Source organism: Pinus tabuliformis, chromosome 3_1 (assembly GCF_031772625.1).
Source record: "Pinus tabuliformis cultivar Carrire ecotype Pingquan chromosome 3_1, CPIR1, whole genome shotgun sequence".
In the NCBI taxonomy this organism is placed as follows: Eukaryota; Viridiplantae; Streptophyta; class Pinopsida; order Pinales; family Pinaceae; genus Pinus; species Pinus tabuliformis.
Window position 1 is genome coordinate 501,099,396 of NC_142301.1, and position 72,089 is coordinate 501,171,484.

Genomic DNA, 72,089 nt, shown 5'->3' on the forward strand with positions numbered 1-72,089 from the left:
TCAAGTCTATAACTGCCCCATCAACACTAGTCAAACCCTACTGCAATTCGGTCAACGCCCAAACAGAAAATTATATTCTTCTTCGCACGTGTAGAGAGAGAGGTTGCCTAGAAATCTGTACCCAATCAGATGAAGAGAGAGAGAGGTGTGAAGATGAGTGAGCAAATGAGGAAGAGGCTCCTATTTATATGCAACATTAAGGATGAAAAGACATGTCTTGTGGGCTTGTGAGGCTACATTAGTTTGCTTGTCGACCTCGACAATTTGTCCATAATACAAATAAATTCATAATTTCATTTGTACATGTCAGAATGAGATGATCTTTAGATCAATCCTACACCTCTCGGAAAGAGGAATCCAATAAAAATATCAGTTGCATCATATGAGTTGTCCAAGGTGGAGTTTGGCCCTAGTTGCCAAATTTAACAATATCTCAATTCCATGCCTCTTAAAGGTGTCCAAATCAATCATCTGTGAAAGTAATTGGAATGATTGGAGGTTTGTATCTTCTTTGGTTAAATATATCTTCTCGAGGAGTCATGTTGGATGGGACTTACGATGGTGACCTATTTGGATATGGATAAATCGAGGGCAGTGTATTTCCAAGTGTCCCAAATTTCAAGCTCGTAGGCTAAGTAAGAAAGGTCTCTTTTTTTGGAAGTATCTATAAGACTTTGCATCCAAGGACTTGCAGGATCAGAGAGAGTTGGCCCATCAAAGAGCTCCTCTCCTCTGATAATCTTGTTATCAAACACATTATGGGCTTGCTTCCTCCTAAGTGTTGATTTTTGTAGCATCAAGAGGTATTCCTGCATGTCATAAGGCCTCTCAAGTCGGCCCAGGAAATTATGAAAATTAAAATTATATTATTATATTTTTTGGGCCTCATGTAGGCCCCAAAGTGTCAAGTCAACCCCATAAATGAATGGGTGTGACTCTTGGTCAAAACCCACTAATTTGACAAGTATAAATACACAAAGAGGCTACCTCATTTCAATCTCTCATTACAACATATCTTCTGAAGCAATCGTGGAAAGCAATAGATTAGAGGACAAATTTACCAAGTTTGATGATATTTGAAGTTTGACTACAGTTGACCATTGACCTGTTCTTTGATCAATTTCCGGTTGAATTTCACAGCAATTACAAGTTTACTTTGACCGCAAAAAAGAGGTCGATTTTGACCACAATAAAGGACAATTTGACAAGTTTGGTCGTGGGTTTGATCACAGGGGTCAACTGAAAGTCCAAAGTTGACTGCAACAAATAGGTTGACCAAGCCGAAAGTTGAACAAGATTAACTATTTGTTTGGGTTTGACTAGTGTTGACTAAGCTGGAATTTTGACCAAGTTTGACTCGTATCTTGGACTTGGATTTTAGCACTGATTTCTAGAATATATTTGATTTCTAGAATATATTTGAATTGTAAATATTGTTGAAGAACAATTTCTCCTAAGAAGAAAGGTTGTTGGGTTTTCCCAAGGTAAATTTGTTGTCTCTATTGTGCATGGTTGTCTCTTTTGATCCCACTGTTTTCACTACATTATTGTTAAAGTTTTTTTGTGTGTAATTGCTTAATGATATATATGACACAAGATAACTTGATTAGAAATCATTGGAAAGTAATTATAAGATTAGAAGATCAATTTCTAGTATCTACTATGTACTATTGTAAAAAATTCAACATGGTTTCATAGCCTTGATAAAACAATAGCCATTGAAGTATCTAGGAGAAGCCAAGTACAAGAAGAATCATGCCTAATCTAAGCCACAATTTTGGCCCTCCAGAGGCCTGTTTGGACCAAGTTTTTAAAGCATCCAAGAAGCTTGTTTAAGGCATAGGAAGTGGCAAATTGACAGCAGAAGGAAGGTTGAAGTTTAATGGATGTCTAAGCCAAATTACAGAGATCATTAAGGGCTTGTTTAGAGGGAAGTTTGAGGACCTCTTATGATGCATTTTAAGGGCATTTGAAGCGTTGATTAAGGTTGGTTTCATGGCACCTCCATGGGCAGAACTCAAGAACCAAGGAGGTATTCTAAGGTAGCAGAAAGTCTGACAAGCATGACCAGACTTCCTACAAATTAATTTGAGTCTTTTTTTGAATTGACACTATAATAATTAAGGATAACTTGCTACCTAAACGTGATCAATGGTCTAATTCTAGTCCAAGGATAATTTGTTTTTGCAGAATGACTTGAGTTTCGAGATTATGCTTTAGACATTCTATAGTATGGATGATGACATTCTTTCAAGCAGGACATGTGGTGTGATGACAAGCACAAACCTACATTTGGCACAGAGTCGAGCCCTTGTTTATTGTCCACGTTAGATATGGTTAACTTGATCATTTGGAATTTGACTAAGTACACCTCTCTGATTCGTCCACTAAGGAAGTTACTCCAGAGCCAAAGGGAGCTGAGGAGAAAGGCTTATCATAACACTTGTATTAAAGTATATGCCTCTCTTTGGATCCTTTATGGTTGTGTGGTACAAGAGTTGAAAGACTTAGGTTTTGTAAACCCTATAAGACTTGGAAGTTACTACTTGTATTGGAGTCTTGGATGAGAAAGTCCTATGGTTTGTAATATAAAACTCTAGAGCAAGACCTAGAGGGTTGGACGCAAGTGGAGTTGATGTGATGCATGCTTGGTTTATCTCCTTGATAGAATGAGGATGAATTGGTATTGATACTAGCTTGTTGTTGAGCCTTTGGTGTGGCTAGATAACTCGATGAATCCACAAGATGAAGAAACCCTGGCTTTTATGTAGAAAAAGGAAAGCAACATGCATCAACAATTGATGTTGATGATGAGGATGAGCATCCACCTCAGAAGAAGACAAGGAATCAAATCTTGATGAGATTGCAAATGGACTCCATTGATTTCTGCAAGGAGGAAAGGATCAAAAGAGAACCAACAATTCCATACAAATCTCAGTAGTTTAATCAAAAGATAAGTATTTCATATCTATCTCCCTTGATTACTATTATTATTGTATTCCTTTTTCAACCTCTTGTCTTTCTATTTTTTTGCTTGATTATAATTGTTTCTTCCATTACCTCCTGAATGAGGTTTTAAGGTCCATTATGAAGACTGCCATTACATAGGTGGCAACATCAAGAAGTACCAAGCAAGGTTGTGACAAGAGGGTTCTCCTAGTAAGAGAGAGTGGACTACAAGATGATTTTTTCTCTTGTCACAAATGGTCAAAATGTTTGTTGTTCAAAACAAAGAAATTATACAGATTAACATCCAGGATTGTGTTTGACAATAGGAAGAGCTTCTAGTTCCAAGGGAGTTGATAATCAAGCAAGTGGAAGGAGCAGTCTTGCAAGAAGATGTCACGGAATTGAGATTGTCAGGCTAGATGCTCAGAAAAAGAAGGTCTCTAGGAGCAATGTGTCTTCACGAAGGAAACCATTGTTACACTAAAAAATGTCACCATGACTATTTACAGTTAGTATGGCTCAATCAACAGTCATGCTACCCTCTTAGGCAAGTCTTATGCCTCTGCTATCCATCTCAAACTCAAAGAAGGGAGAAAGTCTTGTAAAAAATGTGTTTATCTCTGGGGACGCATGTTCTCTCAAGCCTTACCTGCGGGGACGCTCACAATGTTCACAAAGGCTGCGTCCTTGTACGCTCTGTATATTAAGGGATAGGTGCGTCCTTCTGTAAAAGGCAAAATGCGCAAGTTTCATCTTAAAAAAGTTACTTGTGGTTACTTCTAGAACTTTCTAGAGGTCGGTTTGATGAAATGGATGCGCCTCCAGTTGGTTCATGTATCCCTATTAAGGAGGAACTTATCCCATCAATAAGGGAGCTATCCCACCCAAAGAGGGGGATTATCCCATTGATGGTGGACCTGAATAACCTTTTTACAGCACTATAAATAAAGGCATTGAGCCAGAAGGAGAGGAGGTTGAAGCTATACATTTTCTTTGGGTAAATGCTGCAGGAATTAGGACTCCCATTTAGAACCTTGTGAGGAGAGATTGTCTTTGCTTGATTCTACTTGGAAGTGGGTGAGCTTTGTCAAAGTAGAGGAAAACCCTTGATGGACCCTGGGAGGAACTTGCACAACACCAAGGCCAGGTTGTAAGAGTTTCTTTGTTTCGTTATTAATACAAACTGGTTTATTTTTCTCAATAGCTTGTGTTAATGAGTTATTTCATGTGTTCCTTGGTCTGCATGTTGGATATATGTTTTATTATATGAAATGCAAGTGCTTGGTAATTGTTTGATTGTTTGTGGTTGCAGGAATTGACTTGAAGGAGGAGCTCATCCGGATCGGCAAGGACGGACTACAACAACAGCGTTTTGGAATAAGGTAAGCCTAAACACTTGTAGTTTTCATGTTTTAAAAGGTATATTTAGAGAAAGATCACTCCATTTTGTCTTGTTTGTCGCTAGAGAGTTTAGACTCCTAGGGAGGTCAGTTGTGTCCGCACAAACGACTTTTTCCGCCACGACAAATTGGCGACTCCGCTGGGGAATCCATTAATGTGAAAGTCTTTTCCTTTGTGTGAACTTTGCTCTGAGAAAATCATTTTTATTTTCTGGTTTTTGACTATGAGAATTAGTATTTGGGTGGCTTAGCTTTAGATTTAGTTAGATTTGGTTTTTCTTAACTTTTCCAGAAGGACGCACCCTCTGAGTACTGCACAGTGCGTCTTTGGACGCGCTGTTGCCGTTTGCACAGAGCGGGCCCGCGCCTGTTCTAACGGGTTGCCTGCGTCTTCCTGTAAAAATTTAGGAAAACTCCATTTTTGCTTTAATTGCTTTTAGATTTTGGTTTTTCTTAGTGTTTTCTGCCCAGATCCTTTAGTACCCTGTCAAAAATTTTCACCTGAACTTGTTTCATTAGCATTCCTGCTTTTAGCTTTCATCAATTGGGTGTTTTGAGTCTCTTTTTTGAGAAATTCTTAATTTGATTTCCTTTGGTCATTACTTGGAGGTTTCTCTCAGTCTTTTCACAATTTTGCATCTTTTTGCTTTTGTTTTTGCAAAAAAAATTCCCCCTCATTCGCCGGGGGGGGCTAAATTGTGTATGAGTGTTAATCGCCTTTGAGTGTTTTTATGTTTTGATCTTTGGAACTCTCACCCAATTTTCTCGACTTGCACTTGATTGGTTCTTAGATTACATTAGAATCATCTTGTGTTTGAGAATTCTCTTGCATAGATCACATTTGCATAATTAGAGTTCTCAGTTTCAGAATATGAATGAAAAATGTGCATAGATTACATTTGCATACTTTTCATGTGAATTGTGCATAGATTACAATTGCATAGTTTACATTCTGAAAAATCAATCGTAGATTTAGATCAGCTTTCTTTGATTTGAATTTACACAAAAATAAAAATAAAAATTCGTTTGGAATTGATTTGCATTAGTTTTTCTTGATGAAATTAGTGCATTAGAGAATTTGTTAAAATTTCTCTTAATGATCAATTTTTTGCATTGTTGGAAGTGAATGGAAACTCTCTCCTTACTCTAGTTAGGATTCATCGAATTGAAAGGATTGCATTATCATATTCGATTGCATTCAGTTGAGTCGGGTCATAACACCATTGGTTTCATCTCCATTTACCCATTTGAGTAATAACAGCCTTAATAACACAGCGCTTAATTAAAATTCATCTAGTAATTTTTACATTTCTAGGGCTCTGAAACACCAACATAGCTTAGGCTAGGGTCTTGGAGTAGGTGAGTACTTAACTCTCCAAGACTACAAAACCAAACAGATAGTTTATCTTGAGTAGAATAAATCCAATTGTTTCAATTGCACTCTGGGAAAGCTCCTCTTAAAGGAGAAGCACGAGCTCGTGTCCGAACCAGTGAGGGGATCATTCCCCCCTCGTTGGGAACGACGCCAGACAGTACGTATTACAAACGGTAAACCTCGGATTAACCATTGTCGAGGAGCCAGGGGTCACTTATCGGTAAACCTTGGATTGTTGTCAAGGAGCCGGTAAGGGGATTGAGCTTGCTACTCTGCCCTTGCGTGCTGTCGGAGTTTAGACTGTTCCCCCAGGTGTATTTGTTACTGTTGGTGACCTTAGTGACCATAATCTTTAGGGTTCTACCGAGGTGACGGTGGAGGGAAGGTCCCACTGTACCTGGAGCAGACGTCGGTTATACTCACTTGGATTTTCTGGGGGGTTCACTTCACTTCGAGACGGTTAAAGTGGAGGAACTTGTGCCGGTGTATTCATTAAGCAGGTTGCCGGGGTAACTGTTCCACCCGCCATTTCTGTACTGAATTCTGCAAGGTTGGGCTTCATCACCAACTAGTGTTTTCGGTCCGGAGAGCTTACTGTTTGTGTGTGGTTTGACTCCTAGATTTGATAGCGCGTGTTAATTTGTTTGTTTTTACTTTTAGAGACCATAGGTGTGAATTGTGAATTTTAGTTGTTAAGTGTGAATTGTGAATTGTTAATTTTAGTTTTAAATTGTTAATAAAATTCACTGAAGTTGAATATAATGGCAAATGTTCCGGAATTTATCAACCTAGGAACCCCTCCTAATGAGAATCCTAGTACTTTTCCTTACTTTGGAAATGTTGGTCCTCCTTATATGGCTACTTTGTCATTACCTGCATTTACAATAGGTTTACCGATATGGTTATTTTCAACTTCGTTGGCCCAAAATACTCTAATTGTTCCATCTCAACCGGATGCTTCACCTCAACAGAGTTCACCATCTCAACATCACCAACCTTCTGTTGACCCTTTACCTTCTTCGCCTAATTTTTCTTCCTCCATTTCTTCCTCTTCGCCTGGTAAAAGCCTTGATGTTAGTAACCAGGAGGCTAAGAAGAAGAAGAAAGGGAAGAAGAAGAAGAAGAAGAAGAAGAAGCAAGATAAGAAAGAAGTCAACCAACCAACCATGGCTGTAAGTGTTAGTTGTGTTGAGGAAAATTCCGACATGCATCGTAAACCCAAATACCCTTGCAGGCTTTGTAAGGGTGACCACTTCCTTGTCAATTGTCTTGGTATTCCAAAGGTCTTGGAAGTATGGTCAGAAAAATCTCATCAACTTTCCATTGATCCATCAACCAGTGATAGTCAGGTTCCTGGGAAAAAGGGTAAAGTTAGGTTTCCTTGTAAGTTATGCAAAGGGAGTCATCAAACTCACATTTGCCCTCACATGGATGAAGCCTCAACATTGTTGGAAAACCTTACTGTTCCACAGCAAGAATTTCCAACTGGTTACCGTAAACTTTCTCCCAACCTACCGTCAACTGACGGAGTGATTGATCTAAATTCAAGTACAGTCGATCACACTCTCCCATTGGAGAGTGAAACTCATGTCACTCAGGTTGATGATCCATTAGTTGATCAAGTGGTCGATTCAATTTCACATTCGGTCGATCACACTCTCCTTTTCGAGAGTAAATTTCATACCGCTGATGTTCTTCTTGTTACATCGGATTCTTCTATGCCGGGGGGCATTTCACCTGTTTCTACAGAACCCCCTCCAAGTACTGAGGTCTTTTCCTTTGATTGGAATAGACTGACAGAACCTCGTCTTCCTTCCTCCATCCCTTTCCAAATCATTGTCAAGGCTGGTGGTAGGGACATACATCGTACTCAGGTAGATGAAGGTGCTTCTGTTAGTATTTTATCCTCAGCTGTTTGGAAAGCTTTGGGTTCCCCTCAGCTTGCGCCTATTATGCAGAATCTGAAAGCTTTTAACAGAACAATTAGTGAACCTTTAGGGATCCTTCCTAAGTTTTCTATTACCTTGGAAGGTAAAACTGTTTGTGTTGATCTTATGGTAGTTCGAGGTCCCTTGGATTTCAATTTACTCCTTGGGCGAGACTATGTTTATGCAATGAAAGCTGTCGTATCGACACTCTTTCGCGTGATGTCTTTCCCTCACAATGGCAGTATTGTGACTGTAGACCAACTTTCGTTCCCTAGTCTTTTTTCAACTACCAATAATATGACACCCCTAAATGTTCCTGATTCTAAAGTGGTATCTACCCTGCCACGGGTTAATTATGTGGCAACCGGTCCCATGATTTCAGTTACCGATGTAAGTGAGCCTCTCACTGTTTGCTCATCTTCCTTTGATTTAGCTCCGGTAATTGACATGGAAAACTATATGGGATTACTTGAACACGATGTTCTTATCCCTTTTGAGTCCCTTGACATGTGTTCCTTCCCAAGAAGTATTCTTCCTTCGGATGAAGACCTCTTGGAAGCCATGATCAAGGTGTGTCCATTGACATGTCTTTCCTCCAGTTGGAAGCCATGATCAATAGCACGAGGATAGTTTGTTCCTCTTTCAACCTCGTTAAAAAATGAAATTGGAGTGTGAGGAAAGTTCCTTTTACTGTGTCAACCTTGTTAAAAAATGAATCAGTGAGTACGAGGAAAGTTCCTTTTACTGTGTCGACCTCGTTAAAAAATGAATCAGTGAGTACGAGGATAGTTTGTTCCTCTTTCAACCTCGTTAAAAAATGAAATTGGAGTGTGAGGAAAGTTCCTTTTACTGTGTCAACCTCGTTAAAAAATGAATCAGTGAGTACGAGGAAAGTTCCTTTTACTGTGTCGACCTCGTTAAAAAATGAATCAGTGAGTACGAGGATAGTTTTTTCTTGTATCAACCTCGTTAAAAAATGAAATAGGCTAGCATGAGGACAGTTCTTTTACTGAGTCAACCTCATCAAAAAATGAATCAGCTAGATTTTAGGATATGTAGGTAGATTGTAGAAAGTAGGATTTTGAGGACAGTTCCTGTTACTGAGTCAACCTCATTAAAAAATGAATCAGGTTTGAGGATAGTTCCTGTTACTGAGTCAACCTCGTTAAAAAATGAATCAGGTATGAGGATAGTTCTTTTCTTGTGTCAACCTCTTTAAAAATGAAACAACTCCCTTTTCAAGTTAAATATTGAAAGTAAACCTTCATTTCATCCAGCCGGTTGAATGCAATGAAGCCTGGGGGGCATGTACCTCATTTTGCATCATTAAACTGGGGGCATGCGAACTTCTGAGTATAGTTCCTTGTCTTGTGTCAAGCTCGTTAAAAAATGAAACAAGGGTAGGTTAAGTAGGTAGATTGTAGAGGGTAGTCATGAGCATAGTTCCTTGTCTTGTGTCAAGCTCATTAAAAAATGAATCAAGGATTTTAGAGCATAGTTCCTTGTCTTGTGTCAAGCTCGTTAAAAAATGAATCAAGGTTTTAGAGTAAAGTTTTTGTTAGGTAGATTGTAGAAAGTAGTTATGAGCATAGTTCCTCGTCTTGTGTCAAGCTCACTAAAAAATGAAACAGCTCCCACAAGTCTTTCCAAGATCTTGAAAGTAAAGCTTCATCTCATCCAACCCATTGAATGCAATGAAGCTTGGGGGGCATGTACCTCGTTTTGCGTCATTATGCTGGGGGCATGTAAATTATAACAAGCATAGTTTTTCGTTTCAAGCTTGCGTAAACATGAAACCGAATCCGAGCATAGTTCTTTTCCTGTGTCAAGCTCGTTAAAAAATGAAACAAATCCTCCTCTACTTGAGTCGAGAGATTGACGAGATCTTATAAATGTTAAGTATTTAGGTTAGTTATTTCAGTGTTTTGCATAATTTTCTTATAGTTTTAGGTCGAGTCTTTCAAATGATCTCGTCTTGAACCTTCATTTCATCCAACTGGTTGAATGAAATGAAGCTGGGGGGCGTGCGCTCTAGCAGTTATGCTTAGGGGGCATCAAGCACAGTTTTCTCTCTGTTTCAAGCTTGTGTAAAAATGAAACTACTCTGAAGCATAGTTTTTCTCTGTTTCAAGCTTTTGTAAAAATGAAACCTATCTCGAGTCAATTTCAGTTATTTTCAAGACTCGTTAAACTCATGAAAATACCGAGATTATTTTGTTATCTTTCATTCTCGTAAAACAAATGAAAATGCCGAGATCTTTCCGTCTTTTCCTACTCGTAAATTAAATTGAAAGTCGGCCATATGAGTACATTTTTATCATTTTTTCGAACTCGTTAAAACTTACGAAAAAGTGAAAACCATGAGTACATTTTTATCCCTTTTTCGAACTCGTTAAAACTTACGAAAAAGTGAAACCATGGAGTTCTCTTTTAAGCCCTTTTCAGACTCTTAAAACATGAAAAGATTGCTGAGCGTTTCTTTTACACTCGTTAAAACGGAATTAAAAGATGGTCCCCTTTTAGCTCTTTTCTGACCGCAAAATCAGGAAAAGATTGCCGGGTTTTTGTCGTTTCAAACTCGATAAGGAAATAAAACGACGTGTCCTTGATCGCTTTTTACTTTTCAGGTCAACGACACTATTATGAAAGTACTCCTTGGTCGCAAGATCAAGCGGTTCCCCCAGGTATTATTTTATACTTTTTCGGGCTTGAGGGACACAAATGTACGAAAAAGTTCACCGTGGAGTCTCCTTTAGTTTTTTCAGACTCTCTAAAAATGAAAAACACCGAGTTTCTCCTATACTGGGCTCGTTAAACTTTTATAGTAAAGGACCTGTTCAATTACAAACAGGAACGAACCACTCCTTCCTAGGGTTCGAATTTAAACTAGGTTGGACTCGTCCGAAGGATGAGCTTACAATCAAGCATATGTTGTCCTCCTCAAGCTTGTTAAAAATAAAGAGGTACTTGCCAAAAATGGTGGGGGAAAAGAGAGAAGAATGAACCTGTTTGTTACCTTTTGTCTCAAAAGAAACTTTATTACCACTCTTGAACACGACACTTTTTTCATTCACCTGGGTTGGGAAATCTTTTACCTCACAGTTGATCAAAACACTTTGAAAGTCTTTAACCGGGTTCCGGGGATTAACTTTGAGTTATTCGTCACCAAGCCATCTGTTGTGTCGTTATGTGTTCAAGAGGTCTGCAAGCAAAACTTTCATCTGCAAAATACTTGTCATCCATTTAACCATCCCTGAGTCAGTCCTTACAGCAACATTTCTTCAACTTGAACAATGATTTCGTGTTGCGGGCTTGCCTGCAACGGGTCGCTTTCTATCGACATCGACACATTATCTAGAAAGATGACTTAGGAATCGACAGTACCTTGAAGTTTGCATGCATCAATGGCAGGTTTCTCGCCTTTGACGTCAGTTTACATCATTGACTTTCGATCAAAGGATTCCGTGAAATGTTCGACATCAAAACATCTATTCACATTTCACGGGTTGTGCTTGGTACTTTGAGAACCATTGACATTACTGGTGGTCTCTCTCACGCTTGTTAACAGTTTACATCATCGACTGGTAATCAAGTGGTTTCTAACATGTTCGACATCAAATCATTTAATCACATGGCTAGAATCGTACCAATTCGGGAAGTAGAAGTGAAGACCCTGGATCTAGTTTTTACCATCCAGGCTGCGAGGAGTTTTGTATTCATTATCTATGTAGACTAATCATAAACAGATGGCTGCATCCATACTGTGTCTACAAAAGTCTATAAAAATGATGTACTGCAAGATCATTCCTGTATCAGAATAGTTAGTCCATTAGTTAAAGTTTTGAATCTGAGTATGGGAATGCCTACCTCAGTGATGATATAATCTTATACATGTATTTTGTGTTGAAAATTGCAGGTTCCAACCAGGTCATCCACAAGACAATCCTTGAAATGATAAAGCGCTTCACCCTTCCTAGAATTACAAAACCCTAATCTATTCCAGGCTTCGCACTTTAGGGGGCAATCTGTTACACTAAAAAATGTCACCATGACTATTTACAGTTAGTATGGCTCAATCAACATTCATGCTACCCTCTTAGGCAAGTCTTATGCCTCTGCTATCCATCTCAAACTCAAAGAAGGGAGAAAGTCTTGTAAAAAATGTGTTTATCTCTGGGGACGCATGTTCTCTCAAGCCTTACCTGCGGGGACGCTCACAATGTTCACAAAGGCTGCGTCCTTGGACGCTCTGTATATTAAGGGACAGGTGCGTCCTTCTGTAAAAGGCAAAATGCGCAAGTTTCATCTTAAAAAAGTTACTTGTGGTTACTTCTAGAACTTTCTAGAGGTCGGTTTGATGAAATGGATGCGCCTCCAGTTGGTTCATGTATCCCTATTAAGGAGGAACTTATCCCATCAATAAGGGAGCTATCCCACCCAAAGAGGGGGATTATCCCATTGATGGTGGACCTGAATAACCTCTTTACAGCACTATAAATAAAGGCATTGAGCCAGAAGGAGAGGAGGTTGAAGCTATACATTTTCTTTGGGTAAATGCTGCAGGAATTAGGACTCCCATTTAGAACCTTGTAAGGAGAGATTGTCTTTGCTTGATTCTACTTGGAAGTGGGTGAGCTTTGTCAAAGTAGAGGAAAACCCTTGATGGACCCTGGGAGGAACTTGCACAACACCAAGGCCAGGTTGTAAGAGTTTCTTTGTTTCGTTATTAATACAAACTGGTTTATTTTTCTCAATAGCTTGTGTTAATGAGTTATTTCATGTGTTCCTTGGTCTGCATGTTGGATATATGTTTTATTATATGAAATGCAAGTGCTTGGTAATTGTTTGATTGTTTGTGGTTGCAGGAATTGACTTGAAGGAGGAGCTCATCCGGATCGGCAAGGACGGACTACAACAACAGCGTTTTGGAATAAGGTAAGCCTAAACACTTGTAGTTTTCATGTTTTAAAAGGTATATTTAGAGAAAGATCACTCCATTTTGTCTTGTTTGTCGCTAGAGAGTTTAGACTCCTAGGGAGGTCAGTTGTGTCCGCACAAACGACTTTTTCCGCCACGACAACCATAGCAGAAGGACTTGCTTATGTAATAAAGGGAGCAGTTACAGTAGAAGGACTTGCTTACAGCTACAGCAAAAGGACTTGCTTACAGCTTTAGAAAAAGGACTTGCTTGCATGACAAAGGGAGCAATAGTGGCAGGATGATTTACTTCCATGATAGAGGGAGCAATCAAGACGTCCACAAGAAAACCTATTTCAATGTCGGGGGGAGTTTGGCTTCGAAGACTGAAATGAAGGATTCTAGCAAATACACTATTTCTTGGGATTGGAGATTCAAATTTGGTGAATCCTACAATGTATGGGCAGTTGATTAGATTTGTGAAGTACCTAGTTAACACTAGGCCATATATTCACCTTGCAATGAACACACTAAACCAGTGGATAGTTGAGTCGAGGCATATACAATGGATAATGACAAAGCATGTGGTACCTGTTGGCATTATGATGCATGTGTTGTACTTGATCGCAACCCACTTGTAGCAGAACATCTCACTTATATATAACTAGATGAATCTACAAAAGAGAGATCAGATGTGACAGAATACATGGGATGCAAGGCAGCTCAAAGGAATCAGTTCAGATGTAATAAACAATGACAACTCATTAAGATGACAGTTCTCAGTATGGCAAGTTAACTTTGCCATCAAGTCCAAAGGGGGAGATTGTTGGCATTATGATACAGGTGTTGTCCTTGATGGCAACTTACTAAGATGACAAATCATAGTTCAGGCTCACAGAATGAAGAAAAAGAGATATACGCAGGTTCCCCTTGATAAAGTCGCGTATACACGTGGGTTAGCCGACCAAAAGGTGCGTAGATTTATACACGCACTTTCATGCAAGGGAAGGCGCATACATTGGATTTTGGTCCATGGTATTTGGACCATGGTATTGTGATCCATGGTATTGGTCCAAGGTATCTTGTCCGACGTATTGACCCCAAGTATTTGGTCCAAGGTATTGGTTCTAAGTGGTTTTGGACCATGGTATTGAGTAAGGCCTAAGACTATAAAAGAAGGAGAAGATCATTAGGCAAAGGTACTCAGAAAGTCTTGAATATCTGATGAAGTATGAGATCTAGTATGCAGGTTATGGTTTCATAATGCTTTGCTTGATCTGAGCTAAGGAGGAATCTCAGCGGTTGATGGAGAACAAGATCTAAGGATAGATTGGGATCTAATGGCTTGGAATGAATCATCTCTATACGGTTTGATCACGCTTATTCTAGATCTGTATACTGACGCATGTAATGTTCTGTAAATATTATGATCTAGGTATAACTCAAGTTTGGAATAGCTGCAAATCATGAATGAATATTTACAGATGTATACACTAGTTGACTATGATAAAAGCACGTACATACGCAGATTAGATACATCTAAGTAGCGTATACCATAGGAACTATGATGCTTGAAGTTACAGGTGGTTCTGGTTGTTGATGAGTTCTGATGAATGTTTACTGGTGTCAGTGTTCTGCATATTCAGTTTGGTTGTTTGTGTTTAGCTTCAGTGTTGATAGATGAGATCTAATAATGGATCACGATCATAATGACTTATCTTTATGTAATCTGATGGACTAGATCTGGTTGCTAACACATATATTATCCTTGTATATGTAATTATTTGGGTATGTCTGAAGTCAGGAAGTGCAGCGAAGTTATAAGTAATTAATAACATATACGATGGTTCGCTTTGGTGAAGTTGCATATACACGCTGGTTCGGCTCTTCCAAGTAGCGTATGCACTTTGATGCATGATTTTTGATGATACAGTTAGATCTGAACATTGTTGCAAAGTTCTGTGTTCTGCTCTGTGTTCTGGTGACTACAGTTTGTTGACAGGGTTTCAGTGATTCAGTATTGGGTGATTCAGAGATTAATGATGCTAGTGTTGATTGATTGTGTGCTTCAATGATATTGATGGGTCCAATATGAAAATTGGATGAAACGTGGCCTTCAGATTATGATGTTGTGCTTCAGGAGTATCCAGTCTAAAAATTTATGAAACGTGGTACCTGGAGGAAGAAAGAGAAGGTTGTAGCCTTCTGTAGGTCAGCACCTACGTACTAGTACTTCAGCTAGTACAAGAGCTAAGGGGGTTGTAGCTCCCTTCCAGGAGAAGCTGGAGAACGAGAGAAGGTTGTAGCCTTTTGTACGTCAGCACCTACGTACTAGTACACGAGCTAGTAAAAGAGCTAAAGGGGTTGTAGCTCCCTTCCAGGAGAAGCTGGAGAATGAGAGAAGGTTGTGGCCTTCTGCAGGTAGAAGCCTGCGTACTGGTATAAGTCTGCTCCAGTACAGAAATATTGTAAAAATAAGTTTCTTATTAAAGGAAGATAGAAATGAATTGCAGCAAGTGGTTTTCACCCACATTGGGCTTCCACCTTACATCATGGTGTTCAGGTGTGCTTTTTGTGTGTGATGATCTGTTCTGTTTTACTGCACCTGTTTACTGTTTATATGGTTAATAAAGTTCTGATGCACTAACTAAAGATCAACAATTTAATGGATTAACTGAATCATAAGTTTACTGGATATACGCTAGTTGCATTAGACACAGTTGCGTGTACACGCAGGTTCCCTTAACTGAAGTAGCGTATATGAATCTGAGTATGGAAATGAAAAAGTGGTTGATTTGATAATACTGATTCACCCCCCCTCTCAGTATTATTTCCAACAATTGGTATCAGAGCAGGTCCTTTAGTAGAAGCTTGATCGCTTGAAGGAGATCCGTAGAACTGTGGAAAGGAAGATAAAGAAAAAAGCACCTCAGAAGAAGAAAACATCTCAAAGGAACTATGACAGTGGGAGAATCGATTGGAGAATATGTGGAAGAAGTGCTTCAGATTCAATATCACTTCAGAATGAAGATGAACAAGCAAAAGAACTATCAGGTATGAATTTGTTATCCTCTAGTGATACATTTCTCCATCCATTTGAAGATGATGAAAGTGATAGTGAAACAACTGAATTTGCTCTTATGGGTGAGAAAGAAAGATATCAAATAGAGGCAGAATTTAAAAGGCTTACAGACAAAATTAGAGATCAACAAGATCTATTGCACAAAAGGGAATGTGTCTCCAAAGAAGAAGTTACCAAACTAAAAGCTCAACTAGAGGAAGGAAACAAGGTAAGGAAGCTATTCAAGGAAAAGGAAGATCAATATCAAAAGTTGCAGGATGAAGTAACATCATTAAGAAATGAAGTAAATGAAAGAAGCGCAACAATCAAGAAACTCAGAGAAAGATCCAGTTACTATGAAAGTCTTGAAGCTAAGATCCTCTCGCTAAAATAAGATCTTGAAGAATCAAATAAGCAGAATAAAGAACTACTCCAAGCTCTTGAAAAACAAGAAAACAAAGTTCTTGAATTAAGACATCAGCTGGAAGAAGGAAGAAAAGCAGAAGGAATCATGAAGAAGCAGTATCTTGAAAAGGAAGAGCAACATCAAGTTGAGGTAAATATTCTAAATGATAAATTAGAAGAAAAGGATAAGCTCTTACGATTTCAAGATAGTACTAAGATCTTGGATGATATTCTTAGTAGTCAAAGGTCTCTTGCTATCAAAACAGGTCTTGGTTTTTATGAATCTATTGCATATATCTCACAAGTGAGGCAAGGAACTCTAATGACAAATCTGAAATGATCAACAAAGAGATGAGAGGACAACCCCATCAACAGCCAAAGAAAGAAATTCCTCAAAGACAAACTTTTGCTCCTAACTGTGGAAGTGGTAGACAATTATTTCCTCCAATGAATAATGTTGAATGTCATAATCTTGGACATGTTGCAGCTAGATGTAGAAGTAGAATCGTTCAAGACCATCACACAGAAAGATCATCACGTTCTAGGCACTTTAAGGGATATTGTTTTTCTTGCAATATGTTTGGTCACAAAGCTGTTGATTACTACAGAAGGAATATGAAACATGTAAGAAGTTATGCATGTAACAAGCTTGCACATATAGCAAAGGAATGCAGGAACAAAGTACGGGCACCATACCAAAAGGAGAAAACATCATCACACTTGAAGATATGGAAGAAGAAGGAAGTACAGTCAGAAAGTTGTGGCACAGCACAATGTACAGACATAACGGACTCAAAGGAAGCTAAAAGTGTAAAACTTCAGTGTTCTCAATCTCATACGCAAGTTTCATAAAGAGAAGTCGCGTATATACGCGATTTAGATACTGCACAGTCACATATATGTCAGTTTGAGAAAAGCAGCAAGACAGGCTCAGGAAAAGGGTCTGATATGATTCAGTCCATTATTTGCTCTGTTTGATGATGGTTACAATCTGCTGAAGATGTGTGGAAATGTCTTGATACTTGTAAGATGTTTAGAAGTGTTTTGATCCTAACTTGATGATGATGCCTCGATACTTCTTGTTGATCTTTGCATGATCAAATCTGACAATAAACAAGATGGCATAGGTTCAGGGGGAGCATATGCTTTTAATAATGCATTGTTGGCATTATGGTTAGAAGTGCTTGGTGATGATGCTTATATGGCTAAATGGTACATCTTGCTATGATATGGTTATGAGTTGTCCATGACAAAATCTCATATGATTCTTGGGGATACATAGTTGGTGTTCATATCAGATTTGTGATTGATTCTCTGGTGATGCATCAATGTTACTTACATGGTGATCTTCATAAGGATAAGGAGAAGTACAAAGCGTGAATACACAACTTCATTACTTGATGATGAGTCACTCATATGCGGTTGTCGACATATAATACAGTTATGATGCAAGATTCCTATAGTTTTTGGCACTCACATGGATGAGGATTGTTGTGGTTGATGATATCAAGAAGTCTTGACAAAAGATCTTGAGCTCAAGATACATAGTGCTATATACAGTACGCTAGATACATGGATGATTACTTAAAGTCGCATTGTTGAAGATATGATGATGATGAATTCTTTCCTATATGATGATAGGTTGATACTTACATATGTTGATTGATGCAGATGAGGGATGTTCACGAGTGATGATACATGGATAGTATATAAGATCATGCAGATCTTGATGATGATGTGATGACTATGGTGTTTTTCACATATGATATAATGTGAATGATTTTGTATGACATATGCAGAATTGATTCATGGAAGGTTATGATAATGCTCAAGATCAAGAGGATGAATTGATATCTCTATGCAGACATATCTTGGCATAAGTTGATGCTATCTACACTAATGGACATATACAGGTTGATGGTCTAGATGCTGTTGACAGATGCTTATGGAGCAGATCATACATTGTGTATGATAGTTGTTGATGACTATCACGGTCTTATTTAGATTTTTGGTCTCTGTTATAAATGTCATGTAAAGGTCATATCAAGACTCATGATGTAATAGTTTGTCTCTGTCTATTGTAGTCATTTGATGAATCCCTTTTGTAATTTGTACCCCCACTATGCATGGGAAGGATGATGTAGTATTTCAGTCATGTGTAAACAATTGGTATCTGGTATATCCCCACTTGGTTGGGTGGATGAGTCAATATTGGTATATCCCCACTTGGTTGGGAAATGGATGTATGTATGAGTCTTTGGTGATAGGAAGGTCATTTATGATGTATAGAGTCATGTTGTAGAACATCTTTTTGCAGACCTTGCTTACAGTCAGGGGGAGCATGAACAACACACTTCAGCAGAGCAGAGATTTCAGCATGTACTCAGAGGGAGCATGGACAGATTGGTACACCTTGGCATATACAAAGGGGGAGCTCAATCAGAGATTTCAGCAGGTACTCAGGGGGAGTATGGACAGCGAAATGTATATCAAGGAAGAGAATATCTTGGTCTGCCCTTTGCCCTTGATGTCAAAGGGGGAGAGTGACTTGGTATGGTTGTTGCCATCAAGTCCAAAGGGGGAGATTGTTGGCATTATGATGCATGTGTTGTACTTAATGGCAACCCACTTGTAGCAGAACATCTCACTTATATATAACTAGATGAATCTACAAAAGAGAGATCAGATGTGACAAAATACATGGGATGCAAGGTAGCTCAAAGGAATCAATTCAAATGTAATGAACAATGACAACTCATTAAGATGACAGTTCTCAGTATGGCAAGTTAACTTTTCCATCAAGTCCAAAGGGGGAGATTGTTGGCATTATGATACAGGTGTTGTCCTTGATGGCAACTTACTAAGATGACAAATCACAGTTCAGGCTCACAGAATGAAGAAAAAGAGATATACGCAGGTTCCCCTTGATAAAGCCGCATATACACGCGGGTTAGCTGACCAAAAGGTGTGTATACGTATACACGCACTTTCATGCAAGGGAAGGCGCGTACATTGGGTTTTGGTCCGTGGTATTTGGACCATGGTATTGTGATCCATGGTATTGGTCCAAGGTATCTTGTCCGACGTATTGACCCCAGGTATTTGGTCCAAGGTATTGGTTCTAAGTGGTTTTGGACCATGGTATTGAGTAAGGCCTAAGACTATAAAAGGAGGAGAAGATCATTAGGCAAAGGTACTCAGAAAGTCTTGAATATCTGATGAAGTATGAGATCTAATATGCAGGTTATGGTTTCATATTGCTTTGCTTGATCTGAGCTAAGGAGAAATCTCAACGGTTGATGGAGAACAAGATCTACGGATAGATTGGGATCTAATGGCTTGGAATGAATCATCTCTATATGGTTTTATCACGCTTATTCTATATCTATATACTGACACATGTAATGTTCTGTAAATATTATGATCTAGGTATAACTCAAGTTTGGAATCGCTGCAAATCACGAATGAATATTTACAGATGTATACGCTAGTTGACTATGATAAAAGCACGTACATATGCAGATTAGATACATCTAAGTAGCGTATACCATATGAACTATGATGTTTGAAGTTACAGGTGGTTCTGGTTGTTGATGAGTTCTGATGACTGTTTACTAGTGTCAGTATTCTGCATATTCAATTTGGTTGATTGTGTTTAGCTTCAGTGTTGATAGATGAGATCTAATAATGGATCAGGATCATAATGACTTATCTTTATGTGATCTGATGGACTAGATCTGGTTGCTAACACATATATTATCCTTGTATATGTAATGATCTGGGTATGTCTGAAGTGCAGCGAAGTTATAAATAAGTAATTAATGACATATACGCTGGTTCGCTTTGGCGAAGTTGCGTATACACGCTGGTTCAGCTCTTCCAAGTAGCGTATGCACTTTGATGCATGATTTTTGATGATAGAGTTAGATCTGAACATTGTTGCAGAGTTTTGTGTTCTGCTTTGTGTTTTGGTGACTGCAGTTTGTTGACAGGATTTCGGTGATTCAGTATTGGGTGATTCAAAGATTAATGATGCTAGTGTTGATTGATTGTGTGCTTCAATGATATTGATGCGTCCAATATGAAAATTGGATGAAACATGGCCTTCAGATTATGATGTTGTGCTTCAGGAGTATCTAGTCTGAAAATTTATGAAACATGGTACCTGGAGGAAGAAAGAGAAGGTTGTCGCCTTCTGTAGGTCAGCACCTACGTACTAGTACTTCAGCTAGTACAAGAGCTAAGGGGGTTGTAGCTCCCTTCCAGGAGAAGTTGGAGAACGAGAGAAGGTTGTAGCCTTTTGTACGTCAGCACCTACGTACTAGTACACGAGCTAGTAAAAGAGCTAAAGGGGTTGTAGCTCCCTTCCAGGAGAAGCTGGAGAATGAGAGAAGGTTGTGGCCTTCTGCAGGTAGAACCCTGTGTACTGATATAAGTCTGCTCCAGTACAGAAATATTGTAAAGAAAAGTTTCTTATTAAAGGAAGATAGAAACAAATTGCAGCAGGTGGTTTTCACCCACATTGGGTTTCCACCTTACATCATGATGTTCAAGTGTGCTTCTTGTGTGTGATGATCTGTTCTGTTTTACTACACCTGTTTACTGTTTATATGGTTAATAAAGTTCTGATGCACTAACTAAAGATCAACAATTTAATGGATTAACTGAATCATAAGTTTATTGGATATGCGCTAGTTGCATTAGACACAGTTGCATGTACACGCAGGTTCCCTCAACTGAAGTAGCGTATATTTATCTGAGTATGGAAATGAAAAAGTGGTTGATTTGATAATACTGATTCACCCCCCCTCTCAGTATTATTTCCAACAATACTTATGTTGTACAATTGTGTTATGTAAACAAATCACAAAACAAAACAAAAGATAGATCAACAAATTGAAAATAAGTCTCTTCGAGGGGTCAACCTCCTTTTACATCACATAAATGAACAATTCTTAGATGATTCAAATGACAAAACCTCCATGGTATATATAGAAGTCTAATGGGTCAAATATAATTAAGGCCTACATAACAATAATAACGTACGGGCACAACCATAACAATAATAGTGGGCTTATATGGGGCACAACAATAACAATATTGGAGCTACACTAATATTATAGGGACCTAACATGCCCCTCTTCTTCAAAAAAGTGTTGACCTAGATGTTTGAGTAGTTATAAATGCTTTTCAATAAAATACTCATCCTTCCATCTAGAGCCTTCAATAGGTAAGTTCTTCCACTTAATGAGATACTTTGAAAATGATTGCTTCATGCTCCAATATGATGTTTCCTTTCTCGTCAAGTTCTGGCAATATAGTTTGAATTGGAAGCTTGTCACCTATACCCTTCTGTAAGCATGAAACATGGAAATTGGGTGTACTCGCGAAGATGCAGCAACTCCAATTTGTATGCCATAGTACCAATCTTTTACAACACCTTGTAAGGGCCATAGTACTTGGGTGATAATTTAATATCCTTCTTAGCATGCTTGGGAGACATTTGTTTGTATGGTTGTAGTTGTAAAAATGCCCAATCGTCTACATCAAAACTTCTTTCACAGCGATGTTTATCTATGTATTGTTTCATTCGATTTTGTGCCAAAGTCAAGTTATCCTTTAAGAGTTGGAGAACTTCTTGTTGATGCTCAATGTGATCTTCCATTGCTTGAACCTTAGAATTGTCACTTAAAGGTGATGTGATGGACGGTGGATGATATCCATAAAGCGCCATAAATGGGGTCATTTTTGTTGCGGTATGGAAGCAAGTGTTATACCACGATTCTACCAGGGATAGCCACTTGATCCATTATGTTTGTTTATTAGATACAAAGCAATGAAGATATCCTTCCAAACATTTGTTCGTTATCTCAATTTTCCCATTAGATTGAGGATGATAAGATGAGCTATGAGCTAATTGAGTACCAAGACAAGAAAATAATCATGTCCAAACATTTGTTCGCTATCTCAATTTTCCCATTAGATTGAGGATGATAAGATGAGCTATGATCTAATTGAGTACCAAGACAAGAAAATAATTATGTCCAAAAATTTCTAGTGAAAATGGAATATCTATCACTTACAGTAACCTTTGGGTTAACATGCAGCTTTTGGATTGTTTCAACAAATGCAGTAGTGACTGTACTAGCTTTGAAAGGATGAGATAGTGCACAAAAGTGTGCATACTTGGTAAGTATATCAACTACCACCATGATGACACTCTTTCCTTTAGACTTGGGTAAACCTGTGATAAAATCCATTGAGACCTCTTCCCAATGCTAACTTGGAATGGCTAATGGTTGTCAAAGACTTGGGGTCTTAACTGTCTCAAATTTATTTTGTTGGCAAACCAAGCATTCCACCACAAACTTTTGAATATCATATTTAGTTCCATCCCAAAAAAATTATTCTTGACCCTGTGGTAAGCTTTTAAAAATCTTGAGTGCCCTCCTATAGGAGAGGTGTGCAATTACAAAAGAACCTTTTGTTTAAGTTGGGAATTCTTACATCAATATAAGTTATCTTTGTGCCACCACAATGAATCATTTTTCCAAATAAATGAATCAAATGCACAGGGATCTTGCTCCAACTTTTGAATGAGTGTCCATACCTCTTCATTATTCTTCCATTCATCCCTTGTTTCAATTATCCAATCAGGTTGGATAATAAAAATGGCACAGAGCAATGCTTCCACATCCTCATCTCTTCTTAAAAATGCATCTGCATCAACATTTAACTTCCCTTTTTTGTAGATGATTTCAAAGTCATAACCTAACATCTTTGTGACCCATTTTTTCTGCTCTTCTGAAAATAATATTTGTTCCAAGAAGTATTTAAGACTATCATGATCTGGTTTTACCTTGATATGTCTTCCCATTAGGTAAGGGCATTATTTCTTCAGTGCATGTAGTATTGCCAACATTTCCTTCTCATAGATAGGTTTTCGTAAATCCTTTCCCCTGATTGGACGACTTTCAAAAGCAATCGGTCTTCCTTCTTGCATTAAAATAACACCAATGCCATTTCTTGAGGTATCACATTCCACAATAAAGGTTTTTGTGAAGTATGGTGTAGCTAATACCGGAGCTCTGCACATTGCCTCTTTAAGATGTTAACATTGCAATCAACAACCTCCAAAATTTTGTCTACACTTGAATTTTGGAGCCCACTGAGGATCTTACGATTTTTTACTCTATGGCTACATCATGGTCGATCGATGTTTTGTATCGTGTTTGTCTTCTTCCTATGTAATATCTCTTATCAAGAATACACCCCAAACACAAGCAAACTCCAACCAGAGATGCACTGGGAGGGCATTTACCAGATAGTTCGCCTCTAAAAAGAGGACGAGATCCGGAGGCTACCTAGCCCTTTCCAGACTCTGTCTAAGAGTATAATAAAAACACACAAGTGGTATAATAGCCGAGAATGCTCAAAGAGATAAAAATAACAGTGATACGATATATATCAAATAAACCATAAGCAGATGCATAAGAAATGCAGAGAGAATGCTAAGCCATTTTATTATACTGAGCAATAAAATGAGTACAGGAGGTGATCAGGAAGATGGCACCTCTACTTGCACCTAGGCAAGTGAAGGAATACACTCAGAATGGCAAGGAATGGCCCCTCTCTGATCTGCGTCCAAGCTGCTGGGAAATTGTTGTGCTGTTGTTGTTGCTAGAGATCAAACGAGGATTTGGGGCTACTCCCCTCCTCAGAAAAAGCTGAAACTCTGGAATCGGACTCTACTCGAGAAACCCAGAAAGCTCTCGTGGAATGGCCGACCCCCGAAAATCACCCCCTTGGGGTTCTGCGCAGTTCCTCACTGCTCTGCATTGCCACTAAATGAGATACTCCAGAAACCTACCTGAAACCCCTGCCAAAACTCCCCAATATGCAAGGGCTGATCCCCTGCTCTACCTCTCAGCACAAAACCTCCTGCAAATCCTCAACCCAAACTCCTGCCAGAAAGAATTGCGTCCTCCTCTCAGTGTTGCGCAGTCCTCCAAAACGCTGCCACTACTACTGCAAAAAGGCTGATGAAACTACTGCTGAAATGCCAATGGGAATACCTTGCCCAAGCAGGCACTCGAAGTCCCCCAGGGCTAAGGGTGAGATCTCCGAACGGAGACACTCAATGCACTAAACAGTGCTGCAGACTAGCTAAACAGCCAGCGTGCTCTAAGTCGAAACGACTATCACAAATGCTCATCACAGAATGATCAAAATGAGGGGGCTCCTCTCTCATTTATAGCCTTTGCCTCTCTCAATCCCAAGGCTCACCTCCTCTTGCGTGATTCCCCTCTTGCCACGTGTGTCTTCCCTCGTGTGTAGTCCCTCCTTGTGTCTGCGTGGGTTCCATTTCTGCGTCCCCCTTTGGCCCCCTTGGCTCCCCTTTAAGTCACAACATTGTGCTACTAGGAAGTGACTTTTTATTCTAAAAGTGAGTTATGTCCCCCTTCCTCACTTTTTATTTACAAATAACTATAGAAGGCAAAGTCTGGACAAAATCGAATATTCCATTTAGCCATGGCTAATCAGGAATATTACAGTCTCCCCCGGCAAAATGTTGCTTGTCCTCAAGCAACTGAAGTGATGGACGTTGTAAGATCTTCTCACTCTCCCAAGTGGCATCCTCATCCGGCAAATTCTTCCACCTCACCAAGAATTCCCGAACCGTCCTGCTCCGGAGCTGCCTCTCCCTAGTATCAATGATAGCCTCCGACTTCAATACTAAATGCCCCTCATCATCCATGGGTGGTAGCTCATCTATCACCGTCACCTGCTGCCCCAATGCCTTTTTCAGGCATGATACATGAAAAATGTTATGAATCTTGCTGCCTTGGGGCAGCTCCAACTCATATGCAACCTGTCCAATCCTGCATATCACCCTGTATGGCCCATAAAAGCGGGGCTTGAGCTTCTCAGCCCCCTTCTGCTTCAGTGATGACTGTCGATATGGCTATAATCATAGGTAGACCATGTCCCCTACCTCGAACTATCTCTCCACCCGACCCCTGTCAGCATACAGCTTCTGCTGATTCTGCGTTGTAGCCATGTTGTCCTTGAGAGCTCAGAGGATATCCTAACTCTCTTGGATCCAAATCTTGGCTCTAGGAGCCCTGCTATCACCAAACATCACGTCAACAAAAGATAAAGGATGATACCCATACAAGGCATAGAATGGTGACATACCAATGGACATGTGATGTGAAGTATTGTAGCAGTACTCCCCCAGATACAGCCACTTCAGCCATGCTCGCTACTGCCCGCTAACATAGTTACACAAGTAGCCCTCCAACCACTTGTTAACTATCTATCTTAATTTTGTCAAGGTCTATCTTAACACCCTCATGGGATACAATATGACCCAAATGTTGATTTGGGGTAGCATCGGATGTGATCTAGCCACGAAATTTGGTGGAGAAATTGAGGCACATGAGATCTCCAATACCTAAAAAGGGTTTGGGAAAATTCTAAACAGATCAAGAGATATTAAAATAATTAATATTTTTAATGGAGTCCCTAAGTCTACACTTAGGGAAAATAAAATATTAATATGTATTAATATGAATCTGTGTTAGAGTGGTCCAAAAGACATGGATCAAGTCAGATCTAATCTTAGTCATTGATTAGGGACTTAATCTCGGTCGTTGAATCGTCAACAGGAAAAGTATAAGAGGAGGCTTGAGGGTCACTTGGAGAATACACAAGAGTGATCAGTCATTCTATTCTCTAGAGCGGGGTTTGGTAAGAGAGATAGAATCAATGATGGAGAGAGCAGCTAAGGGGCATTGAGTATAGAGAAACAAAGAAAGCAGAGATTGTGTCGGGAGAGCAATGCAGCAGCCAAGGAGAGTGATGCAGAGCCAGCAAGGGCTCATGCAGGGCCATGCAAAGGCAACCAAGTGCTACGCAGAGCACCAGAGAGGCCAGTGTTTGACGCAGAGGCCCAGAAAGCTGACACAGAGCCTCCAGGGGCTGACGCAGTGGCCTAGAAAGCTGACGCAGAGCCTCCAGGGGCTGACGCAGGCCAAGAAAGGCTGACGCAAGTCTAGCGTGAGACAGAGGGGCTAACGCAGTCCAGATTGGGCAGACACTGGGGTTGTAGAGCAGTTTTGCGCTGAGGAGCTGCAGGAAGGATTTTCCGAGGTTTCAGCCAAGAGATTTCTCTCAAACTGTGAGGTATAGCTGCTAAGGAAATTCTCTATTGCGTAGGCCAATTTCAGCACCCAGATTGTACTCTGATATTGCTTAATAAGAAAACCCTCAAACAGTTGCACCACTTTTCCCGCATTGGGTTTTTCCAGGGACATTGGTCCAAAAATAATGGTGTAATGTGGTGTGTTTGTTCTTGTTTCTTTTAGTTGTTGATCTATAGTATGTTGAGCATGCACTAGTGTTTATTTTCAGTATTTACTTTGTAAATAACTTGTTAAAGAAAAATAACAAGTAGGTAGGAATAAATCAGAAAAAAAAAAAAATACATGAAGGGTCTCTAAACTAAGTAAACTTAGAAAGTTCAACACCAAATATTCCACTTCCTATACCCCAAAAAAACATTTGGAGAATTTTGCATACAATTGTTTCTTCTCAAATAGTTTGAACACCCTGTCAACATGTTGAACATGATCTTTCCAAGACTTGTTATAGATTAGTATATCATCAAAAAAATACTAACACAAAATTTCTAAGGAAGGGTTGGAAAGTGGAATTCATCAAACCTTGAAATGTGGCAAGTGCATTAGTAAGGCCAAAAGTCACTTAGGGTTGGGTTAAGGGAGGAAAAGGAGAAAAAGATCATTCATTCTTTCATGAGCAGATTGAGAGAGAGAGAGAGCAAGAGAGCAAGGGAGATTTCTGGACAAGGAGGAGAAGGTGGCAGCAGCTTGGCACACATACCAAGATAGCATTTAAGCAAATCCTTACAGTTGAATGTGCAAGCAGTGAAAGGCAGATTTTTGCTGAGCAAACAGTAAAAGGCAGATTTGTTTTTGCACAGAAATCGAGGCAGCTGATTTTCTGCACAAAAATCGAGGTCCGTACAGTCTGTCCGTACTGTCCATACAGCCTGTCTGTACCGTCCGTACAGCCGTCCGTACCGTCCGTACAGTGGTCGTACAGCATTGTGTTACTGTTTGGAAATTTCTGGTGGGCTGTGAGGCTCAGAAATCGAGATAAGTTGTAAATTTGCTTGCTGATTTTTGCTGAAAATTTCTCACTGTAAAAAGGCATTTTCAGAAATAAAGAAGATCTCTCGAACTGGTTTTCCCCAAGAGTTGTAAGGGGTTTTTCCAGGGTCAAGTTGACCAAAAATCTCAGTGTTTAAATGTGTTTTAATGGCTGTTTATTACTGCTGATTTTTATTTCTGCAATTTCCAGCATTCTGTAAAATTTCCAGAATTTGTGTTTTCAGCAATATTTATTTTTTCCAGCTTGTTGAATGTATGGTTATGGGAAAGGGCATTTAACTACATGGGAGAAATAAGGTGAAACTGAAAACCGGGGTGGGAAACCATAAATTTCTACATGGTATCAGAGCTTGAGTGTTGAAGGGCAGTTTGGGACAGCAAAAGGAAAAATTACAGCTGCTGATTTTTCACTCAGAAAATTCCAGCAAGCTGATTTTTCATAAACAGCAGTTTTATCTTTACCACAGCAGTGCTATTTTTCAGTTTTAGGACAGCAAGATGTCATTGGGATTGAGGGTAGAGGATAGGCTGGATGGGCATACAAATTACAGCGTTTGGAAGGAGAGAATGCAGAGTATCTTTGAGGAGGCAGAAGTCTGGGATATCATGGTGCATACCACACAGAACCCTGTTGTTGTGCCTACTGATGCTACTCAGTTGACCGCTTATAATAAAAAGAACAACAAGGGTAAGAGGTTGATTCTAGACGGAATCAAAGACCATTGCATTCCTCATGTGAGAGGAAAGAGCAATGCCCATGAGATGTGGACAGCATTGTCCAATCTCTACCAGAGTACCAATGAGAACTGAAAAATGGTCCTGAAGGAGAAGCTGAAGAACATTAAGATGGGTAATGATAGTGCAGCTGGATATCTCACAAAGATTACTAATGTGAGAGATGAGTTGGCAGCGATTGGAGAGGCCATTCCACCCACTGAGTTGGTGCGGATTGCAGTGAATGGCCTCCCCCGTTCATGGTTGAACTTTGCTGATGGGGTTTGTGCACGTGAGACCCTTCCCACATGGGAGAGGTTTTGGGATGATTGCATTCAGACAGAGATCAGGAAAGGACAGCTTGGGGCAGCCAAGCCAGTTGAGCAGGATGAGGATGTAGCACTGGTGGCAGGAGGCAAGAAAGGCAAAGGGAAGAAGCAGGCTTCCACAAGCAGTGGTGGGGGCAAAGGCAAAGGTAAAGGTAAACAGGGGAACACACAGAAGGACTATTCCAAGGTGAAGTGTTGGAATTGTCAGAAGATGGGACACTATGCAGTTGTGTGTCCGAAGAAGAAGAAGAAGAAGGGGAAGAACCAGGACGTGGCAGCTTCAGCAAAGATTGAGGACTTTGCAGGTCGTTTTGACCGGGAGTTTGCGTTCACTACATGTGAGTCCTCTAGTGCAGGATCACCTGCCACACAGGTTCAGAGGGAGCATGCTTTTCCCTCGATTAGCGGAGCATCTTCAGGTATCTGGTATGTGGACAGTGGGGCTTCACGTCATATGACAGGAGTCCGTGAATACTTCTCAGAGCTTTCAGAGAGTGGCACTGATATAGAGGTAGTACTCGGTAATGACAAAGTTGTTAGAGCAGTCGGGGTGGGGACACTGACATTTCAGAGGGAGTCCAAACCTCCCTTGAAAGTGTCAGATGTTCTTTATGTGCCAGGGATGAGGAAGAACCTCATATCCGTCTCAGCTTTGGAGGACAGAGGATATGAGGTACTGTTCAGGGGAGGACAGGTGTTGATGTATCCTAGAGGCGCTCCAGCTGATTCAGCTAGAGTGATAGGTGTACGCTATGCAAAGGTGTACAAGTTTGCATTCCAGCCCCTGTTGGCATTGAGCAGTAGTACCGACAGCAGAGCTAGCAGTTCTGAGCTGTGTGAGATTTGGCACCGCAGGATGGGACACATGTACCATGGAGCCTTGAGGACATTGCGGGAGATCACTACAGGTGTGCCAGATTTCAGTACTGATCACTTTGATACTTGCAGAGGTTGTGCGATGGGCAAGTTTGCCAAATCCCCTTTTCCCAGCAGTGACAGCAGAGCGACTGGGATACTTGATTTGATTCATTCTAATGTGAGCAGTCGGATGTCTCATGTTTCCTTGAGTGGATATGAGTACTATGTTTTATTCATTGATGATCACTCCAGGAGGACCTGGATTTATTTCTTGAAGACCAAGAGTGAGGTCTTCAAACGGTTTCAGGAGTTCAGAGCTCTTATGGAGACACAGATAGGTCAGAAGATCAAGTCCCTGAGGTCGGACAATGGAGGAGAGTACACCCTTGGAGAGTTTGTTGACTATTGTGCGGAGGCAGGCATTAGGAGGGAGTTCACTGTTCCTTACAACCCCCAGCAGAACGGGGTTGCGGAGAGGAAGAACAGATCCATCATAGGGGTTGCCAAAGCCATGTTACATGATCAGGGGTTGCCATTGTTCTTGTGGGCAGAGGCCTGCAACACAGTTGTTTACTTGCAGAACAGGAGTCCGCATCGTGCCTTGGGGCACATGACTCCGGAGGAGGCTTTCTCTGGGAAGAAGCCTGATATTGGTCATCTTCATATCTTTGGATGCATTACATACTCCTATATACCCAAGGAGAAGAGGACCAAACTAGAGCCCACCGCAGAGAAGGGTATCTTTGTGGGCTACAGTGAGACCTCAAAGGCCTTTCAGATTTACATTCCTGCACAGAGGAGAGTTGTTGTCAGACGGGATGTGAAGTTCGAGGAGGACAGGGCCTTTAGGAGGTCACGGGAGTTAGAGTATCTGGATCAACCAGACCCTCAGCAGCAGTTGAGTCAGTCGCAGGGATCCAGTGGGCAGGGATCAGGAGGATTAGGAGGTACATCTATGAGGATGTCAGGTCCGTCAGTGAGCAGTGGCTCACCGAGCCAGAGGGGTGGTGCTCCGGGTAGCATGCAGAGCAGTTCACTAGGGAGTCCACTGATGGACAGTTCACACGGTACCTCAGCTTCTACAGGTTCAGGTGCAGGCAGGAGGACAGCAGACAGACAGTCAGGAGTTCAGGCTACTGATGGTGATGAGGAGGAGGAGTTTCATTCTCCTATGAGAGAAGCATGCTCAGGGAAGAGGAAGCCCAAGTGGCTTCAGGACACCTTGAGAGATGCCACATCTGTTGCTGAGCCAAAGAGGCCGGTCAGAGAGAGTAGACCACCTGAGAGTTTTTGTAGTTATATGGCGATGGTTACCAGCATCCTTGACTCTGAGCCTTCTAGCTATGAGGAGGCAGCTAGCCAGCAGGTCTGGAGAGAGGCCATGCAGGAGGAGTATTCTTCTATCATGAAGAATGATGTTTGGGAGGTGGTGCCGAGGCCTGAGGGCAAATCCGTGGTTACTTCCAGATGGCTTTACAAGGTAAAGCATGTTGCAGATGGCAGCATTGAGAAATTCAAAGCGAGGTTTGTGGCTAGAGGGTTCTCCCAAGTAGAGGGAGTTGATTATGAGGAGACCTTTGCTCCTGTGGCTCGATATACTTCGATCCGCTCCATTATATCGATAGCAGCAGAGATGGGTTGGAAGATCCACCAGATGGATGTGAAGACCGCATTTCTCAATGGCTTCATACAGGAGGAGGTGTACATTGAGCAACCACAGGGCTTTGAGGTGCATGGGAAGGAGTCCCATGTGTGCAGACTGAAGAAGGCCCTTTATGGCCTGAAGCAAGCTCCCAGAGCTTGGTACTACAGGATAGATACATATTTGCAGGGGATGGGTTTCACAAAGAGTGAGGCAGATCTGAACCTTTACTTTATTGTGATTGGTGAGGAGCCTCTCATTCTGGTGTTGTATGTGGATGACTTGGTCATTACAGGTGCAGAGAGACTCATAGAGCACTGCAAGAGAGATCTTGCGGCGGAGTTTGAGATGAAGGACATCGGCTTGATGCATTACTTTTTGGGTTTGGAGGTGTGGCAGGAGGAGGGGAATTTCTTCCTGGGGCAGGGGAAGTATATTGTGGACATCCTTAGCAGATTCCACATGGAGGATTGTAGACCCATGTCGACACCGATGATCACCAACTGGAAGAAGCTTCATGCTTCGGATTCCGAGTTGGTGGATCCCACATTGTACAGGCAGCTAATTGGTTCCTTGATGTATTTGATCAACACTAGACCAAATATTTGTTTTGCAGTCAACACAATGAGTCAGTTTATGTGTGAGCCTAGGAAGGTTCACTGGGTGGCTGCAAAACACATTTTGCGGTACTTGCAGGGGACAATGGATTATGGTCTGGACTACAGGCAGGGAGATGGAGTGAGATTGGCAGGATACACTGATTCTGATTGGGCAGGTTGTGCTTCTGATAGGAAGAGCACTTCAGGGTGCTGTTTTGGGTTGGGTTCAGCAGTAGTGTCATGGTTCAGCCGGAAGCAGCAGTCAGTAGCACTGAGTTCAGCGGAAGCAGAGTATATGGCAGCCAATCTAGCTAGTTGTGAGGCCATCTGGCTTCGTAAGATGTTGTTTGGCTTATTTGGTCAGCCGTTGAGACCTTCAGTGATTTACTGTGATAATCAGAGTTGCATTAAACTCACGGAGAATCCAGTATTTCATGACAGGTCAAAGCATATCAGGATCAGATATCATTTCTTCAGAGACTATGCTCAGAAGGGAGCTGTGAAGCTTGAGTATATTTCCACTGATGAGCAGGTTGCAGATATTCTTACCAAAGCCTTACCACGGGGCAAGCATGTCTACTTCAGAGACAAGATGGGTGTGGTGAGGAACACCTTCCTCGGTAAGAGGGAGTGTTGAAATTTGGTACCGGAGGACAGGTGGTTCCCTTGGGCTTTGATCTTTGGCCTAGGGAAAAGTGTCCAAAAGAATTTAATTTTTCTCCTAAAGTAACTTTATAATTTTTTATAAAGTTAAATCTAATTTAAAAGTGACTTTAAGTGATAAAGTTACTAAGTCTAATTCTAAAGTGACTTTTATAAAGTCAATGAAAAATTAGAAAGGAAAAGTGACTTTGGAATTAAATGACTAAGTGGGTCTTTATTAAAGTGGGGTGAATTAAAAAATAGAAAGTGAGATTTAAATGAGCATTTAATCTCAGCCATTGGTCTAAATCTATTTCAGCCATTGGATTTAGGGATCACCCAAAAGTCACTTAGGGTTGGGTTAAGGGAGAAAAAGGAGAAAAAGATCATTCATTCTTTCATGAGCAGATTGAGAGAGAGAGAGAGCAAGAGAGCAAGGGAGATTTCTGGACAAGGAGGAGAAGGTGGCAGTAGCTTGGCACACATACCAAGACAGCATTTAAGCAAATCCTTACAGCTGAATGTGCAAGCAGTAAAAGGCAGATTTTTGCTGAGCAAACAGTAAAAGGCAGATTTGTTTTTGCACAGAAATCGAGGCAGCTGATTTTCTGCTCAAAAATCGAGGTCCGTACAGTCTGTCCCTACTGTCCGTACAGCCTGTCCATACAGTCAGTACAGCCGTCTGTACCATCCGTACAGTCGTCCGTACCGTCCGTACAGTGGCCGTACAGCATTGTGTTGCTGTTTGGAAATTTCTGGTGGGCTATGAGGCTCAGAAATCGAGATAAGTTGTAAATTTGCTTGCTGATTTTTGTTGATTTTTGCTGAAAATTTCTCACTGTAAAAAGGAATTTTCAGAAATAAAGAAGAGCTCTCGAACTGGTTTTCCCCAAGAGTTGTAGGGGGTTTTTCCAGGGTCAAGTTGACCAAAAATCTCAGTGTTTAAATTTGTTTTAATGGCTGTTTATTACCACTGATTTTTATTTCTGCAATTTCCAGCATTCTGTAAAATTTCCAGAATTTGTGTTTTCAGCAATATTTATTTTTTCCAGCTTGTTGAATGTATGGTTATGGGAAAGGGAATTTAACTACATGGGAGAAATAAGGTGAAACTGAAAATCGGGGTGAGAAAACAGAAATTTCTACACCCCCCAATTCATTTTTGGTTGCTCTTTGCGAGAGTGAAATTTGTTGCACTTGGTCCCGTAATTTTGATATACCATGTTGCATTTATTCCTCTTCTTCATGCATCATAGTAGAGCTTTTTGTTGACTTACTGGGTGTATCCATTTTTTTGTTGTGAGGCATATTGGAACCAAATAATGATATCTATGCTTCATTGTGCCCATTGAATCACTTCAAACTAATAATTCAACCAAAAGTTATGCAAATTTAAAAAATACACACATTTTTTTGCTTTTTGGAGCTTGATCTTGAAAATGTTGTATCTCTATAATTTCAGCTCTCCAAGGTCTAGAATTTTGTCTTGTGGTAACACTCTGAGTCTTCTTTCCAACAACACAAGTCAAAGCAAGATTAGATTCTTCGAAATAAATTTATGCCAAACCTCTCACAATAACTTGATTATGGACCAGTTCAATAGAGCGACGGGTTGCCACATGTCACTATTTTTGCCTTCGGCCCTAAAAATGTTACACAAAAAACTATAGTCCATGCACTTTCAGACACTCTTTACGAAATTTAAATTTTATGTGTGAAGAGAAAGTTATGATGATTTTCCTCAGAACACCTGTTTTACAATAAATTCTTGAGCATGTAAAAACCATAACTTCTTTGGACCATATCTCTAAATATATAGTGAACCAAGCTCTAAAATTTTACATGATGTTCATCAAGATTTCTACTCCACATGCTCGAAATTTCAGCTTCTAATTCCTCCCAAAAAAAAATTATAGTGAAAATACCAAGATGACCTATTCGAAGCAGTGAAACCCTAGGATCCAAAGCTCTAATACAAAATGTTATGTAACCAGATCACAAAATAGAAGAAAAATAGATCAAAGAATTGAAAATAAGCCTCTTTGAGGGACCAACCTCCTTTTACATCACATAAATGAACAATTCTTGGATTATTCAAAGGACAAGACGTCCTTGGTATATATAGGAAGTCTAAGGGGTCAATATAATTAGAGCCTAAATAACAATAATAATGTAAAGGCACAACAATAACAATAGTGGGCTTTTATGGGGCATAACAATAACAATATGGGGGCTACACTAGCATTATAGGGACCTAACAAATTGGATGTCGTTTGAGAGATGTCTCATGAGGCAAAGAGAGTCTTTGCAAGAATATCACAAGTCATGAAGCAATAAGGCTTCAGAAGCAAGAAGGGCATGTCTAGATCACTTCATCCAAGACATGATGCAAAAAGGAGTAGTAGAGCTCCAGTACATATCCACAAATGAGTAGATTGTGGACAAAGAGGAGCTTAGTATGATGTTGAATGTTTCCCTCATTGGAAGGGAATGATGGCATCTGCAGGATTGGGTTAACCATCTCCTGAAACAATCAACGACTTTGGCTAGGTCATAAAGGACTTTGACTAAGATGAGATGAATACATTCACTTTTGAAGCGAGAAGGACTTGGTTGCTAAAATTACTTGGCTAGGTCATAAAGGACTTTGACTAGAAAGGTAAATGGCCCAAGGTAATTACAGGGGCATATTATAAGATGCATTCACCATTTAAGCCAAGAGGACTTGGTTGCCAGAAGGACTTGGCAAGGATGACAGAGGTGAATGACCTAGGGGAATTATAGGATAAGACAAATCTTCTCCTTAGAAGCGAGAAGGACTTGGCTTCTAGAAGAACTTTGTTAGGACGACCAAAGGAGATAGATGTAATTCACCTTTGAAGCTTGAAGGCCTTGGCTGGGTCATAAAGGACTTTGACCATAAAGGTGAATGGTCCAAAGACAAATTCTCTGATGAGAAGCCAGAAGAACTTGTTTGGGTCATGATCAGAGGAGATTGATACATTTTCCTAAGTAGCCATAAAGGACTTTGGCCAAAAACACTAGATACCCACATGCATATGGGGAGTTACATTGCCCACTCGAAGATGGATTTATCAATAGACATGCAACAACAAGGCAAGCTCATGAATTTTTCTTAAGGGGAATTTCAGTTAAAGGAGAAATATGTTGCAACCACGGGGAATACCTTTCTCGCTAAGAGGGAGTGCTAATTTTTTGCAGCATCAGGAGGTATTCTTGCATGCTAAAAGGCCTCTCAAGTCGGCCTAGAAAATTATGAAAGTTAAAATTAAAATCATTATATTTTTTAGGCTTCGTGTAGGCCCCAAAGTGTCAAGTCGGCCCCACAAATGAATGGGTGTGACTCTTGGTCAAAACCAACCCATTTGACAAGTATAAATACACAAAGAGACTACCTCATTTCGTCCTCCCATAATAACAACATATCTTCTGAAGCAGTCGTAGAAAGGAGCATTTTATAGGACGAATTGAACAAGTTTGACCATATCCTGAAGTTTGACTAGAGTTGACCATTGACTTCTTGTTTGATCAAGTTGACTGGCTATACTTGACCCAGATTTCTGACTGACTGACACTACAGAAAAGAGGCCAAGATTGACCACGATAAAGGACAATTTCACTGTAGGTTTGACCACAGGGATCAACCGCAAGTCCAAGTTGACCACAGGGATCAACCAAAGGTCCAATGTTGACCACAGGAGATAGGTTGATCAGGCTGAAAGTTGATCAAAATTAACTATTTTTTGGGGTTTAACGAACGTTGACTAACCTAGAATTTTGACCAGGTTTGAATGGCATCTTGGTTTTGGATTTTAGCACATATCTCTAGAATATTTTTGAATTGTAAATATTGTTGAAGAACAATTTGTCCTAAGAAGAAAAGTTGTTGGGTGTTGAATTTTCTAAGTCTATCCGTTAGAAAATTAATCTGTATTCTGTTGGTTTATTTCTTCTACTTGTTTAAATTCGAACAAGTTATTTAATACATTTAAATACCGAAATAAACACAATACAGTCACAACATCTACAGATCATCAACTGAAAGAAAACAAGCACACAAGTGACACTATTATTTTTGGACAAATGTCCCAGAAAAACCCAATGCGGGAAAATCAATGCAGCTATTCTAAGGGTTATATTATTATGCAGTCTTTCTGAGTACAACTGGGTCCCTAACTGGCCCACCCGACAGAGAAACATACACGGCAGCAATACCTCTATATTTGGAAACAAGTATTCAAAAAAATTGTCCCACGAAACCCTCTCCAGCATAATTAAAGATCAGCGTTGGCCTTTCTGGCCACTGGGTCAGCCTCCTGCTGACCTGCGTCAACCCCAAGACCCTCTGCGTCAGCCCTTTGAGGCATTGCACAGCCTCTAGAACCCTATGTGTCACTCCATCTTCCCTCTGCATGGATGACACAATCCCTCTAGGCTCTGCGCTGCCTTTGTTGGGCTCTGCGTAGCCTAGACTGGCTACTGCTCTCGCTCTCTCTGCTTCTACGTTGGTCTCTCAGTATTGTCCCTACCTCTCTGCCTCGTACTCACTGCCGATCACTGATTCAACTTTGCTTAGCAACCCCGCTCTAGCAAAATGAATCACTAATCACTCTACTGTGTTCTCCAACTAACCCTCAAGCCTCTTCTTATACTTTTCTCGTTGGTCTTTCAACGGCCGAGTTTAAATCTCTAATCAATGGCTAAGATTAGATTTGGCTTGATCCATGACTTTTGGAACCTTCTAACCCAATTTTATATTAATACCCATTAATATTTTATTTTTCCTAAGTTTAAACCCGGGTACACTCTGTCCAAACCATTTATGGGTCTTGGAGATCTCATGTGCTTTAGCCTCTCAACCAATTTTCATGGCTAGAGCACATCCGATGCCTACCCCAAATCAACACTCCCTCTTAGCTAGGGTTGTGCTCTAGTAATACTCCTCATTGAGCATTACCCTGATCATCTGGCACCGGTCCCTGTGCTAATGCTAGGCCTCCTCGCCCAATATCATCTGCACTGTTGCATCCTGTACTGCTGCCCATGGCCTTGCCACTGCCACTGCTGCATCCGTACGACAGCTCCCTTTGCATCCGTGTTGCTGCTGGTCCATCCTCCCAGCACTACATCTGCATTGCATCCCCCTCTCATCATGTTGCATCGTGCTACTGCATACTACTATTGCACTGCAACTCAGTTACTGAGAAGTAAGTAATTGATCCACCCAACTCTGACATCCCTGTCAAGCTAGAAACGCTCTCAATGCTGAAGCTCCCTCTGTCGTTAACAAATGCTCCCTCTCCTGACCTCTGTGCTGCTGCAACAACTCCTTGCATCTCACACATTGAACACCTCTTTGTGGCATCCTGCACTGGTGCAACATTCTTGTGCCTCTCGCACCGTTGCAACCTGTTAGCCTCGTGCTGTCCAAGGACTCCTACACTGAAGCACTCTCTGCCGCTTCATCCGCATCCGTCTCTACTGACATCTGCCAGTCCTGCTACTCCCCTTTGGGGCTCCCGTAGCAAGGTATAATCCAAGAGGTTGGGTACCTCAAGGATCCTGCCCCTCACCACCTTTAGTCCTCCTGACTATAGCCCGATGTCCCCCCACTTCTTCTCAAGTGGTACATGAGCACTCATGGCACAATCGTCATCCTCCTCGACTTCTTTCTCTGCCCTCGTTGGCGCTACCTTGGACTTAGAAGCCTCTCCCTTGTTCTTCTTCCTCAAACACTGGTGTGCAAAATGACCCAAGTCCCCACAATGGAAGCAATTGACCTTGGAGAGGTCCTTCTTCTTCCTCTTCTCCTGCTGTCTCGCAAGATGCCAGAGCCGCATCCTCTTCCTCTTCCTTCTTGATCCTGATCCCTTTGCTGCTACTCCTTGTCTTGGTCAGTCGTCTGATCTCTTCTTGACGAAGATCTACCCACAATTCTTCCCAATCCGGAAGACTCGCCCTACCCAGTATGCTCTGGACAAATGTCTCCCAATCCTTGGAGACTGCGTTGAGTGCGGTCCTTACCATCAACTCCTGATCCGGCGTGGCCCCTATGGAAGTCAGTTGATCACAGATCTCCTTCAACTGACCGAGGAAGACATCTATCGGCTCTCCCTTCTGCATCTGGTATGGCCTTCGCTGATTCTCAAAGAGCATCTTCCTTTGCACGAAAGTATGTCAGTACAATGTCTTCAAAGTGTCCCACATCTCCTTTGTCGTTTCCTTCTTGGCAATATGTGGGACCACATGATCTTTGACCCCATCAAGGATGATACGCTTTGCCTTAGCCATTGCCTCCTCGTACCTTTCATTAGCTACCTGGACAACTGGGATAGCCATCACTCTCAAGGCAAAGCCCTTGATATGATGTTTGTCTAGGATGGACAAGATCCTGGCCTTCCAGACCACAAAGTTGGACGTTGCGTCCAGCCTGTCATGATATCTCAGCCCATTCACGACCATCTCATTGCTCTTTTATCAAATCCTCCAAGTCTCTCTACTTCCCTCCTGGAAGTCCTCTATTCGACCCCTGCTGAGTCTCTCTACTTCCCGTCTGGAAGTTCTCTTCTGGACTCCCTCTAAGTCTCGATTTCCCTCCTAGAAATTCTTCTGCCAACGCCAAGTTGCTCCACACTGTGTCTATGCAACTGCGACACTGATCTGGATTCCTTGGCTAGAAACCCGCCTCGGAAAAAACTCCCTCTACCTTGGTCTTGCCTTGTTAGGTATCATTTTGACCATAGTACCCCACCAACTTCGCTCCGCAAAATACCCACAACCTCCTATGCCCCAGCGACTGAAAGATTGAGCCTCTTGGCTCTGCGCAATCTCGGCACCGGCAAAACAGCTCCCTCAGCCAACTGCGTCAGCCCACCAAGCCTCTGCGTGAGCCTGTTTCTGCCCTCCTTGGCCTCTGCGTTGCCTCTCTCTGGCCTAGACTGATGACACAGTGCCTCTGCATCACTCCTTCCTCTATCGCCTTCTGTAAGGATTAGCTCTGTCACTCGGATAGCTGACTCTGTTGCAAATGCTCTACTTGGTTGATGCCTTCAGTTTTCCTGTGATCTGCAACCATGCTCTGATACCATGTTGAATTTTCTAAGTCTATCCATTAGAAATTTAATCTGTATTCTGCTAGTTTATTTCTTCTACTTGTTTAAATTTGAACAAGTTATTTAATACATTTAAATACCGAAATAAACACAATATAGTCACAAAATCTACAGATCATCAACTGAAAGAAAACAAGTGACACCGTTATTTTTGGACAAATGTCCCCGGAAAAACCCAATGCGGGAAAACCGATGCAACTATTATGAGGGTTATATTATTATGCAATCGTTCTGAGTAAAACTGGGTGCCTAACTAGCTCACCCGACAGAGAAAAATACACAACAACAATACCTCTATATTCAGAAACAGGTATTCAGAAAACCTGTCCCGCGAAACCCTCTCCGACACAACTAAAGCTCAGTACTAGCCCTTCTGGCCACTGTGTCAGCCTCCTGCTGACCTACATCAGCCCCAAGACCCTCTACGTCAACCCTCTGAGGCATTGCGCAGCCTCTGGGACCCTCTGCGTCACTCCATCTGCCCTCTGTGTGGATGACGCAGTCCCTCTGGGCTTTGCGCTGCCTCTGTTGGGCTCTGCGTAGCCTGGACTGACTGTTGCTCTCGCTCTCTCTGCTTCTGCACTGGTATCTCAGTATTGTCCCTACCTCTCTGCCTCGTACTCACTGCCCCTTGCTGCTGATCACTGATTCAACTTTGCTTAGCAACCCCGCTCTAGCAAAATGAATCAATAATTACTCTGGTGTGTTCTCCAACTGACCCTCAAGCTTCTTCTTATACTTTTCTCTTTGGTCCTTCAACGGCCGAGATTGAATCTCTAATCAATGGATAAGATTAGATTTGGCTTGATCCATGACTTTTGGAACCTTCTAACCCAATTTTACATTAATACCCATTAATATTTTATTTTTCCTAAGTTTAGACTTGGATTAAGAACTCCATTAAAAATATTAATTATTTTAATATCTCCCAAACCGCGTACAATCTGTCCAAACCATTTCTGGGTCTTGGAGATCTCATGTGCTTTAGCCTCTCCACCAATTTTCATGGCTAGAGCACATCCAATGCTACCCCAAATCAACATTGGGTTTTTCCTAAGGTAAATTTGTTGTCTCTATTGTGCATGGTTGTCTCTTTTGATCCTACTATTTTCACTGCATTACTGTTGAGATTTTCTATGTGTAATTGCTTAGTGATATATATGACATAAGATAACTTGATTGGAAATAATTGCAAATTAATTATCAAATCAGAAGATCAGTTTATATTGTGTACTATTGTAGAAAATTCATCATTAAGAATTAGTACAAGTTGAATGTTGATATGCTAGGGCCTTTTTCGAGAGATTAAGGATGGTCATTTGGGAAGTTGCTTTAGCAGTATGACTCCAAGAAACTTTATTCTATTTGCATCAAACACATGTTATTTCCAATATTAAATGCTCAATGGACATTTTCTAACCCTAAGGCTAGATGGACCCATCAGTTACATCATGTTTGATACTTGCGACTAAGCTACAAGCTCTGAGTCTTCGCATGGTTAATTATTTACTCCGGGCTACCCACCAAAGCACGTCTTGCCAACAAATGACCACAAAATTAGGTCAATGGGGCTACTGAGTACCATGATGTCATTACAAAGTGGGAGCACAAAAATCGCTGCAAGATACAAAAAGTGAAGTATGAATCTAAGCTAAACCCTAAAAACCCCTCAATTAGGATAGAGATGTATAGAGGGGAAGGACCCAGGAATTGGAAAATAAATAATAATGATGCTAGTATGTCATGGTTTGCTAAATCCATCTCTTCTAACATCAAAAACCTTAAAGCATTTTTTATGGGAGTGTAAATATGATAGATCCTACTTGCAATGTAATATTCCTAATTAGCCATGGCTAATTAGAATATTCGATTTTGCTCAATTTTGCCTTCTATAGTTATTTATAAATAAAAAGGTGAGGAAAAGGGGGACATAACTCACCTTTAGAATAAAGTCACTTCCTAGTAGCACAACGTTGTGACTTAAAGGGGAGCCAAGGGGGCCAAAGGACCACGCAGAGATGGGGCCCACGCAGACACTTGGAGGGATTGCGCAGATGGAAAGGAACACGTGGCAAGAAAGGGACTGCGTTGGAGGAGGTGGGCCTTGGGATTGAGAGGGGCCAACATTATAAAGGAGAGGGGAGCCTCCTCATTTTGTCATTTGATTATGTGCATTTGAGCTAGTCACTTTGACTTAGAGCATGCTGGCTGTTTAGCTGGTCTACAACAATGTTTAGTGCATCAAGTGTCTTCGTTCAGAGATCTCACCCTTAGCCCTGGGGACTTCGAGTGCCTGCTCGGGCAAGGTTGTTTTCAGCAGTCTTTTTCAGGAGAATTGATCTTTGGAGGGAGGAGGTACTGAGCATTTTGGATAACTACGCAATCTTGAGAGAGGGACGCAGTTTTTTTGGTGGGAGTTCCGGATTGAGGGTTTTGCAGAGGATTTGAGCTGGGAGATTGAGCAGGGGATCAGCCCTTGCATATTGGAGGATTTTGGTAGAGTTTCAGGTGGAGTTTTGAAGGATTCTATTCAGTGGCAGCGTAGAGCCTTGAGGGACAACGTAGATCCCAAAGGGGGTGATTTTCGGGGTCTGCTATTTCAAAAAAGCTTTCTAGTTTTTTCTGGGTTTCTTGAGTAGAGCCAGATTCCAGAGTTACAACATTTTTTGAGGAGGGGAACAGCCCCAAATCCTCATTTGATTTCCAGTAGTGGCAGCAACACGGCAGTTCTCCAGCAGCTTGGATGCAGTTCAGAGAGAGGCCATTCCTTTGCTATTCTAAGTGTATTTCTTCACTTGCCTTGTGCAAGTCGAGGTGCTACTTGTTTGATCACCTCTTGTACTTTTTCCATTACTCAATATAATAAAATGGCTTAGCATTTCTCTCTGCATTACTTGAGTATCTGCTTATATTTCATGTTTACATTATTATATGTTGTACCACTGTTATTTTTATCACTTTGAGTTTCCCAGTCACTATATCATTTGGATGTGTTTGGTTGGAGTTTGCTTGGGTTTGAGGGATATCCCGGAAACAAGATATTACAATGGTATCAGAGCATAGATCTAGCTCAGCCTGTGGAGCTAGCAATCTATGACACCGGGGGAAAAGCCCTACATTTGTTACAGAGGTAGGAAATACAGAGACACTGGGCGTAGGTTGGAGAACACCTACGGAGAGGGAGATTGTGTTCGAGTGGTGGACACAGAACAGGAGGAGCCTGTGGTGGACGCAGAGCAGGAGGAACCGATGGCAGATGATGACGGGAAGAAATTTGCGGACATGCTCCTCAAATCAGTGCAGGATCTGTCAAAGCAGATTGAGGTGATGGGGCAGAGATTCACGACAGTGGAGGCTAGACAGCATGAGAGCCCACGAGTTTTCCAAGTTGGAGAGGGATCGGGTGCATCTCACCATTTTCTAGAGCAGGGTGCCACTCAGCGTGATACTACTCAGCAAGTGGCCTCACATGCCCCTATATTCTCTACCATGCCCACTTTCCCAGGAGCAGATACGGGGGCCGGAGCACAGCAGGAGGCAGAGCCCGGTCATATGGGTGATTATTTTGCAGAGTACCAAGCTTATGGGCAAGAGTTCAGGGATGCTCTCTCATTCAGAGACTTTGTTCAGCTCCAGCGGGATAGTAGACCCCACGACTATCACAGAGGATACCGACATTATCATGATGGAGACACCCACCGCACAGCTAGTAGATTTCACTTGCCTACGTTTGATGGCTCATCAAACAGTTCGGCAAAGTCTTGGGTGGAGAAGCTGGACATCTATTTCCAGCTTAACCAGATGTTGGAGACAGAGGCCATCAAGGTGGCGACATTACATTTGGATGGTGAGGCTCAGGACTGGTGGTTCCATGGGTTGGTTACACTCGGACACTCCACAGTGACGACATATGTCGAGTTCACCAAGAGACTAATAGAGAGGTTCAACCGGAGGGATCCGGAACAGCGTTTTGTTGAGCTGACGAGGCTCAAATAGACCGAAAACCCAGAGACCTACATTGCAGACTTCTTGAGGGTTTCAGTGATGGTGCCAAATCTATCCACAGCACAGAGGATCTACATGTATGTTGAGGGGTTAGCAGAGCCACTTCGGGGTCTAGTCAGGTCCACTAGACCAGCCACTCTCCAGGATGCTATTAGCAGGACCGGGGATTTACAGGATGCCTTACCTAGGACCCGGACGCCTTACCCCCAGAGACAGGCTTTCCAACCTAAGGGGAAGCATGTGAGGATTCTGCCTCCAAAGGGGAATCCAGGATGAGCACAGATTGATCATGATGCCAGGAGGGAGTTGAAGAAGAAGCGGTTGGGCTTTACCTGTCAGGAGCCGTGGGCACCGGGACATAGATGTGCTGCTGGCAAAGCACATTTTATTGAGGTCTTCTCTGAGAGCAGCGGGGAAGAGGATGAGGAGGATGAGGAGGATGATGTGGAGGCAGGAGGTAGTCATGCCGCGTAGGATCGTTTGCCACCTCCACCACCACCAGTAGGTGGTGCAGCTTTTGTACCTACCGGAGGGGCCCTTGCAGCATTGCGAGGAGTTCCCAAGTATTTGACGTTGCGCGTACAGGGGACAGTACGTGGCCAGCAGGTATCAGTCTTGGTTGACAGTGTGGCAACCCACAACTTCATCGATGCACAGATGGTTGAGAGAAGAGGTATACAGACAGAGAGCTTCGATGGCTTTTCAGTTTTGGTCCCAGGAGATCATACCATGGTGTGTGCTCGTTATTTTCCAGAGTTATCAGTGACGATGGACACCTACACACTGACTGACCACTTTTTCGTGGTCGATATTCCGGACACCAACATGATACTAGGTGTTCAGTGGCTTATCACTCTAGGGAAGGTCATGACAGATTGGAAGACCCTAGAGATGGAGTGGGATGATGAGAAGACAGAGAAGCATGAGAAGATACAGGGACAGCACACATATCCACCTCAGACTGTTTTGGCTCATCGGATGGAGGCAGCCTTCCGGAAGGGAGACGTAGAGTGGGCAGTGGAGCTGCGTGCATCAGAGGCAAGGGCTACAGGGCAGACAATGCACCCAGAGATACAGTCCATCCTTAACCGGCATGCCACAGTATTTGGGGAGATTCCGCCAAGACAGCCACCGGGCGGGGGTTTAAGCACACCATTGAGCTTGAGCAGGGCATACAGGCAGTGATTACTACCCCCTATAGGCATCCCAAGGCCTATCGAGATGAGATTGAGCATGCCATTCAGGAGTTGCTGGCTCTTGGGCACATTCGCCCGAGCACGAGTCCTTTTGCTTCTTCCGTGGTGTTGGTGAAGAAGGACGGCACATTAAGGATGTGCATTGACTACAAAGCCCTGAACAAGAAGACCCTGAAGAACAGGTACCCCATACCCAGGATCGATGAGTTGATGGATGAGTTGAGAGGAGCCCGGTTCTTCTCAAAGATTGATTTGAGATTTGGGTACCATCATATTCACGTGAGGGAACATGGCATTCCCAAGATCGCCTTCAGGTGTCACTATGGGCACTTTGAGTTTTTGGTGATGCCCTTTGGGCTAACCAACGCCCTAGCTACATTCCAGTCTTTCATGAATCACATCTTCTGCAGTCATTTGAGGAAGTTTGTGTTGGTATTCTTTGATGATATACTCATTTACAGCAGGACTTGGGAGGAGCACCTCCAACACATTGAGACAGTGTTGCGCATCTTGGAGGAGCAGCAGTTTTATGCCAAGCTCTCCAAGTGTGAGTTTGGATTGATGGAGATGTTGTACTTGGGACACATCATAGGGGTGGATGGAGTGAGAGTCCACGAGGAGAAGCTTAGGGCCATCAGAGATTGGCCGGAGCCGAGGAACGTGACGGAACTTCGGGGATTCATTGGTATTTGTACTCACTACCGGAAGTTCGTCAAGGGTTTCTCACAACTTGCTGCACCCCTGACAGATTTGATGAGGAAGGGGGCATTCAGTTGGTCGGATACAGTGCAGCGAGCCTTTGACAGGCTCAAGGAGGTGATGAGCAGCTGCCCAGTGCTTGTATTGCCAGATTTTTCGCAACCATTTGTTTTGGAGTGTGATGCGTCAGGAGAGGGGATCAACGCAGTATTGATGCAGGGAGGTCACCCTATAGCCTTTGAGAGCCGGAAGCTCCTTCTGCACGAGAGGTTGTATTTTATATACGACAAGGAGATGTTGGCCATCATGCATGCATTGGCCAAGTTCTGGCAGTATTTAGTGGGTAACAGGTTCAAGGTGAGGACTGATCACAACAGCCTCAAGTTCTTTTTGGAGCAGAAGCAGCTACAGGAGAGGCAGCAGAAGTGGATCAGTAAGATCCAAGCATATGACTTTGACATTGAGTATGTCAAGGGTAAGAACAACGTGGTAGCAGATGCCCTTTCACGTAGACCAGCCACGTTGTCTCTTATGAGCTTGGACGCAAACTGGAGGGCTCGACTCTTAGTAGAGTACTCCAAGGACAGATTTGCATGTGAGGTTTTGGATGGGTAGGCGGCGGATGACAGGTACAGGGTGATCGATGAGATCATTTACTATAGGGACCAAATCTTCTTGACTAAGGGATCTCAGCTCAAGAAGAAGATACTCCAAGCATCACATGATTCACCATTGGCCAACCATCAGGGGTTTACCAAAACCTACAGGGCCATTAGAGAGAGGTTCTCATGGAAGGGCCTCAAAGAGGACGTACTCCAGCATATCCGGGTGTAATATCCCTTATCAGGAATATACCCCAAACACAAGCAAGCTCCAACCAAAGATGGACTGGGAGGGCATTTACCAGATATGTCGCCTCTAAAAAGAGGACGAGATCCGGAGGCTACCTGGCCCTTTCCAGACTCTGTCTAAGAGTATAATAAAAACACACAAGTGGTATAATAGCCGAGAATGCTCAAAGAAATACGAATAACAGTGATACGATATATATCAAATAAACCATAAGCAGATACACAAGAAATGTAGAGAGAATGCTAAGCCATTTTATTATACTGAGTAATAAAATGAGTACAGGAGGTGATCAGGTAGATGGCACCTCTACTTGCACAAAGAAAGTGAAGAAATACACTCAAAATAGCAAAGGAATGGCCCTTCTCTGATCTGCGTCCAAGCTGCTGGGAAACTGTTGTGCTGCTGCTGCTAGGAATCAAACGAGGATTTGGGGCTGCTCCCCTCCTCAGAAAAAGCTAAAACTTTGGAATCAGACTCTACTTGAGAAACCCAGAAAAACCCAGAAGGCTCTCGTGGAATGGCCAACCCCCGAAAATCACCCCCTTAGGGTTCTGCGTAATCCCTCCACTGCTCTGCGGTGCCACTGACTGAGATACTCCAGAAACCTGCCTGAAACCCCTGCCAAAACTCCTCAATATGCAAGGGTTGATCCCCTGCTCTACCTCTCAGCACCAAACCTCCTGCAAATCCTCAACCCAAAACTGCGTCCCTCTAACAGTACAACGCAGTTCTTCAGAACTGCGTCCCACTCCTAGTGCTACGCAGCCCTCCAAAACGCTGCTACTATTGCTGCAAAAAGGCTGCTGAATCTACTGCTGAAATTCCAATGGGAATACATTGCCCGAGCAGGCACTCGAAGTCCCCCGGGGCTAAGGGTGAGATCTCCGAACGGAGACACTCAATGCACTAAACAGTGTTGCAGACTAGCTAAACAGCCAGCGTGCTCCAAGTCGAAATGACTATCACAAATGCTCATAACAGAATGATCAAAATGAGGGGGCTCCTCTCTCATTTATAGCCTTTGCCTCTCTTCATCCCAAGGCTCACCTCCTCCTGCGTGATTCTCCTCTTGCCACGTGTGTCTTCCCTCCTGCGCAGTCCCTCCATGTGTCTGCATGGGCTCCATTTCTGCGTCCCCCTTTGGCCCCCTTGGCTCCCCCTTAAGTCACAACGTTGTGCTACTAGGAAGTGACTTTTTATTCTAAAAGTGAGTTATGTCCCCCTTCCTCACTTTTTATTTACAAATAACTATAGAAGGCAAAATTTGGACAAAATCGAATATTCCAATTAGCCATGGCTAATTAGGAATATTACACCGAGAGTGCGTAGTTTGCCAGAGGAACAAGGAGGAGATGAGCCATTCCGCAGGATTATTGTAGCCTCTTCCCATTCCGAAGGGGAAATGGGAGAGTATTTCGATGGACTTCATCACAGGGTTGCCTATGGTGCAGGGCAAGGATTGTATCTTTGTCGTTGTTGATCGACTGACAAAGTACGCAAATTTTTTCGACATACCCACACACTACACAACAGCACAAGTGGTCGAGCTGTTCTTCAGGAGGTCTTCAGGCTACATGGTCTTCCTAAGACCATCATCAGTGACAGGGACAGCCGTTTCATGGGCGTGTTTTGGCAGAAGCTTTTCCGGTTGGTGGGGACGGAGTTGACACCGAGTACCAGTTATCACCCACAGACAGACGGGCAAACAGAGATAGTTAACAAGTGGCTGGAGGGATACTTGCGTAACTATGTCAGTGGGCAGCAGCGAGCATGGCTGAAGTGGCTGCATCTGGGGGAGTACTGCTACAACACTACACATCACATGTCCATTGGTATGTCACCATTCTATGCTTTATATGGATATCATCCTTTATCTTTTGCTGACATGATGTTTGGTGCTAGCAAGGCTCCAAGAGCCAAGATTTGGATCCAAGAGAGTCAGGATATCCTCCGAGCTCTCAAGGATAATATGGCTACAGCGCAGAACCAGCAGAAGCTGTATGCTGACAGGGGTCGGGTGGAGAGACAGTTTTAGGTAGGGGACTTGGTCTACCTACGGTTACAGCTATACCGACAATCGTCACTGAAGCAGAAGGGGGCTGAAAAGCTCAAGCCCCGCTTTTATGGGCCATACAGGGTGATACGCAGGATTGGACAGGTTGCGTATGAGTTGGAGCTGCCCCAAGGCAGCAAGATTCATAACATCTTTCATGTATCATGCCTGAAGAAGGCGTTGGGACAGCATGTGACAGTGACTGTTGAGCTACCGCCCACGGATGATGAGGGGCATTTGGTGTTGTAGCCAAAGGCTATTATTGATACCAGGGAGAGGCAGCTACGGAGCAGGACGGTCCGGGAATTCTTGGTGAGGTGGAAGAATTTACCAGATGAGGATGCCACTTGGGAGAGTGAGAAAATTTTGCAGCATCCATCACTTCAGTTGCTTGAGGACAAGCAACATTTTGGATAATATTCCTAATTAGCCATGGCTAATTGAAATATTCGATTTTGCTCAATTTTGCCTTCTATAGTTATTTATAAATAAAAAGGTGAGGAAAAGGGGGACATAACTCACCTTTAGAATAAATTCACTTCCTAGTAGCACAATGTTGTGACTTAAAGGGGAGATAAGGGGGCCAAAGGACCACGCAGAGATGGGGCCCACGTAGACACTTGGAGGGACTGCGCAGATGGAAAGGAACACGTGGCAAGAAAAGGACTGCGTTGGAGGAGGTGGGCCTTGGGATTGAGAGAGGCCAACGCTATAAAGGAGAGGGGAGCCTCCTCATTTTTTCATTCGATTATGTGCATTTGAGCTAGTCACTTCGACTTAGAGCACGCTGGCTGTTTAGCTGGTCTACAGCACTGTTTAGTGCATCGAGTGTCTCCATTTGGAGATCTCACCCTTAGCCCCAGGGGACTTCGAGTGCCTGCTCAGGCAAGGTAGCTTTCAGCAGTTTTTTGCAGGAGGATTGATCTTTGGAAGGAGGAGGTACTAAGCATTTTGGATAACTGCGCAGTAGGGACGTAGTTCTTTTGGTGGGAGTTTCGGATTGAGGGTCTTGCAGAGGATTTAAGCTGGGAGATTGAGTAGGGGATCAGCCCTTGTATATTGGAGGATTTTGGTAGATTTTCAGGTGGAGTTTTGGAGGATTCTATTCAGTGGCAGCGCAGAGCCTTGAGGGACAGTGTAGATCCCCAAGGGGGTGATTTTCGGGGGTTGGCTATTTCAGAAAAGCTTTCTGGGTTTTTCTGGGTTTCTTGAGTAGAGTCAGATTCCAGAGTTTCAACATTTTCTGAGGAGGGGATCAGCCCCAAATCCTCATTTGATTTCCAGTAGTGGCAGCAGCACAGCAGTTCTCCAGCAGCTTGGACGCAGTTCAGAGAGAGGCCATTCCTTTGCTATTCTAAGTGTATTTCTTCACTTGCCTTGTGCAATTCGAGGTGCTACATGTCTGATCACCTCTTGTACTCTTTCCATTACTCAGTATAATAAAATGGCTTAGCATTTCTCTTTGCATTACTTGAGTATCTGCTTATATTTCATGTTTACATTATTATATGTTGTACCACTGTTATTTTTATCACTTTGAGTTTCCCGGTCACTATATCATTTGGACGTGTTTGGCTGTAGTTTGCTTGGGTTTGAGGGATATCCTGGAAACGGGATATTACAAGCAACTTGTACAAGATCATCATTTAGTGTTGCTTTAGTGACAACTTCAATGGCATGCAACTCTTCTCAGCAACTCAAGATCATTGCTATTCATACTTTTCAAGCATTTGGGATTGACTTCAGATCACAACCTTGATTGCAATCTGGAAAGTAAGATACCAATATGTCTTCTCTAATGATGTCAGTTCAATCAATAGTGTTGCTTTAGTACAACTTCAATGGCATGCAACTCTTCTCAGCGACTCAAGATCATTGGTATTCATACTTTTCAAGCATTTAGGATTGACTTCATATCACAAACTTGAATATAATCTTGAAACTAAGATACAAATATGTCTTCTCTGATGATGTCAGTTCAATCAATTTTTTTTTCATTCTTGGCAAGAAGAGGTTTGTATGCAACTGCCTGACTCTTGATTAAGCATATGAAAGATTTGAGCGCTTTGGCATATTCCAAGTTTATTGTTGTTCTAGTAGCTGTCAAAAAGATATGAGATATAATTGTATCTAACCTTTTGCTTTGTTTTCCTTTTTTTTCGGCTATCTTGTAAATTATCTCCTACAAGATAAGATGTATTTTTCAAAAAAAAAAAGAGTTATGGTCATAGCTATTTTAAATAAAGTTTGAAAGTTGTTCAAGTAATAAGCTCTTAAGGTGAGAGTTCCCTTGTTCAGGGACTGACAAAGAAGCTATAGACCAAAATGTACAGATATGTAACAAAGGAAAGTGGATGATGAAAACAACGTTCATAGAACATGACAAAACAAAGATTGCATAGAAATGAACAACGTGTAAATCAAATGGAAGCTAGAGAAAAGCTTGCAAGAACTGCACAACAGGTAAAGTTGAAATTCTGTCAATTGGATCTAGCTTAGGTGGTTGGGAGGATGGATTGTTATATTTGCCACTCGAGTTTTATTCTCGCTAGTGATATGTTGATACATCCTTCAGCCTTGGAGAATCTGGTTTATCTTGGGTACATTCCTTGGAATGAAGGGAAGTGCCTAGGGGTTTTCTGGGATAAATATTCCAAAAAATTTAGGTCAATTGGGTCTAGCCTGGAAAGTGGTGAGGAGTGTTTTTTTATTGAATTAAGGCTTCTATGATCCATATCAAGTTTTTGAGACATGTTTTCGGCGATAATCACATCATAATTCATTTGTCGATGTGTTTCAAACCAAGAAGTGTGGTTCATCGTCAAGAACATGTTTTTTTCCAAGGTTGTTGTGAGAAGTATTATCATCCACACCCAGGTTAAGTTTCTACCAATGATATGTCAAGCTCTTAATGAGTATATCATTGTAACAGGCCTAAGCCCTATGTTGACAAAGCCTCAAGCTTCTATGGAATCTAGTTTACCCTGGGTACTCAATGGATTTTCCCAGGATGTGTTTCCCAACAAAATTAAAAAACAGAAGGTAGAGTTGGAAGATAGTTAAAAGATGCCAACACAAAAGTTTGCAAAGACAAGTTCAAGAGGAGTGTGTAGATGAACAGACAATGCAACAGAGTGAGATTGAGCTACATTGGATGACATTTTGGGCAACCTTTATCATGGATAGGTTAGGCCATCAACAGTGCTACCCATCCTCACACTTTGGCATGCTGCTCCAACACTATTTGTTAGTGCACATTGTTGTAGCCTTAATGTTATCCCACAATCAAAAAATCATTCCCATAAGTACTGCGGCCATATTTCCCCATGAACAAAATTTAGGGTGAGCCTAGAAACCTCTCATTAGGACTGCGTCTAGGTGTAAGTTGATCTCCACTTATTGACTGCGACAGCATGTAGAGTCTTTCTAAGGCCGTGTCTTTAAGCCTCTCATTGCTGTGATGAATAGCCTCATTTGTGATAGCGTATGAATTGTGATCTTATCTTCCCATGACTCCGTCTAGGACACTCTAGAACAGCAACATAGGAACTGTGTTTTAGGCCTCTCCATATAGCGTTGTGGAAGCCTCGTCACAATGTTGAGGATTCTCCTTCAAGACAGTGTTAAGCCTCTTTAGGACAGCGTTAGGCCTCTTCTAGGACAACATTAGGCCTCTTCAACAGGCCTCTATACCCACGTTGTTCAGCGCTCCTTTGTTGCGGCTAAGACAAAGTTCCTTGCCTCTAGCTTAGGGATATCTTCTTTACTACATGACTGCGTCTTCTTGGATTAGGGCAGACTGCAGCTAGACATCCTTTCAAATTACAGCTAGGGCATCATCCTCCTAGATTTCTCTTCCACTAAAACCCAAAGAGAGTGGAGAGAAATCAAGAGAGAAGTGTATATGAAATAACTCTCAAGTCATCTCCTTTTATACTAAAACGTTTAGCAAATGTGGGGGTTATTTTGCTGCTGGCCGACCTTGATAAATTGTCCCATAACACAAATAAATTCATGTCTCCATGAATACTTATCGAAATCGAATGATCTTTAGATCAATCCTATACCTCTCGATGAGAGGGATGCAAGAAAAATATCGGCTGCCATAAATAAGATGACCCACATGGAGTTTGGCCCTAGTTGCCAATTTTAACACTCCCTCTCAACTAGGGAGAACTCCATCTGCTAATCCATCTGCCAGACCGTACTATCTCTGCCAATAGTGCCCTGCACTGCTCGACTCTATTCTGCTGAACCATGAAGAAGAAGAATTGATTGAGAATGTCTCATACCATTCTCTACTGACCCGAAGTCAATTCCATATGAAGAGAGTGTGTCATACCACTCTTGCTGATCCCAGATCAGTTCCAAAAGAGAGAGAGTTATGTCACCCTTACTAACCCGAAGTCAATTTCATTGATCCCAGATCAATATCACAAGAGAGTGTCTCAAACCACTCATACTGATCTTAGATAAGTTCCAAGAGAGAGTGTGCTATGTCACTCTTACTGATCCGAAGTCAATTCCAATTGATCCCAGGTCAATGGAGGTCATCCTAGCATAGGGAGTACAGTAGATACAATGATGCGTCCATTGATATTACTATTATGGTCCCTAACCCCATTTCCCTACTCATTGGCCAAATGAGAGGTACTTCCCATGAGCCCCAGACTGTATGGGTAGGATGCCTCAAAAGGAGAACCACTCATCCTGTCCATAAGTCGCCACAGGGTATCACATGGGAAGGCTGAACCATTCACCCTGTACACAACACACCATTAGGGGAGGGTGAGTCGCCCTATGGTCGCTTGTTGCTCCAAGAAGTACCCCAAGCCCCCCGGAGCTCCCAGAGCTCCATGCATGCATCATACATGACTCTCATAAGAGGGTCTCTCAACGACTCCAAGTTGTTCTCGAAAATTCAAGAATTTGAACTTTCCTCGGGGCTTCGACAAAATGTCTGCGACTTGCACATCAATCCCAATGCGATGGAACCTTCTTGCTCATTGATGTACCATATCCCAAATAAGGTAGTACCTGATGTCTATATGCTGGAGCAATCATAGAATACGAGGATTCCTCAATAATCGAATCCCCCTCTGGTTGACATAGAAGATCACGGTAGTATCCATCATGTGTCAAACAGCTCACTGGAGAGCTTCCGCAACCAGGCAGCTTCACACGAGGTCATACTCGTAGCTATGTATTCAGTCCCAACGCTGCTTATAGCAATCGAATTTGCTTCCTACTCATCCAAGATATCGAAGCATAACCTAAAGAGAACCAACACTCAGAAGTTCCCCTGCGATCCTCCACACTTCCTGCCCAGTCAGCATTCAAATAATCATGCAGCTTCACATTTCCAACAGTGTATCCCAATCCATGAGAGATTGTGCCCCAAAGATATCTCAGAAGATTCTTGGCACCAATCCAGTGAGCTCAACCATATATGAGCTCAACATGCTAACTGCAAAACATATATTCGGATGGGAGTTCACCAAGAACATCAATGCTAGAATGAGTTTATGAAACTCAGAGGCATTTCCCAAATCAGGTCTGGCATCCCTACCACTTCTGAAAGTTAAGATCCATCGAGGTAGTCACGGGCTTGCAGTTCACCATTCCAAATCCAGAATCCAACTCCCTCTTACTTTTGCAAATGAGAGGGTCTGCACCTGCCAGAAAGAGGTCGTCCTCATAAGGTGCCAGTATGAAAGGTCTATCATCCACAACCTTCAAGCAATGGTTTGGATCGGCTTCACTCCTAGTGAATCTCAACTTCATCAAACAGTTATCAATCCTCTCATACTAAGCCTAGGGTGTTTTGCTTCAAGCCAGAGAGGGCTTTCTTCCACCTGCATACATGAGATTCCCAATCATGAATCTCAAACCCCTTTGATTGTTCCAAACCTGTGGGCCTGCTACATGAGGGGAATGGTCCCCTTGTAAGATTTTTCTTTGGTACATCTCAGACATGTACCTTCATGCTCTTCTTGAATTCAGGCATTCCTGTCACCATCTCGCTTACATCGGGTAGGGCCCCATAAGAACTAGACCTACAGTGCTATAGATGAGATGTGTCAACTGACATGGTCCCCAATGGGCCATCCTGCAATTTGATACAAATTGTCAACCCTGAACCCATGAATAAAAGCATCTTTGAAAATTTGATTTTCAAACACGTACCTTTCCATCGATGAATGCCACCATGAAACCTTTGACTTCCATTGCTGAAACAGACACCAAGTTCTTCTTGCGATCAGGCACATAAAGAGATTCTTGTAAATGAATCGAGTTACCCTCATTCAATTGAGGGGTAACATTCCCTACACCCTTTCTAGGATAGGTGGCATAGACTCCAAGTATAATTCCATTATTGTTTCCATCTCTACCAAATTTGAGAGAGCACCCTTCTATCCGATGAAGTGCCTTGAAGCACTACAATCAATAAGCTAGATTCCCAAATAGTCTAAAGGAGAGGGCCAATATAAGATAACGCTTCTTTATCTTATCATAAACAACTTGATTCTTCATACGTAGGGTTCCTTTCTTTCTTTGAAGAGTAGGCTATTTCCTTGATGACCTGCATTACCTGTCATTCCTCTAATCATTGAAGATGTCCCTGGACTTATTGTTATTATCATCAAGTGATGTGTCCCTACCATTCAGACACTCCTTCGCATAATGGCCGAACTTATTGCAAACAAGGCATCTACCTTTCCTTCCACCCTTAGATTTGGACTTCCCATTGAAGTGATCTTTAGGTAGGGCCATCAGAAGCTTCCGCTACACCATTCTGATAATATTCTCAGTTTCGACTTCACCCTTGGTGAATTAGAAGAGGGATGAGCCTCTTGTCCTTTCCCAACTATCTTCGGTGATTGCTCTTTCATTCTTGCTTGTGCTTTGTCTTCACCTCACCTTTGATACCATGTTAATTTTAGGTATGTTCTATGCTTAGAGAAATTTATTTCAATTTTCGTAGTTAGCTCAATATCTTTTCCTAATTAGCAATCATATCAGCATAATAGTAAATTTCAGATAGAACATAAACATAAATCACAGAATACAAGCCAAGACAAGAGGACACAAGATGTGGCGCTAGCCAGGGACAAACCCTAATGTGGGGAAACCTTGATCAATTCTTCTTATATGTTTTTCAATAGTTCAATAGGGAGAGAGAGAGATAGTACATATACAACAAAAGTCAACACTTTGACTTATCTAAATAAGAGCATAGATCATCTCTAAGAATATGATACATGAGGTAGTTGAACTCAGTTGAAGACATACTGTTTCAACTGATTCTCCAAGGTGACTCTGTCACTTATCATTGTGTTGCAGCTCGTCATCATGTTGCACCTCACTGTGTTGCATCATGCTGCACCCATCATCACTATGCTAAACCTCATTACCATGTTGCACACATCATACTGTTGCACCTTCCTGTACTGCATCATCTTGTTGTACCTTATCATCTTGTTGCACTCACCAGTGTTGAGTCAGACTGTACCTCACTGTACCCATCCTGCTGCATCTCATTTATTATCATCGTACTATACTTTGCAAGTGTTGCACACAACATGCTACACTTCACTTTGTCATGATGCCCATCATTATGCTACAACATTTCACATCATGCTGCCTCTTGTCACAATGTTGTCACATCTCATACTGTTGTACCTACCTGAACTGCATCATCGTATTGTTTAGAGGATTTTCTATTTGCTGCATTAGATGACATTCTGGGCAGCCTTTATCATGAACAGGTTAGGCCATCAACAGTCCTATCCATCCTCACACTTTGGCATGTTGCTCCAACATTGTTTGTTAGAGCACATTGTTGTAGCCTTAATGTTATCCCACATGCAACAAATCAACCCCATAAGTACTGCGGCCATATTTCCCCATGAAAAGCATTTAGGGTGAGACTAGAAACCTCTCATTAGGACTGCGGCAAGCTGTAAGTTGATCTCCACTTATTGACTGCAACAGTGTGTAGATTCTTCCTAAGGCCTCTCATTGTTGTGATGAATAGCCTCATTTGTGATAGCGTGTGACTGCGATCTTATCTTCCCATGACTACATCTAGGGCCCTCTAGAACAGCAACATAGGACCTGTGTTTTAGGCCTCTGCATACAGCGTTGTGGAAGCCTCCTTCACAATGTTGAGGCTTCTCCTTCGAGACAGCGTTAGGCCTCTTCTAGGACAGCGTTAGGCCTCTTCAACAAGCCTCTATAACCACGCTATTCAACTCTCCTTTGTTGCGGCTAAGACAGAGTTCCCTTGCCTCTAGCTTAGGGCTATCTCCCTTACTACATGACTGTGTCTTCTTGGATTAAAGAAGACTGCGGCTAGACATCCTTTAGGACTGCGGCTAGGGCATCCTTTAGGACTGCAGCTAGGGCATCATCCTCCTAGATTTCTCTTCCACTAAAACCCAAAGCGAGTGGAAAGAAATCAAGAGAGAAGTGTGTATGAAATGACTCTCAAGTCATCTCCTTTTATACTAAAACGTTGAGCACATGTGGGGGTTATTTGGTTGCTGGCCGGCCTTGATGAATTGTCCCATAACACAAATAAATTCATATCTCCATGAATACTAATCAGAATCAGATGATCTTTAGATCAATCCTATACCTCTCCATGAGAAGGATCCAAGAAAAATATCAGCTGCCATAAATAAGATGACTCACATGGGGTTTGGCCAAGCTCCCTGAACCCCAAAGCATGCATAATTGAATAGAGATGATACAGTGCAGAAGATAGAGGATGAAAGGATGGAAATTGAAGCTGCACATATCTAGAAGTTAAAGAGACAAAGACCTGATTGTTTGGGTGTGTCTGAATGTGCATAAGCAATTAGATAAAAATTATAGTGGCTATAAAGAATTATCGAGAGATTGACCTAGTTGGGAGAGGGAGAACTAGAGAGACAGAAATTGAATTCTGTAGTATATACTTTTTGTACAAAATTAATGGAAAATCATATTTGTACATTAGTGTATGGGTGATCCAGTTCTGCTCTTGTGACTGTTAATTCAACAGATAAGTGGTTCTTTGCTTGCTTGAATCATATAGATTAAATAATATAGGTTATTGGAGTTTGATAGCATGGAAGGACGTGAGCTACAACATTGATGTTGCATCAGAAATCGAGGGTGAACCTTGTATCATGATCCCTTTCCACTCAATACAATCCTATTTCTATTCCATAAATAATGAATGCTAATTTATGAAAAAAATCAATTGTCCAACTACCCCACTGACCTTTGTGCCTCTATGTATGTTTCTGCCATCCGTGCTTGTGTATTTTGGGTACATGCATACAACTATTCCCATGACCCCAAACTAAACCGATCCTGTGACAACAACTTCATTTCAAACTAATCTTCTAAGATTATTATGTCAATTATTTCCCATCAATTAGTATTAATGTATGAATATGTTAGAAATATCTATCTTAGAAAGAGGACAAATCCTATGTGTTCCCCGGTATGGGAAATGGGAAATAAGAAATGGCAAGAAACAAGTTTCCAAATATGGAAATGACAAGGAATTAGTAAGGATATTAAACATGGTATAGACTTATTAGGAAACAGCAAAAACTAGAAAAAGTAACTGCAAGAATTAGAGTTAAAGGAAGCGAATGGTCTCTAAAAATAGGGAGGAAAATTTGAAATAAAATCTACCATCTACTTATCAAATTCGTAATCTCATTCAGACATATAGCAAAAGAAAATCTATCACTTGAATTCAGTATATAGATTGAATAAAGACTTTTCACTACTGGACAACAGGTTTTGCGCTTCACCTCAAATGAAATGTGTCCTTTCCCCTTAGTGTTTGAATTTTTAATACGGGTTTTATAGGGCCTTTCATTTATTTATTTTTACTGAAGGAATTTTACAGTAAGTACAAAAATGGACGGAAACTGTTGGTAGTTTCTAGGGGCTTCAGGAAACCACCCAGAAACAACATTAGCAGTTTCCAGATATGACAAGAAATAGTTCAGGAATTTCCTGTGGCCGGAGGCATTTCAGAAACTAGAAACGTGTTCCATTCCTGTGCCCAAGAGCGTATAGCCTATAGATTCAACCCCATAGACACAAACGCCATAATCCTTTTGGACATACAAAGCTGAAAATTAATCTAAGAAATCATTTATATAATACGTACTATATATCAAGTCAACTGTTTAACACAGGTTCGTATTAACAGGGACACCTATACATCTGGCTCTGTGCAGACATGTCTGCATTGTTAATCCACGGATTCCTGTACGAGGAAAGCATGCAAGATTGCATTGATAATCGTGGATAATGGTAAATTTTAACCAGGAGACAGGGGAATGCCATGAAAATTTATCATACTTCATCTCCATTAGGGTTAGGTAGGGCTCATAGAACTACATAACTATGACGAGGGGCCATAAGTAGCAATGACCATAGTAATTGGGATTATAGAGTTCCAACGCAATGGACATATGCGCCTAGTTCTTGAGTACGATTGCACAAACGCTAGCCTTCTCTGGAACGCGTTACTCTCCTGCGACTTCTATAATTTGTTACCCTGTTGCTATGTTTCTGTTTGGTATTCAGTACGTTTCGCTCTTTCTGTGAGTCTTTGGTGGTCATGTTTAGTAGTTTCGGTCAGCAGTCCAAATCTGGAGTTTGGCATCTAGGTGTTACCGCTACTAAAAAGTTATCATGAATTTTTGTCATCTGTTCCTGTAAAGGGAGGGTTAAATAAATTCAATGTACGTGAATAAAATCTCTTAGTTTTCAAAAAGAAGCAGCAAATATCAGCAATGATTTGCACGAATAATGTATGTTGAGAGGATTCTGTTAGAATGCCCTGCGCGCCCTATTCCTATGTATACGCAGTTGAGCATTTAACACATTTCATATAACACTCAGACAATTAGTAATCCATAACAGACCTGTACTTAAAAATTGTTCCCAAGGATCAAAATCATACAAAAAAATAATAAACCCATGTAAATTTTCTGACTGACTTGCGCTTTAGCACAAAAGAAATGGCATTGTCTTTGCCGAGAAGTTTTTTACTGCTATACGCCTTATCCGTATGGCCTCGCTTTCGGTTCCCTTTCGTTCTGCGCAGGTTTGGGATTTTGAGATCCAACTTATTACTCACATTCCACGGTTAAATTGATGAACGAAAAATTGATCCTTGCTCACTGCTATGTTGCTTCGCGAGGATAATTGATTCGTCAAATTCCATCTCTTGGAGCCCACCCGTCCGTTTATGGCAAAAACCCAATACCTAAGCCGTAGTGTTAAAAAGCAATGGAACTCAGAATGGGATCATAATAAGAAGTTGCATTGTCAATTGGGTTAAAATACACATCATATCCCAGGCCTGTTCACCAAAATCCCAAATCATACCGAATGCCAGAAAGCATGTTACACACCCAAACATGTATTAAACACCTTAAACACTTCGGCGAGGAATTTGCTAGCTCTCGATGGAAAATGAAAAGTTACGGGAAAGGAAATTATGAAGTTATGGGAAAAATTGATATGAGAACCTGAGATTAAAATCGAATTTACCCTTGGAAGCTGCACGATTGAAGTACAGACGCAAATGAATTCAGGCCGCCACCTTTCGGGCGTGGGAGCACCTAATCATTTTAATATCACATAGTTCAATGCTCATCGATAGAAATTGAGTTTATTATTAAACATCGATGTGATGCGATATAAATTGAGATTATTATTAAATATGTTTTACGGTATAAGTTCGTAATGATTTTAATGTTCATTCCATAAAAAAAATTATAATAAGATTTTGGAAGTAATCGTTTAAATATTAACTATTCACCATTTTTAATGGAACACTTTAAATCGGTGTTTGATTTGAGGATTGGGTTTGGAATTGCATTTTAACATTATTATTATTAGTCCCTAACAATCGATTCATCGTAACATTGCATTGGATTATGATAGTTAATTTGATTTTTGGACATGGGCTTTATCCCGCGTGGATAGGACGGCTATTGTGCAGCTATTGTAATCAATCTCGCCTCCCCACTCAAGTTCGATCCACGATACATGTTGTGCAGCGATTGTAATCAATCTCATCTCCCTACCCAAATTCGATCCCCAACACATGTCAGCGCTGTTGTGTAACTATTGTAATCAATCTCACCTCTGTATATATGTAAATATTGCTAATTTGGGTTAATATATAGCTTGTAAAAAGGGACTCACCCCCGCACCCCTCTCATTCTTCTTTAAAAAAATAGTTAATTCGATTTATGGTAACATTGCATTGGATTTAATTCGTGGTGACATTGTATTACATATGCTTGGTATTGTAATTATTGTTGTTTTATAATATTATTGTATTAGTTTTTTTATTATTATAAATATGTATTAAGGAAAAATATTAAGTAAATTTGTATTTTTGTGATGTATTAAAAAATTATTATTATTTTAAAATTAAAATAAAATAAAAAATATATCTGTTTAGATTATAATTTGAAGGTTTTATAATTTTGTATAATATAATTTTATATCGATAATTATTGTGCATATTTATTGTACAATTTTTAGTTATTGTTGTGGTATTTATGCATAATTTTCAAATATGTGTGTAGTGATTTTTTATTTTTAATTTTTGCAAGAAAACTATCAAAAATTAAAATCTTTAAAAATAGTTCATACTTAGTTAAATAACATATTTGCAGTTTCTAGATATTGTCGTGGTATTTATGCATAATTTTCAAATATTTGTGTAGTGATTTTTTATTTTTAATCTTTGCAAGAAAACCATAAAAAATTAAAATCTTTAAAAATAGTTCATACTTAGGTAAATAACATATTTAGGATTGGTTGCTTCCCACCATAATTTAAGCAAGTTTTTGCATTAAAAAAGGAAATTAATCATGTTATAAATAAATATACTTACCAAAAGTTACTTCTCACCATTATTTATGTAGAAGTAAAATTGTAAATGTGTAGACAACTCATTTATTATTTCAGGCAAAAGCAAACTACCCAGACTTGTTCTAAATGAATGGTTAATTTGGCATTACAAAATTTAACCTTTTCCACTTCAATGTTCCCTTCCCCTATATGCTAGTTCTTTACTACGATATATATGTGTGTGTGTGTGTGTGTGTGTGTGTGTGTGTGTGTGTGTGTGTATTAGTCTTTAGTGTTCCATTCTATATCTGTGTGTGTGTGTTATTAGTCCTTAGTGTTCCACTTCAATGTTCCCTTAGCCTGACATGCTAGTTATTTACTGCAACATATATGTGTGTGTGTGTGTGTGCATGTGTGTGTGTGCCTGTGTGTGTGTGTGTATTAGTCTTATGTGTGTGTGTTATATGTCTTTATCATATATGATGTGTGGGTTTTGTGTATGTGTTGTGTGTTTTATTAGTTTTATCATATATGTCATGTTAGTTTTGTGTGTGTGAGATTGGAATAATATAAGCATGGTTAACTTTATGTTATTAGGGTAATATAAGGTTGGCTTTTAGTTTAATTTTGTATCATAATTTAGAAAGAAAAAAATTGTAATTCTATTAGTTTTCATAGATGAAGTGTTGCTATTGGTGGAGTTCTCAAGAGATGAGTTTTTCATTAAATAATTCTACAACATTTTAATAAATAAGTTTATGAACATTGATTACATCATTGATTAACATCTAGTACTTTTCTCAAATTGTTTATGTCTCATTTGTAGAACCTTCCACCTCTTCCACGTCCTTTGAGCTCACTACTACACCACTTTCCTCCACATAATCTGGCATCACCTTGTTCCTCCACATCGTCACTTATGTTGCCTTCTTCAACTACAGATGTTGATTCTCTTTGCATTGAAAAAGATCAAACTCCCAATAGTATCATATAAGCTTGCAATGCCTCTCAAAAGGAAAGGTTGGATTTTAAAAAAAAATCCCTTCCTTTAATAATATGGTTGTTGCATTGACAACTTAGAATAAATCCTTCTCTACTTCTACATATACATGTAGCCAATATTTAGGGAAACCTAAGCATGAAGCATATGCCACAATTTTGTGCTTAAAATAATTTTATGTATGTGGGGTGATTGTTGCTCAAAGCATTCTCTTAATAGGTTCTAACAAAGATCAAGTGTTACTTATGGATGGGTCAATTTAGTCCAAAGAATGGGGAACTTCAAGTGACAAGTTTGAAACTACACCAAACTAAAGGATTACAAATCCAAAGGCTAATGTGATGTATATAATGAATGGAACATTTTGGAAACTTATAAACTATTACAAGATAATTGTTATTGATGTAGACTTTCTTAAGCATATATATTCATGCTTATAGTCAATACAAATTACAATAGCCCTTAGGTGATTGTGGTAATAGAAAAAATTGTAAGAGAAATAAATTGACCAAGCAAATCAAAATAAGTTTAATTGCAATAGGTGTGTGATCCCTGGAAATTTCGAGATGTTTCAAGGAAATATTATAAGTGGAATGGCAGGGTCAGTGTTGTTGTTCGCAAGTCTAGTTATGGGAGGTGGAAAGGGTGGCAAAGGCCAAGACGAGTTTGCATAGGCTACCAACTTGTGCATGCTCATTCGATATGTATTTTCAACATCTAAGAATCTCAAAGGTGGGTGGGGTTTCCTTTGTTGTGCTACAAGTGCCCAAATATGCAGAGTGTGGGATCCTGGAGCGGTGGCTTGTTAGGTTTTGTCTAGTAGATGGCTAGGTTTGGAGAGGAAAGGTTGTTCTTGGAATTGGTGCGCCATTAGTACACTCTCGCATTGGGGTTCATTTGCAGATGTTGTATTAAGTTTCCAAGTTTGCCTCTTTAGTTTTCAAATTGTTAAATTTCACATTAGTTTAGGGGTGGTGTTCTTCAATTTCTCTCACTTCCTTTCATTTCTTGGTCTTGTGGTGTTACACCCAAGTCTTCTAATCTTTAGCTTCAATTTCAATCTTTCTATCCCTCATAATAGCCTTGAGGCACTTAGTGGGAGATTGGAGACCTAGGGGTTCTATTTCTGTTGGCAGGCGCTTTGTCCCTCCATAGCTAAGGGCGATACAGTGGGGGTGAGTCAAATCGAATTAGATAGTAGTCAAAACGAGGCTTTGGTCAATGCTTTGGTAAAGTCTGGTGGAAACAAGTCTATTGAATCTAGGAGGTTGAAAGTGTCACCATCTCCCTACGTGAGGTGGAAGTTCAACAATTGATCTCTAAAGTCCAAGGTAAGGGTGGTGATGTACAGGCATCATGGTCGAGCAAGGCGAGGAATAAGGCAATGAGGCCAACAAAAGTGTCACAAAGGGCATGATGGGGATTTGGAGGGTGATGGTGATGCAGAGGCGACATTTGAGGGTGACGTGACCCATGACCACATTCATTCTTCGGGCCATGTGGATATTTCTCCCTCTCTATAACCTTTGTATCTCCTGCTTAGAAACATTTCTTCCCTACTAGAAGAATTCAATCAACATCGCCATGACGATCGCAATGAGGTGATTGGTTTTATGAATGATCTACAACACAACTAGTGGAATATTCAAGATCACTTAGATTCTCTTCAGTGGGTCCAAAGGAGAATTAATGAATGGATAGAGCATATTGAGGGATGCCTTGCTCACTTGGAATTCCACGTCCATAGAGAGCCTAAGCCCCTAGATTTTCCAAGTGAAGACCCGGCTTTGGTAATTTTTTCTACTCATTGATGGTTGCATTCTCATCCTATAAGTGTTTTAGGTTTTCTCGTCATTTTGTTTTTTAATTCTTACTCAATTTTAGCTTTTTGTACTCAATTGTTGTGTCTTTCTTCTAGCCAACAAATCTGGTAGGAGTGAGGCCTAAAAAACAATGTTTCTCAAGAAAATTTGTTGTAATTTTTTACGAATTAGTAGAAACTCATTGACTAGGAAAAAAAAACAAAAACAAAAACAAAAAAAAAGCAAAAACAAAACAAAAGCAAAAACAAAACAAAAACAAAACAAAACAAAACAAAACAAAAAAACAAAAGCAAAAACAAAAAAGGACAAAAAACAAAAAATAAAAAACAAATTAAAAAAAACCAAATAAAACAAATAAAACAAAAACAAATAAACAAATCTCTAATTGCAGTGATTTTGAGGCGATTGCAGGGTCTGCAAAATACAAAGATTTGTTCCCCCCGACCTAGAATATGATGGCAATTATTTATTATTCTCCCAAGCCACCTTCTTGGTACTCATTATGATTTACAATGGTCACGATCATGGTGCATATTCTTATTTTTGTGTTACGGTATATTAGTGGGCTATTGTGCATTGTTGTCCACCTAGTTTTGGTCCATCATTCAGTTCCCATTGAGGTCACAGTGGTTGGTGGCATATTTGGGTTGGCTTTGTTCTATCATGCCACAAGTGCAGGCTTTACAATGTGGCCAACGAGGTTAGGGTAAGATGTCTTGCTCTCTTACCCAAGACGAGGCTTGTGAGGTGGCCGATGAGTATTGGGAGTAGACCTTCCTATAAATTTGAATTGATATTTTTGGGTCAAAGGAAGAGGTTTGTCAAAAGAGGAGGTTTTGCATGATTGGGACATTATGAGGAACTTCACAACTAGATTCCAAATAATATAAGGACACTAATTAGTATTATATTATTGTGAACTTATATTGGCATACTTATTAGAAAGGCATTGTTGGAACATGACGAGGCTAGATAAGAGTTTCTCCTTCAAATAGTTGAAATCATGTTACAATTGCAAGAAACTAAGACATGGATGGTTGTCTTAAAATATTTCACTCTTACTCTTGTTATTGCTATTAAAAGCTTTCGATATTGTTATTGCTCTTGTTTGACAATAGTTGTAAGGACAAAACTTTTGTTTTTCATGGTGGATGTTTAATTTTTTTCCTCTGAGCCTATAAATGACTAAATGGACTAATAGTCCTTTTTTCTTTAGTTGGTTTAGTTTACCTAATGGTAGACCAACCACAAAACTAATGTTATCCTTCCTTTGTATTAATAAAATGATTATTGGCTTAGTAAAAAAAAAAAGTTATAATTGTAGTCATTGGAATATACCAAAAATTAGTAAGAAAAAGTGACATACTTCCAATACTTTGGTCATTTCCTATAAGGAGGAAATGTTGAGATGTTGGAAATTCACATTCTAGCTGGCCAGATTCACCATCTCATGTGCCATATATATGGTGAATACAAAAGTATATATAATCTTGGAATTCTTAATTAAAACAATAATACAAATTCCCCAACTACCATTAGAAAAAGAGGAAAGACAAAATTGCAAGACTCAAAGCATTAACTAATGACACAAACAAGCACAAAGGATACCTTCACCATTATCATTTTTAACAAAGAACAAGCAAAACATATATTTGCAAAGAGGAGGAGCGTGAATGTTTATAACAACTGCCAAAATTTCATCATCATGCTCATGAAGCCTCAACTTCCTAGAAAATGTGCTTTTATGTACATGTAGGCCATAGAGCCTCAACTATGTAAAAATCATGCTCTTGTATACATATAGATGTGACATGTTCAAATCCCCCCTATACCACTTTAAAGGTCTAGTAAGCCAAAGGAAATATTATTCTCCTTTGTATTTTCTCATCCTTTGTGTCCACATCCATCACAAAAGATAATAAAATGCTATTACAAACAATGTTGTGACCTCTAGATGAACCAAATAATTCTTTACTATTGTTTGGCTTTTTTTACTACACAATTCATAAAAAAGAATATAGTTACAAGTGAATACGATAAACTTGATGAACTAGAATAGTCTAAAATTCTTGGTTTCCACACTATATTTACTTGTATTTTGTTATGGTCATATGCTTCATTGTTATTTCACCTACCCACTTAGTTTAATCATTTAGGGTGTGTCTATTGGTTATAATGAAAATCATAAACTAAGTGGTTGTTTGAAACAAAGTGTCATGAACGCTAAGCAAAAAAATAGATTGGAAGAAGCTATTAAGTGCTCCCCATGAGTGCCACACATTCCACTGCATGGTCCTCCCTCTTCTATCCCAAACCTTCCTTCTTACATAGTGTCAAGGTCTACATGTGTTCTATGATCTATGGTATTGCAGATGCTCGTACACATGTTGCAGCCAAAAGGGTTTTGGTAGGTTAGGCAGGCACTAGCATTTGAAATTCATATTAATTATTTGTGTTACTTTCATATTTACAAGGATGTATACTTATGCTTGTTATTCTTGGATTTCACTTGGATGGCTATCTACTTTTTTTTTATAAAGTATCTAGAGGAATCGACAACTAGGCTAATCTCATACTTGCAAAACACGGGATTCATTATAACTTGCCTAGATGCACCCCTTCCACATACATAAGTAAATCGAGAGGGTATTCGAAATCTCTTGGTACATGAAACTTAATTATCACGGGCATTGCCAATTGAGATGTCTTATGGAAGCTTCTCTTAAAGAAGGACACAGGGGTGGGCCTTGATCCACTTGTGTGTGTAAGGGTCACGAAACCATTTTTAATATAGTCTCTCTAGTTGCAGCCACATGTTTGACCACTACCTCAAGGTGACCCCATGGCTTTAAGGTTAGGCCCTCATGGGAATTGAGCCTTGTCCAATAGTGAAAATCCCCTTGCTTTCCACCATTAGATCTAACCCATTTGGGATATGACTATTTGTGTGGTTTCTATGATTAGGAATGCTCAATTTTCCTGTAGATTAAAAAAAATGATTTTGTATGTATTTGTTATGAGAGATTTTCTATGTCACATGGAGTCCTAACAAATAATATCATGGTTTATGGATTTTATAAGGCCCACATTATCTTCATGGTTTTGTCACTACTAAATATGATCCACTTCCTCCCAAATACGCATGTAGAGATCATTTAACTCAACATGATATTTTGAAAGATGTTCCATGAGTCTTCTTGGTGTAGCAACAATTATCTTAATCCTTTGTTTGACTGTGTAAGCTTGACAAAGCATTGCATCTCTCTTATAATGAGACTATAGTAATTAAAATGAATTTATCTAACAACAAAAAGTCAACCACACAAATTTGTAGCTTCTTATTATAGAATTTAATACACCAATCAATACAAGGGTTCTATGCCCACTCTTGCTACCAGATGCATAAAAAAATTATAAATTATCTAGTGGTTATACTTACGGTTATCTTACACATTTGCGCGACAAATTAGAAAAGTATACTTGATCATGTTTAAATTGGTTCATGATGTATGCACATTGTCTCTGCAATGCATCTTTGACCATCTTTTGATACCATGAAGGGACATCTCTGAATCAATTGAATAATAATCATGAGGTTAGTGTCTAACCAATGGTCTTTTCATGAGGGGCATCACCATTGCAATGACACTTGTTAGCTAAGAAAGTGAATGACATGATCAAGCAAACATGAATATTAATTCATAAATGATTTGAATATCTTGTTACACAATCCTTAAATTGAACAAATTAACATAATCATATAAAAATTATGTTTATTATATATTTAAGACGTGTCTATAAAGTACATATGTGTGTATAATATAAATCATCCATTTATATTGAGCACTTTTTATGTGGAATGTTCTTTCTAATATAAAGTATTTGATCTAGATAATATTGTGGGATTGTTATCAAATGTACATTAAAACCTTGTTAAATATTTACAAGATATATTTCAAACCAGATTAAGTGTATGTCATTGATTCAAATGTGTACCTTTTCATGTAAGGAATAAATAGAAAGCATCATTAGCTAGCCAACTAGACCCTCCATTATTTTCTTGGTGACTAAATCGCAATGAGAGGCCTTGCTTGCAACAACAACAACCAACTACATGCATACCATGCACACTGCATCTATTCCACCTAGGTCGAACATAAACCTTCTTGTTGTCTGTATGTTATAGTCTAAGGTGGGTGTTGCTTCTGCCCACAAGGTGAGGTGCCTAGTTGTAGTTATGATTTAGGGAGAACCTGAATGCTTTACAAGTGGATGTGTCTATCTGCAGCATGGAGTCAAGTAGATGAGCATTGAGGTCATTAAGATTCCAATGTGGATACCATAAAGGTTTAGAGTTGTTGATCATGCCAACCAATATATAAATAATTCATTATTGATTGTTCCTCTCCCTACCTTAGCTCAAGGCTAGGAAATAGTGCACACTTGTGGTGAAATAGCCCATGAAATCTCAAGGCTATGTGAGCATTTAAACCATATGAACAACAACTTAGATCCTAAACCTACTACCTGCCTGTTGAAAGATGACCCAATATAAGGACCTTTAGGACAACCATTGTATATAGGTATGTGAAATCCTCTTATTATTTCCCTCTCGATTGAAACACATAGTCATTGCAATCCTTCTATTTTAGGTTGTATTCCCAACCATTCCTTAGGTCCAGTCATAATCCTCTATACTAATGTTTATCAATTGTTATAAGGCATTGATGCATGTTCGAGATAAAGTGGTGTGTGGATTTCATCAAATTATCATGACCTTATTGTACTTGGCTTTGTAGGTCCTCAAGGCCTTACTTATCACTATATGGATGGAGGGTTGATGAGCCATTTGAAAGATATAATATAATATCGATTTGCACTTTATATTTAGACCATGCAAGCATGACAGTTGCATTTTTCCTGCTTGGGTTTGAAAAAATTTCTTGGAAAATGTGATGGTATTAATAATTTTGCTCTTCTACATTACATTCACGAGTTGCAATAATAAGAACAAGGAAATAATGTATTGTTATATAAAATTTATTATCATGTTTATATCATGGATCCAAGACAAAACATAATTGATGGCTTGAAGAAAGGAAGAGTGGTTTATAGAAAGATGATAGGATATGAACAAGAAATAGATTTGCAGGAAGTTGAATGTAGTGGCAACATCTCCCTTTTGTTGCTCCACGATGTTGCCTAAGCCCCCACTTCCAATTTTATCCAACCTCACATCTATAAGAACCCACACTCATAGCACAACTATTTGCTATTTGATTGATACATTCATCTTTTTCCCTGTGCAAGTAACATTATGAAGTGGAGGAAATAGTAAATACAATGAAGTCCCAAATGAAAAATGGTAGACAAACTTTTCTTCCAAAGATGAAGAGCTGCAACAATTTCATTATGGTAGAACCAACAAAACTATGTTGATCTACAAACAAAATTCAAAGTTGGGCTTCATGTATGTATCTCTAGAAACACATATCAAATAATATTCAATCTAAATGTTTAACTAGAAAATTTCAAATTCCAAAAAATCCAATATGGACATGGCCACTAATATTAACCTACTTAGATATTTGACAAAATCTTTAAAAAAAATTAATCACTTTCTTTTATTTCACATGTCATCATTGATATTGTATAACAAGTTGACCACTGTTATAACAACTTCAAGTTGAATGAAAATATGATTTCTATATCATACTTGTATATGTGTCACCCTTTTATTCGGTTGTACCAACAAACTTGAAGTTCAACTGCTTCTTGTCTATCCAAAAGGTCAATGCCATTATGGTAATCAAAACACCTATTACCACCATTCTTTCTTATCCTTTGAAGTATTCCAGTGTAGTGAATTCCATAAGAAACACCATGTTTTGTACTTCGAGAAACACTTTTTCATGTGGCACATTTAGCAATAGGTATAGACTTTCTCTCAAACAACACTACACAATCCAAGCCAATTCCAAAAATGATTAAAACCCCCTTTTTCAAGGCTCTTCCATATTGGCTAGAGTAAACCCAATTTCTCGTTTTAGGAAACCTATCTTTGGGTAATGCCAAATTTCTATTTAGCTAACTAAGGAAGCAATATTTATGCATATCCTTACCATCAAGATCCACCATTAATTTGGTAGTTATGTTTATGTTCTCATTAATGGAGTTTAAAATTAATCCAATTCATGCCTCCATTTATTTTCCATTGTTTGCAACTGACTATCATTAAGTAACATTGAAGACAAATAATGGAATATATACTCGGAATAAGCCACTGGAGAATCAACAACTACTTCATCCATAATTTGGAATGTTGGAAATTTTTTATCATGCGTCCATCATTTAAACCTCCAAGAACATTGTGTGTCTCTTTGGTTGTATGCCAAGATTTTATGTAATGTCATGTGCATCCTTCATTAATATCCCGAGGGCTTATACAATTTTATCAATTGTAAATATTGAACCATATTGTGACAAAATGCCAATGTCCTCGTTCATTTGTTGCTCCAATCTATTCCAGATACTCATTTTTTTCTTATGAGATTTATTCAAATGAGACCCTTGGGAATTCAATTCTCTTTACCAATTATATTAAGGGTTCTAATGACATGAAACAAGTTAGTGAAATCATAGGCCCTACATATCCCAACCATCCCATTGACTTTGCTACAGAAGTTACCATTTTATAACCCAGTCAAGTGCATTACACATGGCAAGTTAGAATATTAATCCATAAATTATCTCATTAACAAAACTATGAAGTGGCAAGAAATTTCCACATCTTAATACACTTCTCTAGCAATGAAATTTATGTTGACTTTAGTATGACATTGTTTTGATACCCAACATAACCATAACATGAAGAAATGATGAACTCTTAAATCATTATATACTCCTTCTAAAAGAGTCAAACTATGAGACATAAAAATATCAACATAGTTAGCAACAATTGTTAGATAAGTCTTTGTACCTAATGTCCTATCTATCTTACCACATGTACTTCTCATCTCTTTCAAAAACCTTTAGCCATGCCTTGAAGCAAAGTGTTGTGTTGAACCTAAATTTTGTTTATCAATCCTTTCTGTCTCTTCACATTTAAGCTTGTGATCATTCACTTTAAAAGTTTTTTAAGATATTTTGACATGGTTAATATTAATCAACTCTTGTCCAATAATCAAATTCTTTTCACTGTTATATTCACTAAATTTATTCCATTGCGGATGTATCTTGGCCACAAAGTTTTGTTACTTTCAAACTATCGTACCATCTAGTTAGCCTACATCCATTCCAAGAAGTTTTATATCTATTTCCAAATGTTGAGGAATAATCCATCAACATAAGTTGTATTTATTACAACAAAATCTTGCACACTAGTGCAAAGCCTCACTAGATAATCAAGATAATGAATAACATGGGAGAGCTATCACTATCACCTTAATAATTACTCACCTCATTTTAGTGATGGATGTAGTGATTAAATGGCCCAGTCAAACCAAGTCAAGAGCCCCTAAGGCTTCTACTTCTTATACCACAAACTAAGAGGATAAAATAATTAGAGTTTATGGTGGATTTTAAAGGTAATTTTCAAATCTGAGTTTAAAGGGTCATATGGATCTCCTAGAGGCTTTGGCTAACTAGAAAGGGTCAAGGAGGGTCCTTAGACATACATAATTAATAAATTACACTTTGTGGAAGTAAACTAGCACGAGGAATCCGAAATTTCAACAATACACTAGTTTATAACAACATCAAAACTAACCTAAGAATTTATGACAATAAAGAAAAAAATTAAGAGCGATGATGGGAGTAAATAAGAGAATCCATTGCAACATTTTTTTTGTGGCTAAAAAAGGCATATAAAAACACTAAAACCCTATACATTAGCCCTAATTTATGGCTAAAAAATACACTTTAAAAGACACTTTTGATTTCCAAATATATTCCAAAGAATTTCTAGCCTCAGACACTACATCTGAGTTGATAAATGTTGAAAGTAAATGATTTTGTTGTAACTAAACACTAAATTACTCTAAAACAATTAAAAAAAATGATTATTTAAAAGTATAGGTGATTGTCACAATAGAAAATATTAGTGCCTTTCTCAATCTGGCACTAATGGAGTCTAGGAGCAAACAGATTTAGGGAGAAAAGGAATGGATAGTTTTAAAAAAATAAGGGAGTCTTTCTTGTGTCCTTTAGAAGTTTGACCTAGGCATCCTACAATTCTCAAGGATATATAATGAAGGAAGCTACACTTAGCTCATCTCAAAGACTTGATGAAAAACCTTGTTCAAGGAGAATAATGAGATAAAAATAATAACAACACTCTAGTGAATATTTCGTAACCTTATCTATCAACATAAACAAGAAAAAATTAAATATTTATCTTAATCAACATGCAAATCAAAGTTCTT